Source organism: Osmerus mordax, chromosome 25 (assembly GCF_038355195.1).
Source record: "Osmerus mordax isolate fOsmMor3 chromosome 25, fOsmMor3.pri, whole genome shotgun sequence".
NCBI classification, from domain to species: Eukaryota; Metazoa; Chordata; class Actinopteri; order Osmeriformes; family Osmeridae; genus Osmerus; species Osmerus mordax.
In genome coordinates, this window is record NC_090074.1 from 5,216,714 (window position 1) to 5,286,056 (window position 69,343).

General features: G+C 44.8%; 7 protein-coding genes across 9 annotated transcripts; 4 read left to right on the forward strand and 3 right to left on the reverse strand.

The window, feature by feature from the left end:
- Positions 1 to 458: 458 nt before the first annotated feature.
- On the forward strand, positions 459 to 2,306 carry LOC136933322 (sperm-associated antigen 16 protein). Its single transcript, XM_067228639.1, has one exon. It carries the CDS (start codon positions 459 to 461, stop codon positions 2,304 to 2,306), a length of 1,848 nt encoding a protein of 615 aa, XP_067084740.1.
- Positions 2,307 to 2,626: 320 nt separating this feature from the next.
- On the forward strand, positions 2,627 to 7,581 carry ccdc82 (coiled-coil domain containing 82). The gene is made up of 7 exons (XM_067229042.1): positions 2,627 to 3,376; positions 3,539 to 3,815; positions 3,922 to 4,014; positions 5,813 to 5,937; positions 6,066 to 6,236; positions 6,417 to 6,608; positions 7,022 to 7,581. The coding sequence occupies exons 1-7, from the start codon at positions 2,837 to 2,839 to the stop codon at positions 7,085 to 7,087; spliced, it is 1,464 nt and encodes a 487-aa protein (XP_067085143.1). The 5' UTR covers positions 2,627 to 2,836; the 3' UTR covers positions 7,088 to 7,581.
- A 236-nt stretch (positions 7,582 to 7,817) lies between these two features.
- Positions 7,818 to 18,784, reverse strand: tmprss15 (transmembrane serine protease 15). The gene is given in 24 exon segments (XM_067228640.1): positions 7,818 to 8,259; positions 8,370 to 8,509; positions 8,887 to 8,982; positions 9,060 to 9,241; positions 9,567 to 9,744; positions 9,898 to 9,947; positions 10,153 to 10,248; positions 10,503 to 10,635; positions 10,882 to 10,992; positions 11,238 to 11,381; positions 11,771 to 11,896; positions 12,264 to 12,353; positions 12,611 to 12,752; positions 12,958 to 13,129; positions 14,268 to 14,373; positions 14,777 to 14,926; positions 15,131 to 15,268; positions 15,474 to 15,583; positions 15,851 to 15,959; positions 16,083 to 16,199; positions 17,784 to 17,935; positions 18,097 to 18,212; positions 18,365 to 18,504; positions 18,661 to 18,784. Coding segments are annotated over 24 exon segments (3,084 nt in total). The 3' UTR covers positions 7,818 to 8,097.
- A 2,881-nt stretch (positions 18,785 to 21,665) lies between these two features.
- lipia (lipase, member Ia) lies at positions 21,666 to 28,431 on the forward strand. The gene is made up of 11 exons (XM_067229280.1): positions 21,666 to 21,757; positions 23,600 to 23,666; positions 24,339 to 24,709; positions 25,081 to 25,189; positions 25,276 to 25,377; positions 25,717 to 25,806; positions 26,050 to 26,217; positions 26,450 to 26,539; positions 26,730 to 26,838; positions 26,943 to 27,116; positions 27,515 to 28,431. Exons 2-11 carry the CDS (start codon positions 23,600 to 23,602, stop codon positions 27,597 to 27,599), a joined length of 1,365 nt encoding a protein of 454 aa, XP_067085381.1. The 5' UTR covers positions 21,666 to 21,757; the 3' UTR covers positions 27,600 to 28,431.
- A 3,718-nt stretch (positions 28,432 to 32,149) lies between these two features.
- On the reverse strand, positions 32,150 to 42,062 carry si:ch211-114c12.2 (uncharacterized protein LOC336578 homolog). 2 transcript variants are annotated; one of them, XM_067229120.1, is made up of 10 exons: positions 41,963 to 42,062; positions 40,817 to 40,885; positions 38,467 to 39,144; positions 37,473 to 38,126; positions 34,745 to 34,866; positions 34,335 to 34,446; positions 34,150 to 34,216; positions 33,888 to 33,959; positions 33,629 to 33,777; positions 32,150 to 33,158 (listed from the first exon to the last, which is right to left on the reverse strand). In XM_067229120.1, the coding sequence occupies exons 2-9, from the start codon at positions 40,855 to 40,857 to the stop codon at positions 33,637 to 33,639; spliced, it is 1,887 nt and encodes a 628-aa protein (XP_067085221.1). In that variant the 5' UTR covers positions 40,858 to 40,885; positions 41,963 to 42,062; the 3' UTR covers positions 32,150 to 33,158; positions 33,629 to 33,636. The 2 variants fall into 2 exon arrangements, with proteins under 2 accessions (XP_067085221.1, XP_067085220.1); XM_067229119.1 differs by lacking the exons at positions 40,817 to 40,885; positions 41,963 to 42,062 and having other exon boundaries at positions 38,467 to 39,919.
- Positions 42,063 to 43,878: 1,816 nt separating this feature from the next.
- map7d2a (MAP7 domain containing 2a) lies at positions 43,879 to 56,656 on the reverse strand. 2 transcript variants are annotated; one of them, XM_067229117.1, is made up of 16 exons: positions 56,529 to 56,656; positions 55,282 to 55,410; positions 54,502 to 54,618; positions 53,987 to 54,064; positions 53,585 to 53,748; positions 52,387 to 52,486; positions 49,851 to 49,978; positions 49,236 to 49,342; positions 48,377 to 48,840; positions 48,109 to 48,259; positions 47,689 to 47,839; positions 47,376 to 47,480; positions 47,087 to 47,137; positions 46,777 to 46,807; positions 45,236 to 46,073; positions 43,879 to 44,792 (listed from the first exon to the last, which is right to left on the reverse strand). In XM_067229117.1, the coding sequence occupies exons 1-16, from the start codon at positions 56,551 to 56,553 to the stop codon at positions 44,525 to 44,527; spliced, it is 2,907 nt and encodes a 968-aa protein (XP_067085218.1). In that variant the 5' UTR covers positions 56,554 to 56,656; the 3' UTR covers positions 43,879 to 44,524. The 2 variants fall into 2 exon arrangements, with proteins under 2 accessions (XP_067085218.1, XP_067085217.1); XM_067229116.1 differs by having other exon boundaries at positions 46,777 to 46,810.
- Positions 56,657 to 65,541: 8,885 nt separating this feature from the next.
- zgc:165604 (uncharacterized protein LOC792578 homolog) lies at positions 65,542 to 68,720 on the forward strand. Its single transcript, XM_067229366.1, has 6 exons — positions 65,542 to 65,605; positions 66,732 to 66,886; positions 66,981 to 67,179; positions 67,365 to 67,520; positions 67,984 to 68,106; positions 68,415 to 68,720. The coding sequence occupies exons 1-6, from the start codon at positions 65,542 to 65,544 to the stop codon at positions 68,609 to 68,611; spliced, it is 894 nt and encodes a 297-aa protein (XP_067085467.1). The 3' UTR covers positions 68,612 to 68,720.
- The last annotated feature ends 623 nt before the right edge of the window (positions 68,721 to 69,343 follow it).

The window sequence follows — 69,343 nt, forward strand, 5'->3', positions numbered from 1 at the left end:
GCCCATCCTACCTCTGTCAGAAAGGCGTCGCAACAAAAGGGAGCAGGTGCAAATCTCTATCTTTCTGAACGACTGCAGAGACAACCTCTCAGACAACACAGACAAACAATATGGAATGTTACGCTATTAACTAAGACTAAGTATACTTAGGCACCTATAGGCAATTAACTTCCCCCTTACTCTAAAGTCACAAGGTTTTGTGTCAAAAGCCCAAAGCACGATCAGAGGTTGATACAGTCTAAGTTAAAACACTGTAGGCCTAATTAAAACACTTTTGTGTTTGTTATGAACATAGGCTGCACTTAATAGGCTATTAATAATCAACAGTGTTAACACATTGTACACAGGCCTGGCTTAATTGACAGACCGTCGTGCACGAGCAAATTAAGAAACACGAGCACATTCGGGCGCCTGCTTGTAACCATAGCAACAGATAAACAAGAGAAAGCGTGAGAAAAATGTCTGAGACAAGTGAAACAGAACACGAATGTGTAGATGGCCCATATTATCTCGAGAATGTGTCGTTACAGGAGGATTCAGAAGACGATTATCAATATGAAGAAATTATACCTGATGCAGAAAAGAGCTTGGTGGAGGGGGAGGAGGACTTCGATGCAATCGTGAGAGCGATGCAAGACGCTAGCTCTACTACTGACGATACGGAATCAAGGGTGGGCAGTACTGCGAAGCAAACCTTCTCCCATCTCCCAGAGGTGGTAAATAACTTTCTCTGCAACTTTCTTGTCAGAAGGGGGCTGAGCAAAACAATGGATTGTTTCCAAGTTGAATGGCATGAGATCGGTCAGAAAGACTTGTTGAAAACCCAATTGGTGGAGCTTGTCCCTGACGCATACACACACAACCAATTACTGGAGAAAGAGCTGAAAGATGTGCTCAGCGAGCGGAACAACTACATACAGGCAGCGTTCAAAGCTAGTGAAACGCTGGTCAAGCTTAAAAAAGAAAGGGATTTCCATCGCCTACAATATCAACGTGTTGCCGAAGAGAAGAACAGACTAGTGGATTGCATGAAACGATTGAAGCAACACTATGCCTCATACAAGCCTGCATTAAAACAGTTGAATGATAGGTACCAAGAGGCACTGAAACAGAGAATGATGATAGGCTTAGAGAGGGACAAAGCTTTTCGCCAAACACACAGTTTGGCAGCCACCTTGTGCAATGCACACTCTTCCTCTACTAGCAGGGCAGCTAACAGAGACACAGGTCTACCACATGCATCACAGATTCAGAGTAAGCCTGAGAAGTTGAAGAATCGAAGAATTGCTCTCAATGATGATCACGATAAAGACCCGACTAAAAGCACAGCTCAGAATCACCCAGATGACTCTGAGTTTCTCGTAAGCAGTCGTGTGAACCCCTACCTGCCACGCATAAAGGCTCTGACTGCCCTGGAAACCAAAACGTCAGATTTCCACCTCACCAACTCCATCAAAGCCCACACCCTACCAATAAGCTTCCTGGCTCTCCACCCTCACAAGTTTATTTTGGCCTCGTCCAGTGATGACCAGCTGTGGAAGTTGTGGGGTATGCCTGTGGGGGAGATGGTCATGACCGGGGAGGGTCACACTGACTGGCTCTCTGGATGCAGTTTTCACCCAAACGGAGGAAGCTTGGCCACCACAAGCGGTGACACGACGGTCAGAATCTGGGACTTCTCCCAAGGCCGCTGCACTCTGACTCTGGAGGGTCACAGCCATGTCACCTGGGGCTGCTCCTTCCATTCCTGTGGAGACTTTGTGGTATCCTGCTCTATGGACAACACAGCCAAGATATGGGACCTGCAGAGTGAGCGATGCCGGGACACTCTGCGAGGCCACGTTGACTCGGTGAACAGTGTGTCCTTCCTGCCCTACTCAAACACTCTCCTAACCTGCTCTGCCGACAAAACGCTGTCTTTGTGGGACACCAGGGTCAGCCTGTGTGCTCAGACTTTATACGGACACCGACATTCCTGCAACCATGCCACTTTCAACGCCCTAGGGGACACCGTGGCCTCCTGTGATTCATTTGGAGTGGTCAAGCTGTGGGATGTTAGGAAAGTGGCAACTTTGGTAACCGTGGATACTGGGCCGCACTCCAGCAATCAAGTGGCCTTCAGCCCATCAGGAAGGATGCTAGCTATCGCCAGTAACGATTGTTCTGTCAAGATGGTGGAGCTTGCTTCTTCTCTAGTGTCTAGTCTACAAGGGCATGATGACACTGTCCAGAGTGTAACTTTTGATCACAGGGGAGAGTATTTGTTATCAGCAGCGTCGGACGGTACCATTTTCGTCTGGTCATGACAGTAAATATGGCTTTAAATGCTTATAAGGAATTAGTTTGATGCCTAAGCACTTCTCTTGGGAAAGGTTTACTTTTCTTTCAATTATTTATCTCACAAAAAGTATACATGGCTATGTATGCAAATGTTTAATAAAAGAAATTACAAAACAAATTTCACATAATTATTACAGAGCGTCATTTCAGAAATAAAACCATTTCAATTTAGGGATTTATCACATCCCACGGTGCAATTTCTGGAGATAACACTAGACGGCGCTATGTTTCTAGAAGGGTCCTACTTTTGCTGTTGAAGAGGAAATGGGCGTGAGTGGAGCTTCCTTATGACAACAATAACAAAACAAACGTGTAACGATTTCATGTCTTCTAAAAGGGTCCAAAAGAGCTAAATTTTAAACATTTTAACATTGAAATCAACGCGCAATCAAATCCACACGGATTATTGTAGCTAGTGAACAACACGCTGAATGCATTTTGGATAGCTACGAGCTCTCGTTAGCATAGTAACAAGCTAGCTGGCTTAGATCTAAACATGGAGAGCTTATATAAGCGTAGAGTTTACGAGTCGATGAGAAAAAAGAAAGCTGCTGCTTCAAAAAGGAAACCACAGATCGGCTTGTCAGCTCGACTGCTGGATGATAGTGACGAAGAGTCTTGCGCGAGCACGACCAGCATCAGCTCAGAGAGCGAATATCAGAACGAGGACAGTAGCGGAACCGAGAGAACACCAGACAGCGACGAAGACCAAAGTTCTTCTGGTGGCGATGCTAGCAAGTCCACGGGAAAGCGCACCGTATCCCAGTCTAGTCGCAAGCGTTCTACTCTTCCTGAGAGTTCCTCTGATTCAGACAGCGACGTTGGATCGAAGCCCGCGAGAAAAGTAATTCCCAGAAAACGCATCAAAATACAAAGCCCCGCGTCCGACTCTGATGTTGATGATACTGCGCAAAAGGAGAAGTTAGCTGCTGAGGCTAAGGAAACCGCTGCAAAACGAAAGAAACGGCAGAATAAACTTCTTGCATTATCCAAGAAGATGAAGTCCCGCATCATAAATCGCAGACGCAGACGGAAGGTAGTTTGCATCATTTGTTGATGTGCATGCAACACATGCTCACAGTCACGTGTAGAATAAGCATTTGTGCACATTTATTTACGGGCATAGGTCTATAACCACTGAAACGATTGGGGTTGGGTTGTTTAATGCTGACTGATATTCTACTCTGCTTTCTGTCAGGATTCCGGTGATGAAGATGACTCCAGTAAGGATGCAGAAGATGGTAGTGAGAAAGAAGACGACGATAAGGATGAAAAGGATGATGATAATGATGATGATAATGACGGTAACGATAATGATCACACTGCCGATCGCTTGAGAGGCAGCAGCGAGGACGACGAGGTGAAGGACAGTGACAGTCTGAAGGACTTCATCGTTGAAGATGAAGTGAAGAAGGGAGACAAGGACGAAGAAAACCCGGAGCCAGACAAGCAGACGGTCTCTCTCCCACGCCAGTGTGAGTCTAAGCTGACGCACTGACCTCTGGGGCCATTCCTTTAATGTCTGAATGTCAAGGCAATGCATAACATAAAGGTGTCCATTTGTCTGTTTTCTTTTCCTAGTCGTCACTGGATCACAGCTCACACACTTCCAAGTGGTAGTCAAAGCTCTTCTTATCAATGTCTTGGATGAGACCTTTCTCAAGTCTCTGTACAGTAAGCAATTCTTTCATACACGCACATCTAAACCATTTCTATTTAGATGAGTGTGTGCTATGTAGCCTCCGTACTTAGTGTAATATGCTGTTGGCTGCATGTATCATCATTTTAGGCCTTTGTGCTCTCTGATTATAATTACAGTGGTTTCAAAAAGTATTCAGATCCCTTGTAGCACATTTTATTGTGTAGATTAAATTGTAATTGGTTAAACATTGCAATTTTGCTGATCGATCTATACTCAGTTCCCCATGATTGAAAGAAAACAAATTTTTCATGAATTCTCAGACGAATCACTTAAATCATGAACTTTTCACCAAAGAATCAAGTCTATTTTAGAAGTTTTCTGATACTTTGCTGAGGTACTCCAAAGTGTGGTCAGGTGCATCCTGTTTGCTTGAGTTTTCCTTGAGATGTTTACTAGAACTTGATTGGATTCCACCTGGGGTAAAGTGATTTGATTGGGCATAGTTAACAAAGGTCCCACAAGTCTCAGGAAAAGAACCAAGCCATGAAGTCCAAAGAACTCCCTGTAGACCTCCACAATAAAATGTGGCAAAGCATTGATCAATGCAAGGTTATATAAGAGTATAGCTTTAAGTATTCCCAGGGGCATAAGCAGCATCAATAATTGTGAAATGGAAGAATATTGGAACCACCAGGACTCTTAGTAGATGTAGCTGGCCAGTCAAACTGACTCACTGGGCAAGAATCAACGGTCACTCAGCTTCAGAAAGTCCTCTGCAGAGATTAGGAAACTTGCCGGAAAGACGACCGTCTAAGCGGCAGGCACAGGGAGACTGGTCAGAATTGGGTTGAAGGGTGAATGCATCAGAGGTCCTTAACCCTTGTGTTATCTTCGGGTCATTCTGACCCATCAGTCATTGTGACCCACCGTCGTATTGCGACAACTTTACCGCATACAAAAACAAAGTGAGTAATTTTCTTTTAACCGTTGGGCTGTCTCAGACCCTCCACATTGCGAAGGTTAAAAGAAAATGCTATTTATTTGTTTTTGTATTGGGTACAATTGGGTAAACACAACAATGGTTCGTTGTGAACCTTTGGGTCATGTGACCCGAAGGCAGCACAAGGGTTAAAGAAAACCTGCTCCAGTGTATGCAACCTCAGACTGGGGTGACGGTTCACCTTTCAGCACGATAATGATCCAAAGATACATATAAAGCCTATATAAATAAAGCCTTTATATATATCTATGGTTATGACAGTGCTGGAGTGGCTTCGGGACGCAGAAGTCTGTTGACTGTTCTGGAATGGGCCATTCCAGAAGTCTGTTGACTGTTCTGGAATGGCCCATTCAAAGCTCAGATTCAAACCCCACAGAACAGTGGAGATACCCAAAGATGGCAGTTCACAGACACTTCCCATCCAATCTGACAGGGCTGAGATGATCTGCCAGGAAGAATGGAATAAACTTTCAAACAAAAAGTTCCAGGTGTTCAAAGCTTGTAGAGACGTACCCAATTAGATTTGCTGCTGTAATTGCTACCAGAGGTGCATCCACACATTACTGAAGGGTGGGAATACTATTTAAAATAAATATTTCAGTTTGAGATTTGTAATTAATTTGCAAAAACATGTTTTCACTTTGTCAATATAGGTTACTGAGTTTAGATTAATGAGTAAAAATGGCAATTGTATTCCCCCCCCCCCCCCCCAAAAGAAACACAATAAAATGTGATAAAAGTGAACAGGACTGAATACTTTCTGAAGCCACTGTATATGACCAAGCTTTTGTTCAAGTGTGTTGTCATCTAAGTGCATCATCTCTGAGCAGGCGGTGAGAGGACGAAGCGCTACGCTCAGGAGATGAAGTCCTCACTCTTTCATTTTGACGAGCGAACGATACTCCCACGTCTGGAGAACCTGAAACAACGCAGTCGCTGGAGTGACCGCTACAAGGTTAGCCGCGATCCGGTGCTAACGGTAAACCCGTGAGCCCCGAATGTAAAAACCCCTTAGAAGAAAAAAATAAATAGGATTTGGACTGATACAATGAGATGTGTGTCTTTGGCTGGCTGTTCGTACAGGAGAGAGTGGAGTGTTATCCAAAGGTTCGGCTGGTGACCATCACAATTCTGGAGAACAAATGCGAGGCTTGTCAGCTCCAAAGACAGTGCAGCTTCAATGTCAAACTCTCCGGACAACTTTATGACAACAACACGCTCCAAGAGGACCACTTCATGCCTAATGACACTCAGGTACCCAGTACGAGACCCACCGTTTCATATTAGACTTTAAATACCAGATATACTCATAACATTAACAATGCCTAAACTCCATGGCGTAAACCGGGAAAAAAATGATTGGATGTGACTCATATCTGTCAATGCATCCAAGTATGCTTCTTCAAGACGGCACTTATTTTTTTTTTTTTACAGACGTACAGCGTGGGATCCGTTTGTGCCAGCCGAACAGAGGTGTATCACACCCTGAAGCATTTCAAGTACCACCTGTTCCAGCACTGCCGGACTGTTCTGGAAGAGGAGAAGAGCGGGGAGAAGGAGGAAGCGGTGAAGGACACCGTGAACAGGGTGTTCATCAAACTTCAGGATGGGGGCTGGATTTCAGAGGTATTCTGCTCGCCACTCACTAGCTATATTGTCATCCATGAAAAAATACTTTTCATTTAACTCCTTGGCAGGTTTTTTCCCTCCATTTTGGTGGATACAAATGCAGGAATTTCACCACTGCTATAGATGGTGTTAACTCCACCTTGGTAATCAACTAGCCTTGTGCAGCTGACTCCTTGTAAGACATGTGCCTGCCAAGGTAGCAATACATTTACACAGTTTGGTGCAACAGAACTGAAAATGAGACCATCAGAAATAAAAAGAACCACAACGCAGTAGGATATTAAACCATACTACAGTCTTCTGATATCTGCCCGCATACCAAGGATGACCCTCTGACATGCGGCCTGTGTTGTGCTTATGAATACTTCACTGCACCGATCTGATTTCTCCCGCTTTTTCCTTTCTTTCAGCAATTCGAGAAATTCCAGGATCACATCAACGATGCTGATTTATTCCAGGAAGAGAAGCTAGACTGAAGGAAGAGTTGAGGTCAATGGGGATTCAAGGATTCATCTGCAACATACAGTATACACTTATCTAACATCTGCTGTACATTTTGCACATTGCTTGGAAAACATACGTGTAGTATTAAAATATTTTAAAGGCTTTTGTTGCTAAGATACAAAGACATTTTTTTTTTCTTTCCTTTTCGTTTCCTTTATATGTACAATTGAATACCTTCTTGTCGAGTTGCTCTAGTAAGCAGGATCAAAGAAATAACCAGCTAGCTGTTTAGAATATGCTAATTGCTACCAGGCTCTCCTAACCATCAGTGCATCTCTACCAGACTTGGCTACCACATCAATCCTGCTTCATGAAGCACCAATGTAGTATATTCATTTTATATAGCAAGACATACTGTATTCACTTCCAAACTTTTGACTGCATAGTACTTGTTGTGACAAAGGTCCAGTACTACAATGGTGTGACAATATTGGGACTTTTTAGTCTAAATAAACAATAACTCACAGTCTGGTGTCGTTTTATCTTCTGTAATAGAAAAATGAGTTTGATTTGACGCAATTGACCACAAACAGTTGACCTCAAACAACCCTACGAGTGAATTTTTCACATATATGCTTCAACCGTATCCTAGCAGAAATATATCAAACTGTACAAGGTGCAAGTAAAGTAGAATTCTCCAAAGTCATTTAATCACAACATTTGCATCTTTTGTTAATGACACACAAATTGCTTTTCTTCCATGATAAATAGACTTTGTTTTGGTTGTATTTTCAATATAAAAAACATACATTCCCACACAAACTTTACAATAATTTCGGGCCACGGTAATCAAGGGAGGTTGCAAAGCACTGCTATCATGTGGAACCCAGCATTTACATTGAAGAAATTATTTCAACTCATCACACTGACACTCCTGATTAAGTTAATTGAATCCGATTAAGCTAATTGAAGGATTGAATGCTCAAGTCCGACGAGACAGCCCAGGATTCGGCTTTCTTCTCAAGTCCCAAAACTTCCGGCGTCACGAAAAACGCCTTATCTGGATGATCCAGTCAATGAACTGGGACACCAGGGCATAAACACCAGGCCGTTGGGGGCGGCCACACCCTACCCCAAAAGACACCACGCCTGCCAGCAACCAATAGTCATCCTCTTCACACATAAGCGGACCCCCAGAGTCCCCCTAGAAACACCAATCAGAGGATCCAGTCAGAGCACGGAAAAAAGGAAACATGTCGAATATCATGCTGTGTGTCTCCAGAACGGTATTAGCTGATGTCAAGTTCACAGCACCTGGCAGGTGTCCACTCCACCTTCAGGGTAGCCTGCACAAACCATCCTGGCTGTGATGTTGTACTCTGGCAGCAGCCTCTGGCACTCTGACCTGTCCACCAGGGGCAGCGCAGCCTGCTGTAACACGTTAGCGACTGAGCCTGAAAGGAAGTGACATTTCGCATGACAGTAAGAATCCTGTACTATAAAACGTTCTCATCCTCAAAACGTATTGTATATCGGAAAACACACATCCTCAAATAAAAGGGGTATCGTATCCCTTTGTCTGCATGCGAGGCCTGGGGTGAAATCCGTGTCATATGAAAAAGGGAGACTCATTCAGAAATTAATACAAGTAATAATATTTATAATATGTTGATGCCCAAATCAAATCAAATATGAAACCTATACAAAAGCTTTGTACAAATGTTAGGTTCAATTAGTTTCGTTTCAGTTTTATTTACCTACTTGTTTGGCCCTGTTGGCCTTGCTGCAAAATTGTATTCATGTGTTTACAATTTCTTATTCAAATACTGACCTCCTTCTGCCACCTTTCCCCATCCAGCAATCAAACAGTTCCTCCCAGCCTCAAATTGCTGGTTACTCCTTGGCAGGCATATAGGCTGAATGTAATCTGTGTGCAAAAAAAGACAAGTTATCAGGGTGTGTTACTCTGAGAGTTACTCTGTTACTGCAGTGCTGATAGTCCACCTGTGAAGTTAACAGGTGTGTCAAGGTGCATCATTGCAATGTCCGCCTCCTTGGTCCTCCTGTTGTATCGTTTGTTCATGATTATCTTGTCGATGCTGACGGTGTGTGTGTGGTTGGAGTTCAGTGCATCCTGGGAGTGTAGGCCCAGGACTGCTTTCCAGTAGGACAGGTGATTGTTCTTCCTGCAAGATCAGGGAGTCATAAGGTACAGCGACATATGCACAGACAACACATATATCCGACAATAACAGCAACATGAGATCACAAGCATACACTTAAGAATGTGTGTACACTGTGTTAAAACAGTAAACAGAGACAGAGAGAGAGATTGAGAGAGAGAGAATTTGAAAACAGAATTTTACCAGAATTAATTGACCAAAAGCACAAGAGTGCTGATCTACGATCATGTGCTCTTGAATTAGATCATGTGGACATCAGGGAAGCCTAATCCTAGGTCAGCACACCTGCTCAAATGCTTTACAAATACTCAGAAGTGACCCTCCTCACCCATAGACACAGTGCGCCGCAGTGACCAGCCACTCATTGTCAATTAGCGAAGCTCCACACACGTGACGGCCCCTCCAATGAAGAGACACGATCCATGGCCACGCCTTTTCCTGAGAGTCGACTCCTCCCACCACTCTCCCGGACACGGTCCCGTTGTCGACCAGGCGGGAACCACAAGCTAAAATCCACAAAGAAGTCCTTACAAAAAGTGCCCTCTCTGTTTTGTATAAAACCAGGTATCATAACAACGATTTTATAAACCGTAGGACAAAATATGACGTTATGCCAGTCTATTTGTTATGAGTGGATCCGAGTTGGTGTTGCTACTCACGCTGATTGTCACAGAGCAGAGATGCAATCTCTTCCCCAGCACATGTTTCACTTCGGAGAGAATAACCAGAAAAACAGACGTTGTTAGCTGCAGTCAAGTATTAGAAGCTGTTTGCATTCATTATTGTATCAGTGTTGTATTGTTGAGGAGTGATGTTTTAACCTTCAGTCGTGGACTCGAGGGAGTCGTACAACTACTGCACTAATGTGCTCCATGAATGTAGGCACGAAGCCTTGCGTCTCAGTTGTCGTGTACCTGAATGCCAATTTAAAGGATCCGTCATCCTTATTCTGCACTGTGGCGAAGGGGGAGTCCTCGGCTAAGGCAGGGACAGGTAGGACGTTTCCTGACCTGAAACACATCATTAACCCAAAGACCAAACGGATTCAGTATGATTTAATTGGGCACACACATGCAATGATCTCTCTTACGTTTCTAACTGTATTCTGTCATTCTTTGACTGCCCCACACACGGATCATTTGTCTCCTGTTTCACACTTTCTTCTCACTCTCCAAAACTCGCTCTCTAAAAAAATCCCATGCATGATGCACACACAACCAAACGCTACTGCCTCCAAACATTACAAATGCTACTTTGCTCCCACCTGTAGCCCAGCTGGTGGCACAGAAGGTTGGACAACTGGGTTGTCCAATTCTCTGCACAGGCGGTGTACCGGGAGGTGTGGACCTGGAACTGAACACGGCTGTCACCGGAACCATTCACAGCCACGAGATGCACTAAAACAGCCAAACCACAGTAATAGTAATATTAGTCTGACAGTAGTAACTGTCAGACTAATAGAGATGCTTTTAAACATGGCTATAGGTTGTCACACGTTGTATAGGACGTTAATGGGATGCCGTTCTGTTCAGAGTCTCTGTCTCAGAATACTTTTTCTTTTCGTCGAGTTTGTTATTGATCCCAGAAATGATCCTTGTTGTTGATTGGTCACATTGTAGTTGGGGTGTTGAGGGTTAACTGACCACAATGCGCTTCGTCTGAAGCGTCAGGGCAGTCTGGCTGCCCGTCACACACGCTGTTGTTGGAGAGGCACTCTCCCGAACTGCACTGAAACTGCCCTGCTGCACATGGCTCTGGGTAGACATGACAACATCGGGTCATTTGATTGGTTGAGGTGAGACTATACGAGGAGAATGTAAAAATAGTAATAATGTTGTAACCCAACGTTAACCTAATGAGGTTAGGACCCCTTGGAAAAGGAGATCATCTCAACGGGCTCATCTTTTCAATACATTCAAATGTCTCTCAAAGCAGTGTTTTGAGATGTCTTCATATCTTATTGAAACGTATTCATCTCTTCTCAGTATCCAAGTCTTACCGGGCATGCCCAGCCTCAGGCCAGTGGTGAAGTTGGCATTGAAGCCTCTTCCAGACCCTGAGCTGTCTGTGAAGAACATCACCGTCATCTGATTGGTTGTGGAGATCACATCTGGAGAGGGGCCTTTGGTGCCAGAGAAAACCCCTGAAAACCGAACCAACAAAATGGATGCGACCACAGTTAACTTCTAAGTGACAATGTCTACAGTTCAGTGTGGTGCAGGGCATGCACTCAAACCATATTTTTAACATGACAAACAAGAATAAGAATGTCATTTGATACAGAATATGAAGACAAGTGATTCCAAAAATCGAATTTAGATGTTTGTGTGTACTATAGAGATGTAGGGCGTTGCCTGAGTTGAATTCTAGCTCCTCTATATGGTCCATACATGACTGGCTATCATCTTCCTTTCCTTGGAACACTATTCAAATAAGAGTTCTGTAGTTGTTGTCAATGTGGTGGCAGTTCCAAGATTCCTTTGTGAATAACATTGATCCACAGAGATGATACAGTGCTACGATTAGACCCACCGAGCAATTCAGACTGCAGTCCAGCTCCATCCCTCACCTCCACCATGTCATAGGTTCCCTCCACATCGAAATCCAGGAAGTGAAGCTGGATGTTCCATCCCTCCCTGGCATGTAGAGTCCACATGCCTGGACCCAAGACACATAATAATAATATAATATATATCATATATAATATATTACATAATAATAGTACACATGATGTACAAAAACCAAACCTACGAAATCTACAGAAGAATGTACATCGTCTGCATCAGGGGTCTCCAACCCTGTTCCTGGAGAGCCACCTGCCTGTGGGTTTTCCTCCAACCCTAATCCAGCACACCTGATTCTAATAATTATCTGGTTGGTCAGATAACTCGTGTTAAATCGGGACAAGTAAGTGTGGTTGGAGCAAAAAACCAACAGGTAGCAGGTAGCTCCAGGAACAGGGCTGGAGAGCCCCGGTCTACACGAAACACGACATCACGATCAATGCAGCCTCACGTCTACATACAGTTGGCACCGTCTCCGTAGGAGTGAGGGTAGTTAGGGGAGCTGAAGGTTGAGTTGGGCTCCCAGAGGTCAAACGGACCTCCACAATCAGCTGTGGTAAAAAGAAATAAAGAACAAATCATTCTTTGATATCCTGTCCTGCTTTACACGGTAAAACAGGAACACACACAGGGAACCGACTCGTTAGCAGGTGGAGAGAGGGTGTCAGAGTACGGGAACCTTCGGGGAACATCATGCCGAGGGAACGATGCGTTACGGGTGAGTGATTTCGATGTTGTCGTTGAGAAGGTAATACTGTAGGGTGACGGGTGTGAGAGTGTGCGTTCGGGGGGGTTGGCAGTTTCATACAGGGAACAGGTGGAGGCGTCGTTGGGGTGGGAACCACCGTAGGTTCCACTGGGTCGCCGTCACAGGGACCCGTGGTCATGCTGATGTCATCAAGGGCAATATCATTCCTCATCCCTCCTCTCTTCTGGGCTTCGAACACCACCTGGATAAAACCACAGGAGAGGACGGCAAACAATATATTGGCACGTACATCATTTGAATCCCTTTTATCGATCACCTACACGTGCATCTACGGTATCCGAAATCGGAACTATCCTTTGATCAATATCAATGCACGTACAAACACATTGGGTTTCATCCTATTCATTCCTACCACAGCCTGTAAACGTGTGACGGAGTATACTGACTGTTGCGTTGGTTGTGTTTTGGAGGGTGGCCTGGCCGTAGTTCCAGTTGTTCCCATAATTGCCTTCCTTCTGGAACACCACTGTTACTGGAGCCTCATCCCCGCCCGCGGAATCCGGTCGCTTCCATAGCAGAATCCTGAGGCGACGAACGTCCTCCCCGTACATGTGGTACCTGCAGGAGGAAAACAGTCAAACTGTTCAGAGACACACGGTACAGTTCCTCCATCAGTGGTGGTGGATCAAGGGTGTACGGATAAACACAAGTAGGAGTCAGGTGGCGGTTAGGGAAGCGGGCTAGTCATCTGAAGGTTGCCGGTTTGATTCCTGGCCGTGCCAAATGACGTTGTGTCCTTGGGCAAGGAATTTCACCCTACTTGCCTCGGGGAGAATGTCCCTGTACTTACTGTAAGTCGCTCTGGATAAGAGCGTCTGCTAAATGACTAAATGTAAATGTAAGTTAAAACGTATGACCGTTTTACAGTTTTTTCTTGTCATCTACTTCAACTGACCCGCTCATTACAACCTACATGCCATCTACTCCATCTCCTGCTCTGGGTAGACAGCACAGCACTACCACCTTTCACATTAGTACATCATAGGACATTTAGTCCCTATAACAGTGTCATAGCTATGTTTATTGGCTTTATGTCAAAAAGGTTCCCTCTGAAGAGATCCAATACCTGAAAAACAGCTTTGGAATTGAGATTTAAGGTGGAATGGCTAGGAGAATAATAATTAATCCGTATTCTTATTTTTTACCAGATAGTATTTAATTTCTATTCTGGTTCCCTTCATTTTCTAGGTAATATGTATGAATTTACATCCTAAAATGTTGTAATGCAGCATGGATTAACATACAACCTCGATTACAAGACTGCAAACGCAATCTTGGTCAGGATGAATAAAACATATTTAATCAGCCCTTATAAAAGTAAAACAGTATGATTGTTTAACAAATGTGCTATCAGGGTGGGATAGATTAATTTATTTTCCATTGGCAATTTGTTAATCCTAATCAGTAGATCACGTTTTACTTCATCACAATCTAGGATAATGACACCGCTACAGATTACATTACATTACATTTACATTTAGTCATTTAGCAGACGCTCTTATCCAGAGCGACTTACAGTAAGTACAGGGACATTCACCAGAGGCAAGTAGGGTGAAGTGCCTTGCCCAAGGACACAACGTCAGTTTGCATGACCGGGAATCGAACTGGCAACCTTCGGATTACTAGCTCGATTCCCTCACCGCTCAGCCACCTGACTGAGATTACATTTATGAGTGGAAGAGGAGGAGATACTTACCAGAACCTGAGACATGAAGAGTCATTTTCATGAGTCAGAGGGATGCTGTGTATCTGGAAGGTCTTCTCCCATTGGCCAGGGCTTGTAGGAGTCACAATGTAGTAACCTGAGTGGAACAGTCATGCAGCTGGCAATTAGACGAGAGGGATTGAGTACATACAGTTCATCAATTTAGTTTTTTAAATTTAGACTAATCACAATTTTGTGGTTGTTGTATCAAGCAAATGAAAAATTTGAACAGTGCAGAGGAAAATATCAGATCTTTGGTCTGGACAGACTTCTCTCATTCCCTCTTTCCCTTTTCGTTCCAGACCTCAGGGAAAAGCTAATTAGGTTTAGGTCCAAGACGAACCAAATGACAACAAGTCTTTTGCTAAACTGTTATGTGCTGTCTTGCAATAACCATCTTGCAATACGAGTTTTCAAATACCTAAATATCAATCCGTCCAATAACAATCAAACAAGCCTATCACACTGGATAAATACTACATCGTCCCAGCCCAACACACCTGATAGATTCCCCATGGTGTGGTCAAAGTCTGGGCCAGTGAGTGGAGGAAAGGTAGGCGCATTGGTGCGTATCCAGTTCCCATCATCCTCTGGTTCTTGTCTCCAGAAACACATGCTATCCTCAAAGGAGCAGTTTATCTTCTCTTCGTCTTAGATAGGACAGAGGGACACTGTCTGTTAAAAAAACTCAAGAACAAGTCAGCCAGTTTAAATGGCTATTGTAATATAGCCATAATTAGGGATAATTAGGGATGATTACTGTGTTATATCATATTGTTTATCTTACACACTGTAAGTATACTGTATCTTATATATGTATCAAATTAAGTTAAGAAATGATTTGACTAATTTACTTGAGATGTCGCTTATGTTGTATGAGGAGTATGAGGCATTGAAGCCTGGTAGATGGTTGATGTCATCAGAGGAGAACTGTGCTGTGGCCGTATCAGAGAACAGCCACACTGCCTCTGGGGACAACCCTGACAGAGTATCTAAAACAATACATGCACCGTGCTTAGTTAAAGATTGTATTTCTAGAAAAGTCTAAGTTGTTTTAAAACTAGAAGTGACAGCAGGATCAAACAGGGTGGACGACATGAAATATACAAGTGTTTTTGTTTACTGTGCACTTCATGCTAGAACTAAGTACATGTTTTATTTTGCAGTAGCCCATATAGAATTATATACTGTACATACACATCAGTATTTTGTCTCGTCCAGCACCCTCATACAGTTGGAGGGTGTCTCTTTCCTCTTCTGTGTGAAACGATGAGAAATCAATCTTTATCGCCAGTCCTCTCGGTACTCTAAGCCAGGGAAGAAAGAATATGAGGACAATTTGCAAAGCATCTACACATATTAATCACTGGAGAAGAGAAGCAACTGAAATACGGTTACACGTCAGAGAGTCGCTGGTGAATGCAACAGGGGGAAGTACAGAAGGAATTGGACAGCGGGGTGTGCAGGGAAACTTTCATGAATGAACGTCAGATGGAGAAATACAAAATATAAAGTTTGAATGAATGGTTTTGAATACAAGTAGAAACTAACAGTTGGGCACAATGCGGGCCTACCGTATAATCCAGCGGCAGACCGAGTCATTGGTGTAAGGGAGCGGGAAGTTGTCAGAGTGGAAGGACCCCGAAGAGCCAATAAGAAGGAACTGCCCATCACATTTCGTGGCTATGGACACATGTAAGAGACAAAATGTACCAAAATGGAATACGTCATCTTTTCATGTTGAACGAGGGGGTTGAAGAATGGAAACAAAACTACAGCCATGGCTTCCTACACTCCAAGTCTTACCACAGAGGGAGTGATTTTCATCGGAGCCATCGGGACAGTTGGGAACTCCATCGCAGAACAGCGTCGTGGGCGCACACGTGACGCCGTCACCACAGGCCATCTGATATGGCCCACAGACTGGTTGACATACGAAAGGCAATGAACATAGCTATGACTGCGCTGCTATAGAGGCAAACACTTTGTACGATATTAATGTCCTATACTGTACTGCTGTGAGAGGTGGTAGTGGTAGTAGGGGGTGTGCATCATCTACAATACAGATTTCCGGTGAGCGATCTCACCCAGAGCGGTAGATGTTGTAGACGGAGTGTCGGTTGAAAACAGCGGCTCAGTCGTAGATGGCCGGGCTGTAGTTTGAATGTCAATAACAAAACAGAAACGTATGTAGAGCCTTGTATATTCCCTGCATGCTGTTACAGTGTGTCTCCATCTGAACTCAGGGAGTCAGGTGGCTGAGCGGTGAGGGAATCGGGCTAGTAATCTGAAGGTTGCCAGTTTGATTCCCGGCCGTGCCAAATGACGTTGTGTCCTTGGGTGAGGCACTTCACCCTACTTGCCTCGGGGGGAACTTCCCTGTATTTACTGCAAGTTGCTCTGGATAAGAGCGTCTGCTAAATGACTAAATGTAAATGTAATGAACTGTCTCTCAATGACTGTCAGATTGTGCTGCAATGTGTGCCGCAGGAATACTTTGATCAATCTTTTGAAACACCTTTGACAACTTCAACACTTTTTAGACACCTTAACGGTGTCTACCACTGATTTTGAGACACATACTATGTAACTGTAGTCTTGAGTGTGAGTGTGTTTCGATTAATATGATTATCAAAATAACATTTCCATGCATTCCTCTTTCCTTGTATACAACATGGTCAGCATAGGAGAAATAACATAATAACATTATATATAGACGGGTGACAAATTAAAGAAAAAACATGAGTAAGTGAGTGGAGAAACATAACAAATGCCGACGGATTCATACAGGTGTCATGTGTCATATGATTAAGCAATGAACATCCTATCATGCTTGGACATGGCATGTGTCAAAAGGCTGAGCAGGCCCAGTTGACCTCTATTTCTATAATAGCGAAGATAGGTTTCAGTAGAAACAATGATTCAAGTCTGCATTTAGGTCGGGGAATGAAACCAGTGCATAAGGGAGGATGATTCGTCATCTTTTATCATTTGATGAAAGAAACAGAAGCAACTCCTATTCCATGCAAATGTCCGACGAATGTTGCCACTGTGTCATAGAGCAACAAACAAGAGCTCTGAGTAAAATAGTATTAACTATATATTCTCAAATACAGTTTCTCACCTTGAGTAGTGGAAGGAATGGGAGGAAGGTGTGTTGTACCAGGAAGCAAAGTTGAAGAGAGAGGCTCAGCTGTAGTTTGGATATCTGTAAAAAAAAACAGAACCAGTTGTTGAAATTCCCAAATGTGCCTTAGGCTTCGGCATGTGTTGCCATCTGTCTTCATCGCTACATCCAAACGATTTAGAAGACTACAGGTTGCTTGGCGTTTTGTCTTGTCCTAAGAATTTCAGTGCCCAGTCTGACCCTGTGTTGTTCTGTGCATCTGACTATAAAAGACTTGAAACTTGAAGACGTCATTTGAGAAGACGTCCCGATTGTAATGATAATCATCGACAACCTCCGTGCGAACAACTGGAGGGGGGCGTCCGACACCAACGTTTTACCTGTGATTTGGAGACTCCGGATGTCAACGACAAGGCCTCCATCTGCCCCACCTCCGACACCCAGGAGACCAGCCACCAGCTCAAGCTCTGCCTTCTTTGCCTCCACGCTCTGATGGAAGTCTAGGCTGAAGGTCGCCACCACGCTGCCGTTGCTGTGACAGGATGTGAAGGTATTCATGGTCAAAATAGGAAGCTTGGAAATAAAGATTCAGGATGGTGCGAGTTGAGCGTTGCCTGTCATCTGCAGGTGTAGGGGGCAGGGGTGGGTGCATCGTTGGAACAAGATGTTAGGAAAAGGATGTGATCTTTTCACTGGTCAGAAATCCCACTGTCATGCTTTTTATACCGGTCCTTATCTTACCTGAAATCCAAAACTTGACAGGCCTTGAATTCATCACTGAGCTGGCTAATGCCATAAGCCTCAGATATCTGTAAGGAAGCGAACAGTATTTGACTGTTTGGCTAAGCATGACAAAAAGTGTATGTTTAACATGGTGCGTGCAGTATATTCAGAGAGTAGTGAAGCACCACATCTTTAGTACGTGAAACATGAAGAAAAACAGAGGATCGGCTTCTCTCACCAGCTGCTGTGTATCGAAAGCCAGGGCTTTGAACTGAAGGCTTTGTTTGTCTTTGAGGTCTTCAGCGAACACAGCTCCCTCTGTGATGACCATTCTCCCTCTGAGGCTGGTGTCAGTAGGCTGCGGTTTTCCCACGCCCGCTGAGCCCGACCAACACACACCACACACACACACACCACCACACACACACGTTACTTAAAGGCCCATGGACCTGTCGCAAAGTCAAATTTCCACTTTCTCCGGAATGTAATGAGGAGACAGAAGTACTGTGACAGGACTTTAAGAATGGGTCTTACAGTCAGGGTGCAGGGCAGCCCAGGCGACGATTTGCAAGGCCACACAGACCACCAGCAGGGCAGCGCACAGCACACTCAGGGACACCTCCATGGAGGACCAGCGACGTTTGCCACAACTAAACATAATTGCCGTCTCCGTTCTCTTTACTTATCGCGCCGCAAACTTTTATCGCTATTTCAATTCCTTACCAGGGTATCTCCTCCTGTTGCTATTAATGAACCCTTGTCCAGTGTAGTGAGTCTCAAATGTCAATATTGTCTTTTTGAAGTATCCCCAAGTTCATTACTGTCTTTAACGTGGACGCCAAGTGTCTTCCTTTAGGTCTATGACATATATATAGACTGCTCAAAGCTTCTGAGCTACTCATTTATAACTAATTGGCCTTTTTATCTCAAGAAGAGGCTGTAAAGGTCCATATTTTATCCTACAATAAATGGAACAACTAATCGTAAGTAATAATCCTAAGAGACTAATAGGCTCAAGCACACAGAGTGAAGATATAGAAATGGTACTAGGATAGGCTGGTCCGACCTATCGATTGATAGATATATCTGACCGTGTCAGTAAGCAATTTATTGAAAATGATGACCTTTTATGCCTTGCTTAATAGTTTTATGACAATGACACGTCATGGAATTGCAAGTTCCCGCTATGTATCCCAACTATTGTGACACAAACAATCGTATAAGTCAGAGGCGTTTGATGCCCGACTCTGTGACGTTACCTCACACACAGAATCTCTTCAAGGACATGCCATCCAGCAGGTATCAACACAGTCAAACATTAACCCAATCAAAGTTTTCTACAATCTATCTGTGTACCAGAGTTCAGCTTTTTAATAAAAGTGTCAATCACCGTTTATACAGCCTCTCTTTATACAGGCTGTTAAGTACAATGGCAGAAAACAACCCTTAAAAAGTTTAGTGTAATCTTTGCCTTTTAGCCCATGGCAATCAACAAATAAAAATGTAAATCAAAGACTTCCATTAAATGTGCAATTTATTCAGGTGTAAAGTTTGAGGACAAATATACTTCCATACATTAAAGTTTTAAATAAGTATGCAAATTCACAACTATTAGATACATGTAAAGAAAATATATTAAGCTCTCATCTGAAGCATTTATATTTGATTTTAGTATATATTTTTCTGCCTAAAACCAAATCAAGGCCTAAAATAAAACCTGGCAAGCAGCTAACTATTACTATAACAAAACAACAGCATCAAGGGTCCACTGAGAAAAAGAGCAAGGGTGGATAATACTATGAGTGAGTTAATCATATTCAATTACATAAAAAATCTTCTTGCACAAGTTTGACAGGATACAACAACAATGTGTTACTATAGAGTACACTGTTAATGAGAGCTTTCATTGAAGGTTATTTTTATAAATATTGGAGATATTTTCAAACAGAGAAATAATGAGTGACAGAGTCTATAGTTTTACACATATCAGATTAGAAGAATCTCCATATAGTTCAAAAGAAAAATAAGCTCTGAGGTGATCCATTATTACCCCAAGTCATGAGAGCAGAGGTATGATGGTTTGAAACTGGTTGTTACCCCTGAACGTTGATGCCACGCTGTCTAAGAGTTATCAAGAGCATTGTCGGAGTCCTTCAAGAACGAGTCATTAAATAATTTGACATTAATGCAAATGTCAAATACAGTATTTGACACTTGCATGCATATCATTTACATGTGACGTTTGGCAGAAGACTGATACACATTTGTTGTCATTAGTTGTTTCTAGTATTACCTTGACAGAATGACAGTTAATAAAATACCAGAATGTGGTTGATGCTGTTGAGTCCCAGACTTCTGACTGTCATCGCATTCTGGCTGTCATCACATGTAAATGATAAGCATGCAAGTATCGACTGAAACGTTTACAGTTTTAATGTCAAAAGATTAAAGGACTTGGTCTTATGTCAAGTCAACTTTATTTCCATAGCACTGTTAAAAACAGCCAGTGTTAGCCAAAGTGCTGTACAATCAGCTAAGGCAAAGTAAATAACACATACACAGACATTTAGGATAACATTTCAGTATTTACATTTTTTGTCCCAAAAATGGGGGAGTAACGTATGAAAGTTTTGTATTTCCAAAATGTTTCATTCAACATGTAGGTTTAAATACATGTAAATACAACTTCATAAGATGCAAGAGTACAGATGGAAAATAACAACTTTTAGTTTAAGTTTCTGGTTTTGCCTGGCCCAAGTGATTTCTGTCTGTCTCGCTGGGTGCGTTCCGGTCCTGGTTTTGTTTCTCTCTCCTGGCCTCCTGCTCTCCTGTTGCTCCCAATCAATCAGCTGTTGTCCATTGTGGAATCACCCTCCCTGTCTGTTTACTCCCTTTGTTGGTCCTGGCTGCGTTGTCAAAGTTAATGTGGGTGTTACTGCAGTGGTCCTGTTTTCAGGATTAAATGTTTAGTTCTTGTGATCCTGCCTTGGTCTCCTTGCGTTTGGGCCGACGCCCTGCACTCACTCATGACAATCTCTGGACTTTAAGAGCCAACTGTATGTAGGGGAGTCACTGGTCTACCAGAGCTGTACCAAAGCTTGTTCTGCCTGCGCAGAGAGATGTGCCGGTAGTACCTCAGTTGGGACAGTAGGTGTTGCTATACCTTCTATAAATCCTCATGGACTCATGGGGATGGGACTTTGATCTTCTGTGAAATGCTCTACCACTAAACAACACAAACTCTTCCTAATTCAACGTCAAACGTTGTGACAATCTCGTTTCCACGTTGTTAAGTACGTGCTGTGAGAAGCGAGTGTTTGGTTAAAGTGCTCTAAAACATTCGATATCAGACATGAGAGACGTTAAACATCGGCCAACGAGTGCAACAGGAATTTGTCACCTGTCTGGCCTGCAGCAGGTGGGTGCGGTCTGGCCTGTGAGAGGAGGTGGAGAGGAGGAGTACTTATTACATACTTCCTGGTATGTACCAAGTAGGCTGCATACCAAGGTATGCAGCCACTGTTTTTACAGTGAAACACAGAGGCGTGTTGGTGTTTAGTTTCCCAAACTATGACTACAACTCGAGACCTCTGACACACTGGGACAGGGAACTAGTGCTCCCACAACTGGGGTAAGACTCGCCTTTTAACTTCCTTTCACATACTAAAGTTAATTGTGTCAGTGTATGAATTGTAGTGATACAATCAGTGCTGATTTGGGCTGGAGGTTTGTATATTATGGTTAATTGACGTAGTAGATACCAGTCTGTAGATACAAGTAATTTGTTATGTTGTATTCTTAGATTGTTTAGTTCTTAGAAATAGTTAAACTTTTGTCCTTTTACTTAATTTAAGATCTGTATATGTTTAGTGTTTTGCACCTCCCTGCCACAGTAAATTCCGTGTTTGTATAACATACATGGCGAATAAACCTGATTCTGATTCTGATTCTATGTAAATGACATGACCTCAACCTCACATTCACTGAGGTGATGGTCTCAAACCTGTTCTTCCTTTCATAAACTCTCTCTGTCTTTTGCTGCCTCCCTTTTCTTCTCTTTTTCTTTCACCTTCCACCTACCTTCTTTCTCCTCTCCTGTTATCTCTTAAAGATGCACTAAACACAATGGAATTCAGTTTCAGTATCATTGTTACTAACTAAATATCGAAAGTGCTGGAAGCCTCTCTGAGAAAGTTGTGTATGTCTTTCAGTCGGGGATTACTCACATAAAATGACATTATAAAGTGTGCATTTGAATGTATTTCCGAAGAGATGGGTTTGTTAGTGATATTTACATCCTTAATAAATGAGTCTAAGGATTTATTCCTTGAAAGACTATATGAAACAGCTCTCCTGGTGACTTCACAAACTGGTAATACTGGAAGTGTCAGTACAGCAGTCCTACTCTATAAGTAGGGCAAGTTGACACAAGGCCCAATAAAAATAAATAAATATATTTTTGGCCTTTTTATGACTTCATTTAACAGAGCCAGTTAGGGATGGACAGGAAATGTGTGGGAGAGAGAGAGAGGAAGACATGCAGAAATGGCCCAAACTAGAATCAAACGCAGGCATGTGGGCCTCGTCTGGAGTGTGCCCTTCCCAGTGACCTACAAGGGGTCACTAATGCCCCAGTTTGAACATGTATCTGTTATTTGTACAGTATTTCTAAGTTAGTTCCTTATTTTAAGATGACCCAGTGAACACTACATGAAATAATACAACCGTAGAGGCATGAAGCGAAGGCAACATTCCCAGAAACAATATCAAAGAACTACAACAAAAACTTTGTAATGTGAAAAGAAAACAAGAAAACTACAAAATGTGCCACCATCCTTCTTCAATAGCACACAGGACTCCAGTTTCAGCTTGTCCTCAAGGCCCTTTCAGAAGGTCAACACCTTAACACGAAGCAACTCCTGTGTTTCAATGGTAGCGTTCAGGCAAAAAGTGCAAATGAACTTGTTTAGTGTCGATTGTGCAAGTTTTCAATTCACAGAAACTTGCTGAAAGTTGATTTTGTTGTTATTGACTCTGCATTCAACACAACACATGTAAATTATCTCTAGTTGTGCATGGACTCAATATCCAGAACTACACAGAAAATACATCAGACTTCAAATTGTAGTTTAAGTGGTTTCAGTATCAAGTGAGAGCAATGTGCTGAGGTCATATTGTAGGAGCAGCACCACAAGGGTAAATAAACAAATTACATATTCAACTCTTGGCAGTGTTAATTGTAATATCCCCTCATGGCTATGGTCAGAAAATGTACCGCACAAATTACAGCTGTTATGTCACAGCATGTTCATACAGCATTCCCGTTGGAGACAAGGGTCCGGTTTGCTCTTGGTGGAGTCTTACAGCATTTGCTATCAGTGGGACAGACACAGATCGGTTACCTACAGAGGACAAAAGAAAAGTGTTCAAAACACACAATCACACGTTGTCCTTCTCTTTCCTTATTGTGCAGATGGAAAAGATGCTCCTTTGGTGGTTTCTGCTGCTGCCGTTGCTTGGAACTATTCAAATATGCAAAGGTATTGTGTTTACCTTCCGTGCTCTCACGCACATTTATCTTGTCTAGTGATACTGTGGTTTCACTAAAAGTTGCCTACATAAAGTGAGCTGTGTATAATATTCCCACAGCCATATATATAGCATATATATATGGCTGATATGATATATATATATATATCCTTTGTATTGAGAATTGAAAATGGGATGATTAGTCAGTGCGGCAGGGTGAACACAGAGGAATGGTGAGTCCGGAGCTATGCCAGCATTTCTACATATTCAAATGAACAAGGGGGACAGTTCTTCGAAAGCGTTTCTTTATAGATGAACCCAAAGCAATAGCAGAAGCCCAAAACCTCAACACAAGCCACACAAAATATGCATATGGCCAGTATGTTAACTGTGTAAGTGGACACTAAAATTCCTGTCTTGAAAGTCAATGGAATGGAGTGGAATTATTGAGTTCAAGAGGAGTTCGGTTGTTAAAGTATAATCAATTGGATCATTTTGCCTCGGAATGGCACAACTTGATGAAATTCATCGTAGATTTAAGAGTACAAAGAGGAATGTGTTAAAGGATACATCTACTGTATTCTGATCATCCTTTACATTATCTTCCTTTTCCTGTGACTGTCTCACACCCACTCATTACTTATGCTCGCTCACTTTTTCTCATTTTGTCCCTCGATCCGAAGCCAGAGGATGCGACGAGTTCACAGACCTGGACCTCCATCACGCGTTCATCGGAACAAGCCTGGAAGTTCGACTGCTGCTGTACACCCGGGACAATTCAACCTGTGGGCAGCAGCTGTCCCACCACAACCTGTCTGCCCAGCCTCAGTTCAACCTCAGCAGACCCACCACCCTGGTCATCCACGGCTACCGGCCGTCCGGCTCCCCACCCGTCTGGCTGTTGGACATCACACATCAGCTTCTATCCACAGCAGACATGAACGTTCTGGTGGTGGATTGGAACTCTGGAGCGGCGAACTTGAACTACTTCAAGGCTGTGGAGAATACCCGAGTTGCCGCGGACAACATCACCGGATTCATCCGTGACATGCAGGTAATGTCGCGATGGAGAGGGAGTTCTTCTTGTGGCTTTGATGAGAATAAGATGTCACTTGGTCCGAATGCCTTTCTTCCTATGGAGTTTTGTACCATGCATCTCTGTCTATGGTACAGACGTGTCAAATTTACATTTACATTTAGTCATTTAGCAGACGCTCTTATCCAGAGCGACTTACAGTAAGTACAGGGACATTCCCCCCCGAGGCAAGTAGGGTGAAGTGCCTTGCCCAAGGACACAACGTCATTTGGCACGGCCGGGAATCGAACTGGCAACCTTCTGATTACTAGCCCAACTCCCTCACCGCTCAGCCACCTGACTCTCAAATGTTTTGGCATAAGAAAGTAATTTCACGTGTGTCATCGCAGAACCACGGGGCCTCTTTAAGCACCATCCACATGGTTGGCGTCAGCCTCGGAGCTCACATGTCGGGCTTTGTGGGAGCTAACTTCAATGGCAAGATCGGGAGAATCACAGGTGACGTTTGTCATCTCTCTTTGTTTCTTCCCTCCAACTTGACAAACCGAACACAGTCACGTTGACATGATGTTTTACCCTAACAGCACTGGACCCAGCTGGGCCTCAGTTTACTGGCACTGACCCCGAAGACCGCTTGGACCCGACCGATGCCCAGTTTGTAGACGTCCTGCACACGGACATGGACGGTCCGTTTAGACTGTCACTGACATAATCCCATCGTTGTTGTCGTGGCCGAAAACTGTATACGATTACCACCACTGAACTGGTTGATTGTCCTGACGTGAACTAGCACTGAACTGTCCAAATCATCCTGAGATGACCTCACTGACTAAGAATTGAAGGGTTACCTCAGGTGAACTAGCACTGATATAAGGAACCTGAGGCTTCAGTTCTTAGTCAGTGAGGTCATTTCAACCAGTTCGGTGGTGGTAGTCTCATACAGTTTTCGGCCACAATATAATCATGTTGTGTTTCATGTTCTGTTTTGAGTCTGTGTTTACCTGTATGTGTTTCTGCATCCACAGCCTTGGGTTTTAGGAAACCTTTGGGTCATATTGACTTTTATGCTAATGGAGGAGCAGACCAGCCTGGCTGCCCAAAGACCATCTTTTCAGGTGAGTCACATGAGAGCATCCCATAATAATATAGTTGTATTTGTACCCGTTACTGTGGTTACTTCATAGCTAAGATACATTTGGACTGACAATGAGAAGGAGACCAACCTTACTAAGACAAACATGACTGTTGACACTGAGCAGCAAAGGGCTTTGTCTAAGCTTTAGCCACTATAGCTATCATAACAACGATGTGTTCTTAAAGACGACACACTGTCAACGGTCATCTCTGCTGTGCCCAAGGGGGATCCTATTTCAAGTGCGACCACCAGAGATCCGTGTTTCTTTATCTGGAATCCTTGAAACGGACCTGCCCCATCAGAGCCTTCCCCTGCCCCTCCTACACAGACTTCCAGGATGGGCACTGTATGGATTGTCAACAGTTCAATACATCTGGATGCCCAATCTTTGGTAGGAGCCTCCTCCTATTAGACTGATCGTTTTTTCTTGTACTCCCATATGAAGTGATTGTTTCTCAGTTACAGGGGACCGTAATCCCGATTTAGAATTTGTGTTGAGATATTGGAGCAGGCTTGTCATACGGTCTCGGGCCTCCTCGTGTCTTAATGTGAACACGGAAACACAGAACATTTCCGAATGAAGCACGTGTGTGTGTTATTGAAAGAGGACATGGTTGTTTCAGGTTATGACGTCATTAAATGGAAAGATGCTCTGGTGAATCTACCCCAATCCAAGGTTTTCTTTACCACCAATGAAGTTTCCCCATTTTGCCGTAAGAAAAAAACTCACTCATTAATTTATTGCTACTATCACACTTTTTGATAGTTGTATTTCCTTGTTTAAATATGCTCTGAATATCTCTCTCTCTCTTTCTCTTTCTCTTCTCTCTCTCTCTCTCTCTCTCTCTCTCTCTCTCTCTCTCTCTCTCTCTCTCTCCTTCATCATCATCCTCCTCCTTTCAGAGATGAGCTACAAGGTAGAAATTGTGACATGGAACCAGGAAACGCGTTGGTGTTTCTTGACCATCAAACTACACAGTGGCAGCAAAGAAGCAAAGGCAACAATCAACCAGTGAGTTTGAGGGATCTAGATTTTGAGATGAATTCCCAGAGCAAAAACGTGATATCAAAACAAGATAAATTCCTTGTTCTCTCCTTTTTCTCATGTCTTGTTAGTAAAGCTTCAAAGTTTGAGAAATACACCACCACTCAACTATTGGCCCAGTTTGACGAGAACCTGGAGAATATCCAGAAGATCACTGTCAAGATGTCCACCCGGAACGTGTTCAAGCCCAAGCGGAAACTACGCGTGCTTCGCATCCGCCTAACAGACCTGGAGCGTAAAGACAGGTCAGAACATCACATCCTGCTTATCAATCAAGTCTTTCCTTCATATTTATACTGATATATACTATAATTTATCTTGGCTGGATGCATTAATAATTGATCAATGTTTGCGAAAGTGGATGTATTTGGGGTATTTGATATTAAATGTTGAACCCCCCCCCCCCCCCCCCAAACACCCTCCCCAACTAAAAAAGAACGAAATGGCTTGAAAAAAGATTCTTCCATTTCACTAAATGAGAGTCAAAGATCATAGTCAGTAAAATAACCCGAAATTCGCACCACTAGTATGGTTGACATAGGTTGGCTTGAAATGTGGGGGGGGACATAAATTGCTTGACTCGTTCCCACCCTCACTTCTGTAGTGTTGGTTCTGACTGTCTGATTGATTCTTTCCCACACAGGCCCCTTTGTCGTTATGACCTCGTCCTGAAGGAGAACATAGAGGTGACCTTCAGACCCATCCCCTGTGAGGACTCCAACTTCTAAGTAACTGGTCTAGTGTAGGCATCTTTCAAAAGAAATCCACGACACGCAGGTCACTTATATTTGCAACTGATTCGTTCAGAAAAGCAAAGCATCCCAAAGCAAAGAGGCATTTTCTCTGTCATCATGGAGTATTACGTGTACATAGACAAGAAAAAAGGGATTTAATCCGTATTTAAGTAAGGTTACAACGTGACCTAAAAGCTTGTAAAATGCACTAAGTTCATTTTCAGCTATTGTAAAATACTTTTTTTTATGTATTTGTGTTATTTCATCATATTCTTGTTCTTGAATTGGATAGATTAAATAATTGGAATATACATTATTGGAAATGTTGTCACGTGCAAAATTATAGTTATTACAGTAAAAGATGTGTGCATCTAGAAGTAACTAACACAGCTATTGCTTTGTAGTGTACAGATATAGGGTTGTGGTAGTCATTAGAATTTTTGAGCTCACAACAAAAAACTTTTGTTTTTGTTTGAAATACCGTAAATGCCACTAGAGCTCTCTCTGTCAGGATAACTCTGCTTAAACTCAGCCTCCAACTTTCTGAGTATATTTAGTTCTTTATTGCCCATATACGCTCCAATAAGTAACCATAACAATGCAATAAGAAATTCTGATCATTTATTGAGATCTTTGGAAGTACACAAAAGAGTGTACATGCATGAATTAGTCAATATAGGCTTTGGATGTTGGATTGATCAGTAAACACAACATACCAATGGAACTCTTGAATAAAACCACAACGCTTTACAGTCTTTCATTAAAAAAAGTAAGTAATATCTGCAATAAAATATAAACATTATGTACAATTGGCTGATAATGTTAATCTCAAATATTATATGTACTCAAAATAGACCATAATACTTGTTAATGACTGAGTTTCATATAGGGGCTTTCCTGAGAAAGAAAAGCAAGTTGTTGTTTTGTGACTGTACTCATGAACTCATTGTGCATATTTCATTTGGACATTTTCTTCTTCATCCGTTGCACCTCGACCTGAGGGAAAAAAACACACAAATATTGTACAATCCATTCACCACGTTCGTGCACTACAGATGATGTACCTCTACAAATGAGGTCATATACTTATCTGTAATAGGACTTGCACTCCATACATGTTTCTTTTAAAGTTCATCTATTAATATGCACTGTACCTGTAATGACAAGCGGATTTTCTTCTCTTCATCCAGCTCATTCATCATCAGTTTAATTTCTTTGCTAAAACACAAGATGCATTCGTGTTACAGCACATAATCACAGTGTGTCGTCACATGTAGAACATAACTGAAATGTAGAGTGTAGCCATCTGCTTAACCGGTCAAACTAGTCACAGTGACAGATGGTCATACTTATGTTGGCTCTTCATGAGTTCCATCTCCTCCCTCAAGTCACATAGCTCTGTACTCAGGTCTTCTAGAGTGGCTGGAACCTGCCCAGCAGGACGGCTTCTCAGCCCAGGGTCAGAGGTCAGGGGAGATGGAACAGCGGTACGCAGGACAGCTGCCAGAGCCCCTGGTAGTAGAGAGGAAAAGGGTTGGGGAGTTCTGGCACTGGACCCAATGTGTGATGTGGTGGAAGTGGAGGATAATTGGAGCTTCGAAGTGGAGGTTTCCAGATTGTCAGTGGCCTTCGGAAAACATTCCAAAAGAACAAACTTGTGAAGAAAACGTCCTGCCCTCTGAAGCAACTGTACAAACAACGACACGCCAATAAAGTACTGTAAATGGACCCTGCCTCGGAAGACAAGTCCCCATAAAAGTTCCAGAGAGTGTAGACTCACTAGACTAGATTTATCTGGTTTAGGATAAATGGACAACCACATACTGTGTCCAAGGACATTGGGTTGCAAGAGGTGTTTTTCGCTGATACTGAACGGTTGTTAAGTGGTTTCATAGTGACAAGCACCTCCTTTCTCCTGCCACTGCCTTGATCCTCATGCTCCCGTGTTTGGGTCACTTGTAGGTCAGAGAGAGAAGCCTGATGAGGGACAGACACAAACAAAAGATACAAATATAAATCTAAATGGTATAGCATTAGATTTAGTTTGAACAGGGTGTCGTTTTGTTCTGTTTTGATACAGGAAATCGTGCTTTTTTCATGTCTAATCATGAAGAAGGTAAACAAACAAAATATTCTCTACTGTTCCTCAATGTCCTGTTTCTTTCTTCCGTTCTGTATTGTATTTATTCATAATATTGTGAAATGATCTCGATTCCAACCCAGGGAAGTTTTTCATTTCAGTTGTAAAATACTAAGAATCATTTCACACAGCTGTGTAATGCTTGTTTACACCAGGATCCACAAAAATTTACTTTGGTTGCATCTCAGAAGTGTTGGACAAATGGGACTTGACTAGTGAGTGCTTGTACTGTTCAAGCACTAATAAAAACTGTGAACAGCTACCAACATTCTGCATTGTACTTACAAGCTAATAATCTACAACATGAAATGGCTCGACCACCACAGTGTTTGTATTAAGTTCTGTGATAGATCAATTTGAATGTGGCATACAGTGTTTTATGTATACAATAGTGTTAACATGTCTAAAACATGAACATATGTAGAAGACCACCATAGAAGAATACTTTCCAGAGACAAAAGCTGTGCCTGTAGTCTCTCATCTTCCACATGGGTGGCCAGCTCATTCAGTCTCTCCGACACAGACACAATTGAATCAAAATCTTCAATGTCTGTGAAACAGAAGACAAGCAACGCAATGACAACGTGTAATGCACCTGGAAACGTTTCTAAAGGATCTATAAAGCGTTCGAATGGTTTCATGTGTTTACGGAACATGTTGGAGGAATGCACGGAATGGCAGTGTGTCTTACCAGCAGTGAGGGCGGAGTTAACGTTGCCCATGGCGACAGAGTAATGCCAAGGTGATGATGAGCAAAGTGACTGTTTAAAGTTCTCCAAATTCTATCAAATCTATGACAGATGAAGTAGAGTATAAGTGTTAGTAGAGGGCGGACAGTAAGCAAATGTTGAGTTGCTACAATCAAAACGGTTTCAGCCAGAGTAAATTTAGGAAGGAAGTTCGCCGGTCATTGGTCCTTAAGACCTTCCAGTTTTCAGTAGTCCACTAGCAGTGCTGTGGCTCAGGAAAGCCTCTTTTTCCTGTTTAGCCATCTTAGCTATGGCCTTGTTACAGACCCTCAAACCTGCAGCTCCAAGTCTTCTCGTCACAACTAAAACTGAGTTTACTTCACCCATGTTGAACTGTGCTTAAAGCTGTCGTCATACGAGCTGACTCATATATAAGCTGTTGACTCTCAAGACACTTGTTTTCTGATTCTGATTCGGGTCTGCCAGAACTACTCCTATCAAGAGTTTTCTCTATTTGCCATCTGTCTTTTGGTGGTGGAGATAACAGCACTTATGGATGTCTTGGCTTTCTTTGCCATTTCTAAGAAGAAAAGAACTACACTTTTAAGAGTGATAATGGTCTGCCTTTCTTTGTTATTTGCCTTACATTTATTACTGCTTCAATGTCGACGAAAACTGGAAATATCTGGGTGTTTTTAAACTTTTGACCGGTAGTGTAGTTGTTGAAAGAATAGATTTAGTATTCTCAGTCTTAGTATTCTCCTTTTTAGTTCTCTAATTTGATTTTAAACATGGGTATTCAGACTACCGCAAGGGAAAAACATAAGTAACAATAATAGCAGTTTGTTATAGACATTCAAAAGTCCAGTTTACCAACCCGACTACATGTTTGTCATGAACACTTACCTTGTGTGGACGGTGCAACTCACGCAGTACAGCCATCTGCAGTAACTCTACACCATTTACCCTGTGCTTCATTGTAACATGGGGAGCATGCGAGTGTGCTGGTGACTGGTATTGTCAAAGCTAAGTTTAGCTCAGGACAGTGAAGCACTTAGTCAGCTGTTCAATATCACTACGGCTACGTACGACCCCTGGCCTGGCAGACTGCAGAGGAACAGACCAACGGCAGCGGGTCAAAACACGGATCGTTTCAGATGATTTTAGAATGCCCAGGTCCCGTCTAAAGTCCAGTGTTTTATCTTTGCCTATGGGCTCTTTTAAGCTGTCAATCATTGGTGACACCGACGGATTCCTCCTCTTGTCTAGTTTTGCAGTTTATAGCAGCACACTGTGCAACCAATCACCAGAAAGGTCAAGGTCAGACACTGGATTTCACAGCTCGTCTGTAGGGATGAATTAGAGTACTGACTACTTTTTCATGATGACATATAAGATTTGCATGCCATCTTGTATTTTTTACATATGCCGAACAGCTGAATAATGAACATGCTACCTTGGCGATTGGTGCTCTGATCAAGTTCTCAATCACCTACGTATTTCATTGTCCGTTAAGTGCTCAAGGAATATACAGGTAGTAGGGCAAGCGCATTCAAAGTTGGAGCAGGACATTAACAACTTTATTCCATTAGGAACATAGTGACCACCGGACTATCAAACAGACAGCTGTACTAAAAAGTGATTGCAGCCCCTAAGGGAAAAATCTTTCTGTTCAAAAGCAATATACTTCATTACACAAGATGAGTCAAATAGAAATCATTTCAAGTTTAGACATTTATTTAAAGTCTCTCAAACAAAAGAATATAGTCATAGGCACGACAAGCAAGAAAACACCCAGTAGAGTTTGGGATTCACACTAAACTCACAAATAAACCTTTTTGAACATGTGATTATTCTGACCAACCCTCAATAGCCCTGTCCTTTTAAACACCAAAAAGAAAGTCACTTAAATGTCGGGAGCATTCGCGAAACAATGTCCATTGCTCTTCTAAAAACGGACAACCTGCAAAATAGCCAATCGAAGAGCGTCATCTTATAACAGTTTCAATCATTACATCGACATGTTTTCAATCAAATGGTGCAGAATTGTGAGCAGGCGATCATGAACTCTTATCAAGAAGGTTGTCGAGTTACTTTCTTGATCCGTACAAAATAGAATATTTACCCAGATAACCAACATTAGCAGACAGAGTTTCATCTCAACCATAAGGACTTCTGAGATGCGCCCATCCAAATATCCCAATTCTCAATAACCCTGTTCTCTCGGAACTACAATGATATACAGTACTGATGTATCACTGTATTGTCTGGTTAATGAAAAATGAAACCATAATTCTCCCCAAACTGGATCAACAGCGAGAGTAAGTGACAGTGAATGTAAAAAGAAAATGCTTTGAAGGTGACCCTTACAAATGTTTATTTTTTTCCTTTTTTTTTTTATCAGTTGAGCTTGAGTCACTTTTCAACCCTTGTCTTTAAACGGTGTTCCAAAGTAGTTGAAGTAAAACTGGCTGACAGAAAATACAGAAGGCTATTACTCAATACCAAAAATCTGGACTGACATAAGCCATTTGAACACAAAACAGTACCAAAAATCTATGCTGTCAACAGCATAACATGGCAGGACTCTGGATGTGTGTATTAGTACATGAGTCATGGCAGAGGTCAACAGGGAGATCATTTCTAGGGCTGAGGGACGGATGCAATCATCAGTCCTTCTCTTGTTCAGGTCTGGTCATAGTGGTTCTAACCCTCCCAATTGATCTGTGAAAAGACAAATATAGTAATGAACACCAACATTCTAACCTTACATTTTGTTGTGAGTGCACAAAATACTCCTTTCCATTAACCGGAAGCGGAAACATGTCTACTGGACAACGACAGTACATTAGACCAGTGGTTCTCAATCTTGGTCCTCAGGGCACCCCTGTCCTGCATGTTTTAGATGTTTCCCTGCTCCAACACACCTGATTCAAATGAATGGGTCGTTATCTAGTTATGCAGAAGCCTGCTAACGACCGTTCATTTGAATCAGGTGTGTTGGAGCAGGGAAACATCTAAAACATGCAGGACAAGGGTGCCCTGAGGACCAGGGTTGAGAACCACTGCATTAGACAACGGCTTCGAATTTCTTTTTTATTAGTAAAACTAGTGTTAACTTGTGGGGATTTGGAAGATAACGTTCCCTTCCCATGACTGAATATTAAACCCATAAAGAATGAAACAACACCGACCAGGAGTGTCACCAGCGTCGGTTGTTCCCTTCTCGTTGGTCGGGAACTCTCTGACGAAGCGTCTGCATGTTGCGGTACTTGGACATGATGCTTTGGCTCTTCCTGAACACCGGTTTCTGATTGGGGAACTGCCTTGGCACGAACGTCCCCTGAAGGAAGAGAAGGAAGAATGCTTTATTCCGTCTCACACCGATGCGTGCCGGGAGCGGCAACGTCAGGACACCCCGGGGGAAAGAGGGAGGCTGTTGAGAGATGTTACCATGAGAGGCTTCCGGAACTGTCCTGCTGGGTCAGAGAACGTCCTCCTTGGACCAGGGTAGAAGCCAGGTCTCTGTGGTCCAAAGGGAAACAGGTTGTAAATACTTCATCACAAATGTCTCGAGTGATTTTATGGTCGGCAAACAAGGATAGGTTTTGTTGGTAAATGGTTAAAAGGCTTTTAAAATGGTGAGAGACCAGAACGGTGCATCAGTTCTGGAGCTAGAATGACAACGTCTCAGCCAAACGCATTTGCTTCTCACCTGTGGCGGTCCAGGTTCCCTGAAGGATCTCCCAAACCTGTGGTGTTCTTCTTGCATGTTTTCCTGTCTAAAAAATATAAGTCATTCTAATCTGTCAATTTCCTACCAGACTAGAAAAGGTAGTACAGCAATGGCTTGAAACGAGTACACTCAATCTGAGAACCTTTTTTCCTTTGTAATTATACCTTTGATTGTCAAAATATCTGCCTCTGAGGTTTTTTGGTGAAGTATGGACGACATGAATTGTGGAACAGTGTTCTCTCGGCTTCGGGTGGCCATCTGAGGTGAAATGGCGCTCTAGACAATGAGGGAAAAAAGGACATGAACAATGACCTTACTCTTCCATTTCTGCGAGCACAACTCGACAAGTAGCATTACTGCCTCTTGAAACAACGTAAAAAAGCATAATAACATGAAACAAAACACTTAACGCCATGTAAAAACAATACAGTAAACGGCGCTTAAACTTTTGATGGAAGTTCAGCTCCTTAAAATCCTTTTTTTTTTTTTTTTTTTTTTTGTCTATTTCTGAGTGTCCTATTTCGTTTAACTCTCCAGACGCTGGAAGTGCACTTAGGGAAGCAGAGAGGTTTACCGGTTTTGGTTTTGGAAGTTCTCTCCCTGGAGGAGGAGCGCTCGTCCGAGCTGGAGTTTGGTGCAGCATGCCATTGGGACACGACGACTAGGTCCTTGGACAACCTGTCTATGGGGGAGGAGCTACGGATACCAGCCGAAGCAAAGAAAGACACACAGGTAAGGATCTCAGTCAAAGCATCCCAGGAGGTCAGAGTTGGTGATGAGCAATAAAGACAAAGTTGGGGGGGGGGGGGGGAACATATCCTGAAAAGAGCAAATTACCAGCATGAAATATACCCTGAAAAAACATGAAATGTCAACAAGCTGCAGGACAGAAGAAAATGGTAATTAAGTTATCCAAATACTACAGATCCATACGTATACATGCACAATACAGATCCATTTGGTTAAAGCTGATCACTTTAAGCATGAGGTACTTACAAAAGAGCATGTCATCTTCATGCTTCCTTAATCTTGCTTTTCAAGGAAACCTTAATCCACACGAGCCATTTGGGGCTCTCCTCATAAACCAAGTGATAAGACAAGCAAGAACGCCGAGGCCATTGGGTAACCCTTTATCCAGAATATCCATAAACACCATAGTGCGTCTGTTTCCCGACTGTCCTTCTGATAGCGATAAATGGTGCCGACGCGTGTTCCATCTGATAGGCCAATCCTTTCTCTAGTTTCGGTCAGAATGCAGTGAAATCCCCGCTAGTTATTCGAAGGCAGCGCTTGGCCTGCGTCTGGTGTTTCAGAGGCTCTGTGAGCTGCACAAATGGAATTCTTTGTAGGAGACCTTCCTGCAGAAATTCATCTGGAATGTCGCGTCGTCAGTTGGCTTTCACAGCTTGTGCTACGTGTAGATGATTCTTCATGTTGTGGTTGATCCTGGTGGTCCAGCAAATGCTTCTCTACGTTGCTTCCAAGGTCATGCCATTTTTTCCTTTTTACCGTGGTGCTAATTTCCGCTTGGGGTAATTCAAACCTACTGGCAGGGTGCTTTGTACTGCCGCTTCATATCAAGAAGGGGGAATTGGTCCGAGGGCGCCGCCGATAGGGATGCCCACTGCTTCTGGTTATCCTTGGAGGCAGGGCGATTCACTGCTTCTGGATATCCTTGGAGGCAGGGCGATTCACTGCTTCTGGCTATTCTTGGAGGCAGGGCGGCTCACTGCTTCTGGCTATCCTTGGAGGCAGGGTGATTCACTGCTGCTTCTGGATATCCTTGGAGGCAGGGCGGATCACTGCTTCTGGCTATCCTTGGAGGCAGGGAGGCTCACTGCTTCTGGAAATCCTTGGAGGCAGGGAGATTCACTACTTCTGGATATCCTTGGAGGCAGGGATGCTCACTGCTGCTTCTGGATATCCTTGGAGGCAGGGCGATTCACTACTTCTGGATATCCTTGGAGGCAGAGATGCTCACTGCTGCTTCTGGATATCCTTGGAGGCAGGGCGATTCACTGCTTCTGGCCATCCTTGGAGGCAGGGAGGCTCACTGCTTCTGGCCATCCTTGGAGGCAGGGAGACTCACTGCTTCTGGCTATCCATTGAGGCAGGGCAATTCACTGCTTCTGGCTATCCATGGAGGCAGGGCAATTCACTGCTTCTGGCTATCCTTGGAGGCAGGGCAATTCACTGCTTCTGGCTATCCTTGGAGGCAGGGCAATTCACTGCTTCTGGCTATCCTTGGAGGCAGGACAGGAAAAAAGTATTTGGTGGACTCTGGCGTGTGTTGCTCAATGCTTCCTGACGAGTGTCATCACGGATAAAAAACTTCTTCCCACAGGGGGGGGAGGTGGTTTTAATGAATATATAGTTTGACGAGCCTCATTTTGATCAGAGCAAGGAGGTTAACCCTACACCAATGATAAGCAGCCCAGAACTAGAGTTAAAACACTTGTGAAAGCTTAGGTTTAGGAAATAAGGCCCCCATTACACCTTCCTCTGATTACTCTAATCTCTTGTATTCTTGAAGCAAAAAAGTAATCAGCCTCGAGTGGCATAGTTTTACAACGATCATCTGACGATCATCTTGTCGACAGCTTGACAACGGAATTCCCATCTGCATCTCACATTCAGACAACGGAATTCCCATCTGCATCTTCAGTGCTGTTCCTTCTACCTCCTTGTAGAATTACATTCGTATGCTGGCGGGAAAACTATCTCCAAAAACAACTGTGCAAATGTACAGCTGTGCAATCCTTTTCTCGTTGTGATGCAGGATTAGAATGGGTTGCTCTGTCCGGTTTCTGGTGGTGGAGATGTTGACTTCAGGCAAATTTCTTCAATGTAAAATTCTGTAAAGGTCGTCGTCCTTTCTACGTTCATGAATCATCAGGTTTGTATGCATCTTTGAGTTTTGTTTCGGCATGCACTTCTCAGCATAGTCTTCCAGCTCCCGGGTGCCAGTAATTTCGCAATTCAGTAAGACGATTGAACTGGGAATCTTCAATCACAAAGCGACACGATCGGATTTTTGGTTGTTGAAAGGTTTACCTTAAGAGATGAGCCGTTAACGACCCTTTGGATGAACTGAGCAAAGGACAAAGACACACTCGCGCGAACACGCTGTTCTCTGACGGGACACTTTGCCAGCGAAAACCCCCGAGAACGTACCTCCTTTTTCTCCACTTTGGACAGCATGTCAGCACCCCCTTCACGTTGGAGGCAAAAATCTGGGAAGCTCGACCTTCTAACACACTTATCACGCCCCTGCTCCCACAGTGAGAAGGAAGATACCGTACCTGTGTTCTCTCAAGGCCTGACGAGACGCCGCCTGCTCCTTGGCTGACTCCGAGTCCCTTGAGGACCTGCTCGAATTGCCGTCGGAATTAGGGGGTGACTGACGCGTCTTGTTCGACGCCCTCGTCCTCAGGGGCTCGGCGTTCTCCTGGAAGCGCTCCTTTCGCATGGCCAACGCGGACCGATGGGGGCCTTCCTCTTGAGGGCGCGCCTTCGGGGCGGTCTTGGGCTCTTCGTCTCGGGTCCGCGGCGGGGCTTTGAGCCTCATCACCGACTCGGCTCTCATCTTGCGGCCCTTTATGATGCGGCTCTTGTCCCTGAGGGACAGGGGTTTGCCGCCGAAAGCCCGGGGGCCGTTGTTGACGAAGTGCGGGACGTCTCTCCGGGGGTGCTTCGGTTGGTTGTGTTCACTGCCGCTCTCGTGCTCCGGGAAGCACCTCTTGCGTTGGGGCAGCGAGCCTTCCGGCCTCTCCTGAGGGCTGTTGTGATAGAAAGGGGCGTGGGGCGGGCCTCCTTTCCAAGGGGTGGGTCGATACGGAGGGTGGTGAAAGGGGCTCCTGTCCTGCTGCCATGCTCCACTGTAGTGGGCATTGCCCTCCATCTCCCTTCCCATCCCACCATGCTGCTTCCTGGGATCTCGCTCGGCAGAAGAAGACCTGCATATCCATCACAAACAATACAAAAAAGGATTACATTGGCAGATCCACTAGTCTTGAGAAAAGTGGGAATCGGAGGGTTAGCTTTTTTGGGGGGGTTTCGGTTTCTATGTTTCCCCTTCACCATAATGCCATGATCAGTGAGTAACATATTCCTCCCAGGGGCAGGTGACTAGAGAATATCAACTTCAGTTTACTGTACATCTTCCCTCTATCTGCACTGCATCAGTTGGATGGACACAGATATATAAGCTAGACCCCCAGGGATTACGAGGCTTGTTTACACCTTCACCCCCTGTGCGTATTTTACCCAGCCCCAGCCGCAGCTTCGTTCTTGTACCTCTCAGGATATGGGCCTCTCGCATACAACTCCCGGGGTTTCCTTTGGGCGGGACCGGCGGGCCCACGTTCCCCGTTGTACGAGTGAGCAAAACCACCACGCCTATTCCAGCGTTTACCCCCACGGGCTGCGGGTGTGTCCTCCATGGGGCCGGGGTGCCTCCAGGGACCCCAGCCCCTCGCGTCTTCGCGGGACGGATTTGGACCCCTGTGGAGGCCCCTGAAAGACCTGTGGAGCGGAGGCGCGGGCGCCGGCCTCCTGTCAGGGGGCTGGCCGTGGTGGTGACGTGGCGAGGCGGAACGACGGGTGGAATGGTGAGCGTGAAAGGACGCCCCTCTCTCGCCTGGGGAGGTTCGGGCGGGGCTCATTGGGGAAGACCGGGGCTGGGTTGGAGGGAGGACGTTAGGCCTGGCCGGGGAGGGCTTCCTGTTGCCATGGTACGGCTCTTTAGCAGAGGGGTACGTGTGAAACGCATTCTGGTTTGGTGAACTCCATTGACTGAAAAGTTGCTCTCTTCGTTCTCCCATCAGTGGGGACCTTTTGATGAACTGGGGACGTCCTCTGCCTCTGGTGTCTCTCCAGTTGGAAGGGCCTTTTCCAGGTTGGCCCCTGAAGCCTCGCTGACTTCGGGAATAATGCTCGTCATGTGGCATATTGCTGTAGCCATCTGAGTGGGGCCTGTTGGAAAGCAGACACAATCCAACGTGAAGGAAACCAACAACCCTGCAACCTAGGTAACAGTTTACAACAATCCTGAATTTCTTTCTGAAAATAAAATGGCATGAGTGGGACATTTTGTGTGCCATCATGAGCACAGTTGTTCTACATAAATGGTGTAGAACCAGGACAAGCCTGGTCCTCAGGGGCCACTGCTCTGATATGGGGGTCAGAGGGCTGAGTGTCAGAAAAGTTAAATATGCAAGTTATCCTGTATACAAATCATACTGTGTTTAGCTTTGTGTGCAAGGACAAGCTACCCCTGAATTAACTCTGGGCTTATGTAAACATACTGGGCCCTTATCTTGACCTGGGGGAAGGGAGAGCATGTGTTACAGACTAAGGCGAGAACCAGAGATTCAACTAGGGTTGATGACGCAAACGCGCACACGCGCGCCAGGTCTGTGCAAGGGAGCCAATGAAAGAAGAGCCATAGAACATTTGCTTGCCTTTGCTTTAGCCAATAACTGTCAAGAGTGGTTCTGTTTAAATAGGTTGCTAGCACAACATGCTAGCGGACAAACTTTGTAGCACAATGGCGTGTGATGTTTTGTTTCCTTGCGGCCGCAAGCAATAAAGCCTTCTTAAACTTGTTCACAGACTGACTGTGCAATGCTTGATAGGTTAATATTTCTGACACTGAGCGGTTAGGGAATCGGACTATTAATCAGAAGGTTGCTGGTTCGATTCCCGGCTGTGCAAAATGACGTTGTGTCCTTGGGAAAGGCACTTCACCCTACTTGCCGCGTCCCTGTACTTACTGCAAGTAAAATCGAACTGGCAACCTTCTGATTACTAGCCCGATTCCCTCACCGCTCAGCCACCTGACTCCCATATGTACTTTATAAATAAATCTTTTTGGTCAGCCAGTCAATTTTAAGTTAAGAACTTCTGACTTTTCCCCCACACATCTGAATTGAAAACCTATAAAACCTGAAAGCTGGAATGATCAACTATCAATTATCTATCAATTTCTTTGAAGAGTGATAGAATACATCTTTAGTCCGAAACACACCAACAGCTGGCATTTACAGCACCACTCAAACATTTGGGCACCACTCATTCATGTGGTTCTCTGAAATGTAACCATTTTCTACATACAGCAAAATGGTGAAAACATCAAAACAATAACGGGGGTCAGATGGCTGAGCGGTTAGGGAGTCGGGCTATTAATCAGAAGGTTGTTCTGAACACAAAAAAGCATCAAACTAATCAAATAAGGATTCTTTTAGGGGACAGTTGGTACTGTTTGCTTATTTAAGTCACTCATGGCAGAGTATGGACTTTGTTATTTACCAACCAGGGCTTCTATTTGCCATTCATACCTTATTAAAACACAACAAAAAGGCTCAAATGCATTTGGACATGCAAGGACAGAGATTCCACTTTTTGACTTAAAATGCATTCCAACCTCTTGAAGCTAGTTGAGAGCATTCAGTGAGTGTGCAAAGACATCAAGGTAGTGGGGGATTACTTTGGAGAATGTCACAAATAAAATATATTTTGCACAGTTTGATACTTTTTTGGTTCCTAATGTGTCATTTCTTAGTTTTGATGTCTTCACTCATATTCTCAAAAGCCCTGGAATTAGTGAGTCCAAAGTTTTGACTTTGTTCGTGTTCTGCTGGCAAACCTGGTCTTGAAGCAAGAAGGTCCAAACTGAGGCCGGACCATCTTTGGTGAAGAATTGGCAGTAAATTTCCTGTGGACACAAATGTTGTAAACAAAAGGCACAGTGAGTTCACAGTTGCCTCAGAACAGTAATGTAAACCAACCACTTGTAACAAGACGTCTTGCTATGGTTCTACTGTAAGTGCAATTTTTCTTTTTTGTTAGTGCGTGTTACTTTTTTTCAAGGTAATGCGTGACTATCACTATGGATACCAGCAAAATGTTATGCCATTATTGCATTGTGATAATTATTTATACATTCATTGATTGTTTATTAAAAAAAACTATTCAGCATGTGTCCTGTAAACATCGCAACAAAACGTTGGAAAAGTGAGAGAGAACACGGCTGTAAATTAAACTGGCCATTGTTTCTAACAAAACAATAGACTAGATCCTAGTCTAGCAAGATAGATTATCACAATTGTAAACTACATGTGTATCGACGTTTTTGAAATAAAATGAGAAAACGATAGCCTACAATAGCCTCTATTTATTTGAGCAATGTTTTACTTATGTAACATTTCATGATTGCGTCAAGAGCTAACCGGTCAGACTGGGTTACCCTACAATGCAGTGCAGCAGACTATGTCAAGCTGTTTGGCAACTAACTATCTAGTACTGCTAGCTTTTCGTTTCGTTTCGGTTAGATTTCGTTTGCCAGTTTGCAAAACTCGCTTCGCTTGTACGATCGGTCGTACGCTACTTGGCTAGCTGGCCAGCACAAGAAAAAAAAACTCCAGCTACGTTGCAAAAATTCTGTAGCCTAGATTACAGTAACCTTTAGTCTGGGCTAAATGTTAAACCTTAATGAAGTTTGACATTTAGTCAGCATTCTACAGCTAAATAGTACAATATGCCATTTACTGACAAACTTTCAAACGCCCAAATTCCAATACAACAGCCTACATACAACATAATTATAGCTCACTAGCTACCACATTTTGGAAGGACATTTGCAAGCTAGGCAGTAGGCCTGTCATCAGAGAAGACAGCTAGTCTACATATTTTAGAGAATGAGTAGCCAACTAGTCTAACTACAAAATGGTCACATCTAACTTACATAAAGTTATTTTTGTATAAATAAATTGGCAAGTAAATCTTTACTTACCTCAAACTTGAGACATACGAGCTAGGTACGATAGATCGACTTGAAGTAAAGGGTTAGAGAAAAGCAAACACACCCTGCCTCCGTAAGGAATTTCATTTCCGGTCAAATTGTTATCCTCTTATTTGAGTTTCCGGTCGTATCTAGGCTGGGGTAGCGCAGTGCTGCCACCGACTGGTAATTTAGAGCCAAGCTCCCACAATATCACAAACTGTCAGGTCGGTCTCCGACAGAAGGGCCACAGCAGAATCTGTGAAAAGGACTACCCAAAAAAGACACCAAAATCACCACCCACCTCAAGGTCCAGATCGGTGCTGACAATCCAAATGAGAACACTAAGTCTGACTCAATATTTTCAGTTGCGCAATTTGACATTTAAATGTGGCACACATACCAGACCCATCTCTTTCCACTTTCAGGAGCTTTCAACCCATCAGTATAAATCCGGGGACGAGAACCCCACACCTCCAGAATGTAATTCCCTGCAACTTTTCCGGGTTATTCAGCATTACTTTTGAGCACATTTCTCCAGTGGTGAGAACAATGCAAGGTTTAGGCATCAACCGGGGAAATGGTTGACAGAACTGGGCTAGACAGCTCCCCTGAGATTGGTCTTACTAGAATTTACTCCAATTATCTGATAATTAGCATTAATAAGTCAACATATTTATAGGAAGATTATCCTGCTACAGTAGATACATATGTCCCCTGACTGTATTATTAGACAAAACCTTACTACTTTAACCATTATAAATATAATTACTTGAATAAGTTTCAAGGTGTGACTGACATCAAAAAGTACATTATGCTGAGGACAACTATATTCCACACAGACAAAATGCAGTACAATAGTTTCAAGGTTTATTATTCCTGTACATACACTGTACATCTTCTTCTCATGCTAGTTGTCCATGCTAGGTCTGCAGTTCACATAACTGACATTGTTGTATTCTTTGCAATATTTTACATAAATGAAATGATAGGGATCTAACAATTACATTTAGTCATTTAGCAGACGCTCTTATCCAGAGCGATTAACCTGATTGCTTGTGTACCTGGTTGCTTTATTTTCAAGTAAAATTGTTTAATCTGACGAGGCATTAGTTCAAGTGAAACTTGCAACTATGGACATTCACTCCATTTCAGACAACTCACAAATAAAACTTCATCTGATTTGTTCAGAATAAGTACACAATGTGTAGCTAATCAGTTAGCTTCATATGGCTGGATGGCTGCCTTATCAGCCACTCATAATAAATAATTATATAGTTTATTCATGTTAAGCTTCAGAACATTGTAACCTGGGTTCAAGTAGTATAGCATTTTTGGGTGTCTTTTATAATGACTTCTAATTGATTTGAGGCATCTAAGAGTTACAGCTGAGGCAGAGCAACACTGTACTGTAAAATACTAAAGTGTATATGTTACTACATATTGTAACAACTTGGTAGTATAATTGATCTAAACTCGAAACTACATGTTTCAACATAGATGATTTTTGTGACCATTTTCGAGATAGACAACCCACTGATAGACTACTCCTGTGTGTTGCGTCTTATGGCATTTCAGATTTAGATAAACTAACATCATTTGATGTAGTCGTTTGGATGTAGTGAACTACCAATGTTTAATAAATCTAGAGTAACTTAACACTATTTGTCTAACAGTAGCGTTAATGTAGCTCCTCTTGCAATGTCAAGAAATAAATAGCTACGGTGGTTACCTATTTACATTTAGTCATTTAGCAGACGCTCTTATCCAGAGCGACTTACAGTAAGTACAGGGACATTCCCCCGAGGCAAGTAGGGTGAAGTGCCTTGCCCAAGGACACAGCGTCAGTTGGCTTGACCGGGAATCAAACTGGCAACCTTCGGATTACTAGCCCGATTCCCTCACCGCTCAGCCACCTGACTCCCTAAACCACCTATACTTCACTAAATTGACTACAGTGAGAATATGTGCAGTATCTACATTAATTAACAGGGGAATGCATTTTTTTATACATCAAATGCCACATACTAACTAGCTACTCTACAGAACACAGGTATTTGTGGTCTGTGTGAAGTCAATAACTATAATATGGAGTCAAATGGTAGACCAGTCGGGGGTTTCTATCAAGCAATGGAATTTTCATTTGTTTTGATATCAGCTTCTCACAGTATCTTAAGGTAGTCATGGGAGAAATGCTTATGATGGTTCGGTACATGAATACATATAGAGAAAGTCACACAGAGCATGCAAACTAACGGAAGCTGTCTGTCCTCCAATCATCCAATTTCCTCCACTCTCCTATTGAGGCGTGTCAGCCGAAGCCTGTGTCAATAGAAAGAACAATGTAATCTTGAGAGGGTTTGACGTCGAGACTTGATGCTGTGCCTTTCTGTACGTAACCAATGTGCGTGAGTGCAAATGAGAAAGAAAGAGAAACCAATATGTTCATCTGTTCAACTGAAGACTTTTCAGGAAAAACACATTATACAGCAACTAGCCAGCTCCCTCTTAATTAACCCACTCCAATACTTCTCCCGTGAATAATAACTGAGTTGTTCTTTCCTCGGTGTCTGACTACTGTTTATTGAGCTTGTTAGAGGACTTATCAGGATGAGGGGCTGTCTGGGTCAGCTGGGATTCAGAACAGGGGCTACAGACACCACCAATCAAGTTCTTGTTGCAGTCGCCTTGGTTTCCAAGAGGGGACAGTTTGGGGAAGGCCACATGTCCGGTCAGGTCCAGTAGGTCCTCCAGAGCACGGTCATTGGTCATGACGTTTGGCTGAACCTCATTGACCGGGGAGAATTCTGGGATGGAGATGAGCTCCTCTTTAGAGACTGGGCTGGAACAGTAAGTGAGAAAGGACCAACAGTGATGGTTAGGGACGAAAGCTCATTCAGACTACAAAGGTCAGGACTTTATATGAATTCTCCACACACATATATCTGGTCCCCTTCATAATGTTTGGAACGTATACAGTTTGTTTCTCGATTTCACTTGAGTTATCTCAAACACCTACAAATCATTTTGTCCCAAACATTAGGGTGCCCTGAAATGGGGTCACTAAAAGGTGTTGCAATTCCTAAATGCCGAAACCAAAATCCATCAAAAGATCCTTTAGAATAACCAGAGACTGTGCATTTGTAAAAAAAATCCCAAACTGTGCAGTTCACATTAAAGTCAAGACCAAGGTATTGGTCCCAAACATAATGACGGCCACTGTATATGTTTTTATTCATTATTATCTGTGAGTGTGTAAACAACACCCCCTGTCCTCCAGCTTACCTGACCTCCATGGACTGCACCTCGTCACTCGCCCCTCCCCCGCTTTTCACGTCCAGACGCGGGGGAGGGCGGAGTAGGCCTCCTGTCTGGGTCACCACCAGTGACGGCACGCTCGCCTCAACCCCTCCTTTGCCACCTCCGTTAGTTGCCTGAGTGGTTACCTTCCGTGTTACCTGGGGGCTATCCACCTTCTCTAGCTGAGCACTGATTGGTTGGCTGGGGCTATCCACGTTCTCTATCTGAGCACTGATTGGTTGGCTGGGGCTATCCACGTTCTCTAGCTGAGCACTGGTTGGTTGGCTGCTTGATTTTGGACTTTCATCCTTCTTCATCTGGCCCTGCATAGACAATGCATGCTCCTGTTTGGTCACTTTGGCTTTAAGACTCTTTGTGTTCTCCTGCTGATCGATTTGGTCAGCGGCTTTGACATTCAATGGCACTCGACCCTGCGTTTTCACCTGGAGAGACACCTGTCCCTTCACAAAGGCACTCTCCTGCTTCGTAACCTGGGTGGAGTCCTCCACCGTCACCGCCGGGGCGGGTTTCTGTTCAGTCATGTGGTCAGTCACGTGGTCAGTCACGTGTTCAGTCATATCTTTAGTTTCTGTGCCCTTTGTCAGGTCTCTCTTCACAGGAGTCCCTTCATTACAAACTTTCCCATTCGCCTTTGCCTTCCCCTGATTGTCGCCATGTGCTTGTTCCTGGGCCGCGACCTTGACTGGTACACTCCCTTGTTTGCTGCCTTGGGTAATGAACTCTCCCTTCACTTGAGACTCTACTTTTAAAGTTGCTTCCACATTGAAACCAGTAATTGTCTGAGTGTTCATCCACCCTTCCCCTGTAAAGAACAAATATATCAGATAGCACAGAGCAATTCCTCCCCCAAAAAAGAGCATGCCAAATATTTGGTCAAGGACGAAATTATGCGATGTTAATTATACCCGACTCCCAGGTCTCCACTGAAATCGTGCGTCCTTGACTGCCCCAGAAACACAGGCAGCTTACTAGGAAGGTCATTCACTATTGTCGTAGCTCCATCCTCCATCCCAAATAAATATGAGTTCTAATGAAGAACTATGAACTATTACCTTTCATAACTGTCTACATTTCTGAAGCCTCTGAGGTTCACAAACAACGACAATGTACAAATATTGGTAAGCTCGGTACTTTGGCTCCAATGAACACAATAAAAATAGAAAAAGAAGTGGGATGAGGTTACATGCTAATGGCTGCTTTGTGCGGGAAAACAGTAAAAGACAAACATCCTACTGAACACAATCTATTATGCAGAGTAAATATGGAACCGGCTTTCGGAACGACCTGGAGTTACCCGCATTGCTACGGAACTATCGCCTCTATCTGTCAGTGCTAACGTTAGCCGCCGGGTTGAATCGTCGAACGCAATTATCCATATCTTCTCCATTTCCACAAGTAGGTCTGAGGCCTTTTATTACAATGATGGGCCACTTTGTGTGGCCTTGTGACAGGCCTGGGGCAAGCGGGGGGAGAGATCAAATGCCTTCTCAGGGTGAATCACCTACCTGGTGGGGAGACAGCCTGGGCCTCTTCAGTCTGCTTCCATATGGGATAGAGAGATGGAGGAAGGCAACAACGGTGGCAATCAGGACACAAAACCAAAGAATCGTCAATCGTACGATTTAATTAAATTCGATTGTTGGAATATTTACAACACAAAACGTTTGAGCGGAAGTCGGAAATCGACGTGGCAAAAGATGTATGCAGCTGCACGCGGCTGGCAATATCGCGAAAGCACATCCAGTGTAGCGCACAGCAGGTCACTTGATTGAAGCAGTGCAGAGCAATGAGTATGGCAGGCATCTCTTACACTACCTTCAGCTCAGCTTCGGTCTTGCGCGTTCTCTTCATAATCTCCTCAATTCTCTGCGGAGACATGAACTCTGGATTAGTTATTGATGTGGGTTTAGGGTGGTGTAGGTGCAGTTCCATGGGCATAACGTGAAGACCGCTGTGAAAATTCAATACGAAAAATTAAAATGTTATGATTTCATTTGACAAAATACCTTCTATATACCCAAGGCGGTTCAATTAGTTTGGCGGATGTGAAGATACAAAATAGCTATTGAGTCAGAGTGAGTGTGATAAACAGCCGTTGTATAACCTTCTTCCTTTGGTGCCGCTCCTCCTCTTCTTGGACTTTCTGTATCTCTCTCTCCTGACGATGACGGTCCGCATCTTGCTGGGCGTGAATCTCGGCGTCTTCCTTCTGTAATAAACAGGGAAGCCTACATTTACCTCGGTTGACGTTCGCGAAACATAATCGCCATCCGTAATGCACAGCCTGACAGAATTCCGACTCCAAAAAACGTATCTCGTAAACGTCATGACGAGATAAAAAAAACATGACACACGGTCGTCCAACATGTGAAAGGCATGAGTGACCTGGAAAGCGTTTTCTAAAAGTGAACCCTGACCTCTTTGTCCAGCTGGACCTGTTGTATCTCCTCGTGCTCGTTCTTCCTGTGGAGCACTTCCTGTTTGTTTCGCTCGTTCACGCGTTGAGTCTCTTCCTCCTGACGGGCTCTCTCCTCCACAAGTCTCTTCTTCAGCTGCTCCGCCTGCCGACTGATTGGCGCGGGCGTACACGCGCGCAAAGAGGAACATACACGCGCACACACACACACACACACACAAAAACAGCTTTAATGTATCATGCTTTGTCTGTCTATCTATCTATATCTCTCTTTGTCTGTCTGTTTGCCTGTCGTCTGTCTGTCCGTCTGCTCATCTGTCCATCTACTTGCCTGCCTGTCTACCTGTCTATCTCTATGCCTGTCTGTCTGTCTATCTCTATGCCTGTCTGTCTGTCTATCACAGATGGCCAGCTTGCTCACCGCTCCTCTTCCTCCTTCTCATGCCGTTGTTTCTCCTCCAGCTCCTTCTGGACCCTTGCCTGTCGCCTCCGCTCAGCCAGCAGCCTGGATGCCTCCTCCGCGTTTGTCGTCCCGGCAACCGCCTTTCCCGTTGGCGTCACCGGCGATGTCACTGTCACAGGAGGAAGGCTGTTATGAGAGCGCACAGAAGAATCGGTACCGATTATTGGCTGGTAGCAGTGACTAAATGCTGCGAATAGAACCGTTTCGTGGTGGTGTATCAATTTACATTCGTCTGTGCTCTTCTCTGCATCTGTGCTTTTGTCTTTTTCATTGCTAGTAGGCTTTGGTGTCTTCTTCACTGGGGTCCCCATCTTGTTGCTTTCTCTCTCAGGGGAATCCTTTATCTCAAGGGTCTCTTCCTTGGTCTGAATAGTGCTGACGTTCTCCACCTTGGAAGACCTCTTTTCAGGGGTGGCCGCGTTCAGAATCCTTCTCTCCGGGGTCTCTGCCGGAGAGGACTTCTCAAGGCTGTGGGCGTCAGCCTTCCTTTTCACGGGGCTCTCACACCTGCCAAGGGGTTTGTCTGTGTGGTGGTGGCCCTTGTTCTCTACTCTCGGTGCGTCCAGGTTCTTTTTGTCCTCCCCTTTCTTGTCCTGGTCGACGTCTGCTGGGTTGGGTCTGTGTCTGACTGGGGAAAAGTTGTATTGGCGCACGGCATTAGGTGACCGGCCACGGCTTTTTGATATCAACCTGCAAAGGAGGAGATTCATATTCTTAGTCGACAGTTTAATACAATTAAAGACTTTTAAAGAGTGTCTGCACAGTGGTTTTGAGCAGCCTTTCCTAATCCTGGCCCTCGGGCTCCCCCCTCTCCCCTGCATGTTTGAGATGTTTCCCTCTTCCAACACACCTAATTCAAATGAATAGGTAATGCTGAAAAATTCTCATTTCAAGCAGCAACTTTAAAGGCCCTTTAAAGTCCTCCGTTTTGCCAATTAGACCATTCTAGAGCGTACATCCCATACCGTAAGGCGCTGAAAGGAACCAAGCCATTCCTTCTGCCACAACTTTACGTCTCCCTGTTATTTGTTTCATAATGTAACGGCGTCCGCAGCAGCGCGGGGGGGGGGGGGGCGGGTTCTCACTTTGGGGAGGCAGGGTGTCTCGAAAGCATGGCTGGAGATTCTGCTCTCCTGACGGTCGACACCATGGCTGGGGAGGCCGTCCTCCTCTCTCGGCGCAGCCTCTCCTTCTGAAAGGGCATGAGGAGAAATCCACCGTGACGCTAACATTCCCACGGTAACGCTCGGAAAGATGCGCGCCTGTCTCTCTCGGCAGTCTGCTCAACATGACGCCTCTACCCGTTGTGTGTGAGGCAAATATCCAGACAGAGTGAGGGGCTTGCTAGATTGCATTCGAGTTCAGTGACAGAAAGTACATCAAATAGGTCAGCATTTTGATGGTGCCATTAACATACACCAAAAAATAATCATGAACATGCTCCAGCCCAGACGTTCATACGGCAGGCGTGCGTCGCCATTTTTCGACCTCTGTGAAATTCGCCGATCTTAATCTCTCCATAGTAGCTTCTTTTCACAAAAACAATCCTGTTTGTACCTCCCACCTCCACGAACGACGATCCTTCCACTTGGCCCATATCGTTAGTCACCTGACTGCAGCGGTAAATCTGCATCCAGACGCCTTTGTGCTTCCAAAATAGCAGCCCCGTGTGTACTGAGTAGGTGGGCCAGATGGTTTACCTTGGGGGTGTTGGGAGTGGACTGAGAGCCTCTGACCGACTCCTCTGGACACCCCTGGAGGCCGACCCTGTGGCGGTCAGCACGGCCTGGGGACCCTCGATACGGCGACCTGTGCGGGCTGCAGGGAGCTGCACAGACAGGTACAGGTGAGGTCAAAACACATCCAAGCCACAGGTGCCCAGGCCAAGAACAAGTTGCTACAAAAGGGTGAGGGGGTTAACAGAAAGAGAAACGTATCTAATTATAGATTGGTATACAAGTATCCAAAGTGTGTCAAAAGGACAATGGGGAAGGCTTCTGGAGATTTTACAAATGGTTTGCCGTACATTGCATTCCAGTTACGTGCTCTTCACAGTGACAAAGGAACCACACGGAGTTTGTAATATGCAGCAGGTTCTATACATTTTATGATGGATTGAATGTGTTTTAATACCTGTCCACAAACACATTTCCCCTAGCGGGATCAATAAAATGGACTTGACTTGAAAACAACTGTGCTGCTACAGATAAGCTTGAACCCTTCTGTGGGCTCTCCCATGACAATAAACAGCAATGAAACAGCTTAGAAAAAAATACTATAGAAAAATACAGCACATCCACACGTCACACACAGAATGCCAAGCAATTAGAACCACACGTATGATGGAATCCCTTGGCCCGACAAAAACAAAAAACTTTCTTTATCTGAAAAACTGGCATGCAGCTCCAGACCACTAACCTGGACAGGGTGATGGGAGTTTGAAGAAGGGGGACGTGAGAGTTGAGATGAGGATGACAAACAAAACACGAGTAGGGGGGAAATTCAATGTAAGGGTTCAGATGCTTGTGAGGAGGAAAGGGAGGTTGGATGGTTTGTGCCGGCAGACCCAAGCGGAAAAATATTATGCTTAAAGAATAGTTGCAAAGTACAAAAGTACTTGCATATTTCAGTTGCGAATGCGAATCGACAAAATCACGACATTTTAAGTGGACTTCCAATCATGTCGAGAAAAAAACCCAAATGAAAATCTCTCAAGCTCAAGTATACTTTTTTCCCGCTTGGCTACCACTGCCATAGCAGTGACATGATGGCACCGATGGAAATAGATAGACTTGTGTACGAGTGGTGTCGGGAGTTTACAGAAAGCGACAGTGGAAACCAGCACTAGTGCTGACGAGAGGCCTGTCGTGACATGCTGGGCCTCGATACATACTGTTGACATAAGAGGGCCTTCAGCATGTTAAACTGGAGAATGTGTCTCCCCTCTTCCTTTTCTTTTGTATTTCTCCCCAGAATCTGTCCTGTCTACTGTCCACCCTTGTCATTGCCACCACCTGGAAGGACTTGGTCGTCGCCAAGGCAACGAAACCCCAAAGACGAGGCACATGAACGACACAAAAACGAGAGAACGAGCCATTATTCAAACATCAATCATCTATGCACACAAGCACGTTACACACGGATGGGAACAAACACAGTTCACACACACACACACACACACGCACACACGTACCACTCACCGTCACGCGTGTTCTTGGAAAAGCTTTGGCACATGCACCCCCGGGTTACATAGTCATCCTTCAGTCAGCATTACATTTCCCCTCAGGGCCAAGGCGTACTAACATGAGACCAGCGTTCGACCGTGGGATAGAGAACAGAGGGAGGGGGGGGGGGGGGGAGCGGGGCGAAGGGGTTGACAGACAGAGCAGGAAGGGGGGGGGGGGGGGTGGGTTGGGGGTTCATAACATTACCGGATTCGCTGACGGCAGGAAGGGGGGCTGCGAGGTCATGGGGAAAGGCGGAGGCGGCAGCGAGAGGGAGGAGGGCATTCTCACTGTCACCTGGGGAGGCGGGGCGGAGCAAAAGCAGAGCAGAGCAGAGAGAGCGTTACGAACAGAGGTGCCAATCCTGGCGTTAGCAAAGAGGCCCCCCTTCCCTTGACACACTCGTCCACTGACACCCGGGGTGGGGGGTGGGGGGGGTCCTCATGCACACCCGGTTTGGTCGAGAACCAGGGGCTCAAGAGGTGCACCTGAGCAGCAAAGCCTGGAGCCGATGAGCAAGCCAAGCGACGCGCTCACCTCTTTTTCCCACGACGCACACACGCCAAAACTAATGCACGCACGCTTATTCGGACACAGACACCTTTGTCCGTGTCGACCCGAATTGCATTCGATTATAACAATGTGACGCTTCGGATTATTCAATTGGATGTTGGATGGCAGACGCATGCAGTGTCTGACCTGCAAATCACCTGCTTCCAGAATAACAGCTGTAGGATGTGTATGGAATGGTACCTGACAGGTTACGCATGTAATTGTATCTGACAGATACCTTCATACGTACACAATCACACCAGAGGGCTCCAAAACACAGTGCAGACTGTATCAAAACATATCCTGATTGAACATTCCTTTTGTAGGCAGGAATAGACCCTACAACCCTTTCTCATGCTAAAAAGTTGACAATGCACCTGGAACTGAGTCGGTCCAGTAGCCCTGTACTAGCAGCGCTCTACTAGCAACCCTCTACTTCCTGTCTCCATTCCGGACTCACCGTGAGAGGCCACGGCAGTGCCCCACATCCAGCGCCTGGGCCTCTGTTCCAGCTGCAGGCTGCGCTCCAAGGAGCGCTTCATCAGAGCCTCCAGCCGCTCCTAGCAGACAAGAGACTCGGTCAGTCGGACGCTGGAGGGCAGATCTTACTTCTCTGGCACGTGTAGGGAGACACAGAGCCGACACGGCTAAAAGACACTTGTGAGTTTCGGTAGACATTCACACACAATTCACTTTGCTTCATATTTTTCGTTTTTTCCTTGTGTTACCTGACTGCAATCGTCTTTTTTTTTAACCAGAAATGACTCAATGCTGCTCATTAAAGATGCAGAGTTGAAGTTATCCAATGGATAAACACAACCGCATTACCAAATCATATTTTGTGCTTTTTTTCTTTTCATCTCCTAACAGTACCAATCGAAAATATACTGTAAATCCTGCGGAATTTACATGCGGAATCAAGAAGATCCCAGTGAAAGTGGCAGTGTGGTTTAAAAATACACTTTAGTCATGCAAAGATTTCTCTGGAAAAAAAAAGGAAACAGCCGAAATGTTAACAGACTGGTCTGATGATGAGGTTTCTTGACATGTATATACTGTAGATCAATGGATGTGACTTTAGGAGTCCTGGCAGTCAGCTTTAGCCGGAGGGCAGGATGGGTGAGACCATCCCATCAGGGGAAGGGGTGAGGGATAAGCTTAAAAGCCTGTTATACAACAGTGCAGAGGTCTCGACTATATCCGAATGTGCGAGTGTAAGCAGGAGTGATTAATGAAGTAACCGTGATTAACGGCGCACGGGATTACGAGATCATTAAACAGCGTACGTCTCCGCTTATCTTTTCGTGAGGGTTGACCGGGAGATGATTGTTTGGGAGCGGCTGGTGCGTTTGGGCGAGGGCACCAATGTGTGTGTGTATATTCAATGTCACATTGCCGTTTCCCTCCGAAAATGCCAGTGTGCTTGGTGCTTGGAAAGACTTCCTCGTGATTTGAGGGTTATTTTATGTGCTTATTGAAGCAAAAGAGTCAGTGCGTGTTGAATCCAGATAGGATATTTAACTGCAACGCAATGCTCACGCTCAAGGGCCTTTCCTAGAAACGAGCAGCGTGGTCTGTAAAAAAAAAAAAAAACACACACACACACACAGTCGTGAGGAACAACGTTCGAGCGGGAGGACGGCGGGAGAGGAACTGACCTTCTCCTCCTCGAGCCGCAGCCTCCTCTTCTCCTCGACGGCGGCCCTGCGTAGCTCCTCCTTGTGCCTCTGCTCCTCCAGGCGCCTCCAACGCTCCTCCACCGTGCGCTCGTACTGCAGGCGGGCCCGCCGGTCCTTCTCCTTGATGGCCTGCTCCCGCACCACTGTCACCGGGGGCACAAGCGTCGTTTTTTTGGTCAGCGCAAAAAAGTTCGGACAATTCCAAGGGCCCCTGACTGACAGGGGCCCCAAAAAATTGAAAAACTAATAGAAACGATCAAATTCTTATAAAAAAAAATTTATGGGGCCCAAAATTCCTGCCGGCACCCCTGTCCACGATGTCACCGCGGCACGCACACACAACGAAAACATCGAAAGGTCTCTCTTTACGGCAGAACTCACCGAGGCCCTTGTCTCTCTCCTCCCGTCTCTCTTTGGCTAAACGCATCCTGTCGTCCGTCTTCAGATAGCCTTCCGCATCTGTCGGCGCGCGCCGCCGTCCGGACAGACGTAAAGAGGGAGATAGGACAAAGGGAGAAAAAGAAGAAGACCGTGGAAATCAAACAGAGCCAGTGTGACCGAGAGAGATAGCAGAGGGAGGAAGGTGAAGATGACGAAGGAGAAGGCGGTTTCCAGTCGCCTTAAACGGCTCGGGCGGAGTTTTCGAAGCGAGTGTGTGGGTGCAACAGACGTGGTTTTGCGAGCTCCGTCAGAGGCATACGGGCCACTGTTCGCTCCCACCGGAAGTCGAACCCGCCACCTCCTACTTCCCAAGCGCCACCACTACCAACTATGCCGACGAAAAGCTAGCAATTCGTCGACGCGGGTGGCCGGTTACATACTTGAGGAGTGAGTTTCACCACACACCGGCTACACTGGCCTGGGGAGGACACACCGACAACAGGAGCGGGACTTACATTGCTTATCCGAGTGATTGTTGTTGTTGTGGTTGTTGGCAGGGAGACGTGAAGGCGAGGGATGGCCGTTGGTCTGGGCCCTCTTCTCTGCAAGTGATGGCGGAGACAAAATCTCATCTGAAAGCATTTCCAGAGCAAGACAGACTCCTTTAGTAGGAGCGCGGCGGAGTGTGTTTTTCCTAGCGCCTCGTCTCACAACGATGGCAGTGCCGCTCTGAGCCTGTAGGGGGAGACGGCCTTGGGAATCTCGAGTCTCGAAAGTAAAAGTCCATCCTGCCATGCTGTGTACATTGCGTTGTGGGTCTCACACACCCATACCGATTTTAAGCGCTGTTGTTTGTGAACCGCTTTGGATAAAAGCGTCAGCGGACTGACTAGATGTACATGTTAATGTTCTCAGCGAATTGCTGACAAATGGCGGAATACACAGCTGTAACAAACTATTTGAGTAAAAGGTACGCTGCAAGGCCAATTAGGGCCCCACGGACAGACTGAAGTAATGTTATGGAGCTCTATGCAATGTTTCACAACGTGCAATATTCCAGACTAACATTGTCTTGGAAACTTACTTAAACATACTGTATATTTAGGCTCCCCATCATGAATTTCGTGAAATACTCTGAGCCTTGAAATCCTAAAACAAGTTAATGATTCTCACCACTTAACCCAATTGCTACATTTCTGCCACTGAAAAAAAATCTTTAAAGCTGATCAAGTAAAGTGCTTTCCCAATTCAGGTTAGGATCCGATCATTAACTTGAGAGAATTCTAGAAGCTCACTATGTTTTCCTGCTGGTCCAGGGCTCCCGGGATGAGTGACCATTCTGATTGGGGAACCGAGGCTGGCGCTGGGGCATTTCCTGTCAGCTATTACAGCAACGGATGGTGGCAACATACATGTAACTTGGGCTATGGAAACAAAAAAGAGGTAAATAAAAGCAGGTGGTACAGTAAGGGTAGATTGAATTATACATACCTACAGTCATGCTATTGGCCAACACTATACAAACCAAGGTAGACATATTGAAAAGGACCGTTTTGATTTGACGGGCAATCGCTTGATTATGTTTGTAGACTACTAGGCCTACTACTGCTACGCAGTGACTGTAGTTGGAGATGGTATCGTTGCATTGCAGTTGAGATGTTATTATTGTATCACTGTGCCTTGTTAATAAAGACATTCCATGACACTAACCACCAAAATACTACTAGAACTATGCACTCCTGAGCCTTTTATGCTGTCTTTTCTCAATTGACTATTTGTAGGTCGGTTTGTGTAAAGGCATCTGCTAAAGGGAAAGGAATTGAATGGAAATGAAATAATAAAGGACAAATGAAATGCCAACTACAAAGCTGAAAAACATACTTACCACATTATTTACCGATGAAACCCTTTCTTTAACAGTTCAATTGTATAGGATATGATAAATATACTATGCAGTCTAGGATAATAGGATGAAAGTGTTTGCTGAATGAATACATAAAATCACGACGTCATGTGTATCAGTGTAAAGACTTGATTTAGTGAGCTCCATAATGCTGACATCCTGACACCAGCAAGGTGACATGCTTTTCACTATGGATGTAGACTAGCTGTTGAGAAATGTGTTTATACTGCAGTGGTGACCAAGTTCACCTTTCCAGACGCACACAGGCATTACAGCCATTTGTGTGCGTGTGAGTATAAGGTTTCATCTACCTGAACGCATTTTTAAAAATTGACAAATGACGTCACCATACAGACAGAGGTTAAAGCACAGAGAGCCTCTTGATTCGAACTCGTCAGCATAACGAATCCTTTATCACCAGGAACATACAACAGCCATAATAATAATAATAATAATGCCATAATAATAGCCATTTGGAAAACCTAATTGCTTTTCTTATGACAAAATTAAACAGCCTACTGCAGATTCGCTAGCCGCATATATAGCTGCAATGGTGACTATGATGGCGCAATTGAATTGCACGTAGAAGTCAGCCCCAGTTAAAATGATCGAACAACATACATAATTTACCTATCTTACCTGATTGTGCGTTGGGTGCCGCCATCTTCACTTGCGGGTTGTATGGTACCCAAATGTAGACCGGGTTATGGGTGCAATGTCACAATATTCTGCAGTTAATAGCCTACTCTCGCTATCACTGAGTTAGACGGTTTTGCTAGCAAGCCTTCCTCAGCAGCAGAGCAACATTGCGCTGCTAAAGGATGGCTATTGGTTTCCCTGTCTCAGCAAAATTACCCCAGGATTGCAGACGACGCACAAGCAATGGCAACTCGGATAAATAGGAACCGAACAAGACAACAATTGTTCCACATAAGTTATCTTGAAGGTCGAGGATGTTCGTCCACTTTCATCCTGGGATGCTGGGTGGGACTGGATGGAAGGATGACGCCCTACCCTCGGCATCAGTTGGATGATGTGGACACTGCGAAACGGCGTGTAGTTTTTTTCCGGCTCAGCATTACATCATTGAATACTATCGTATCAAAACAGTGGATGACCGCGTAATTTTAACAGCATTTTGTCATATATTTTATGTGTTTTAATTAAGTCTTATCTAGTTTTATATTTGGTCCCCAATAAACAGTATTACAATTTGCATTAGAAGACCTGTGTCGATGGCTTTTAGCCCTGTCTTGAAACATTTTGTTTTTGTTTTTTGTTAAACCCTATGGTTAATACTACAATGAACCTAGCCAAGGTCGGAGTTTTTAAGGTTTTTAAGCTGGTTTAGGTGCAGTTCAATGGGCAAATGAGAAGTCCTCTGTGACATTGCTTGTAAAAAGGGCTAAACAAATAAAATTGTATTTCTAATTAATTATAAATTCAAGGGAGAAATTCATAATCATGAAGCCATCAATTCATTTTTAAACAAATAATTATAACTTCTTATCTGTAAGTCGCTGTGGATAAGAGCGTCTGCTAAATGACTAAATGTTAACTGGCCTGTCCAACTAACAAAACGGGTTACACATTCAAAATGGTCATCTGTTTACAAGTTGAGATATTCTTGTGGCCGGGCGGGGCCAGCCAGTCACTCAGCAGCAAGTCTGCATCAGGCCACACACGCTGGTCCCTGTCCCAGCTCACCCTCAACCCCTCCAGGTCAGCACCAGGGATGGTGCCCCTGGGCTCTGCAGCAGGAAGAGAGCTGCCCTCCAGGTCAGCACCATGGATAGCGACCCTGGCCACAGCCGCCAGCAAGCTTTCCGACTGTGGCCACTTAGTGATCAGGGCTTCCATAAAAGAGCCCAGAGCGCCATGAATAGAGGCAGTCAAAACGGGGTGGTGAGTATGTTCCCTTTGCCACACCAAACAGACTGCGCTCAATCTCGCTCCCTCCCACTTTCCCACGTGCAGGATAAGACAGGACCATCACAGGGGCCTGAACCTGACAACCTGCCACCCTGACCGTGATGGCCTACCCTGGGATCGTGACCTAACCAGACCAACAGCACCTAGCTCCACCCTATGGGGAATCCATGGCACTGCTTCACAATTTGCTGCACTTGAAATGAAGTCCTCCTCACACGGCACTAACCACAGCCCTCCTGCTGGTCCTGTGTGTACTGCCTGGGTGGTAGCAGGCACTAACCACACCCTCCTGCTGGTCCTGTGTGTACTGCCTGGGTGGTAGCAGGCACTAACCACAGCCCTCCTGCTGGTCCTGTGTGTACTGCCTGGGTGGTAGCAGGCACTAACCACACCCTCCTGCTGGTCCTGTGTGTACTGCCTGGGTGGTAGCAGGCACTAACCACAGCCCTCCTGCTGGTCCTGTGTGCTGTGGAGGAAATGTTGGGCTTATGTATGTAAATGAATGTGTCTTAACTAAGGTTTGTATTCTTCAAGGGAGTGAGACAATCACAGAAGAGACATGGGACAGCTACATCGATTGATTGACCATATAGGATGACCATATGTTATACGTTTATATAAGGCAGTGTGGATGTGAGGTTCTTCACCACTCTGGCGGACGACTATCTGACAGGGTCCTCTGGTATTTGACTGGTCGCAGAGTACTCTGTTTCCTGCTGTAATATTCGAATAAATAATAAATTTATCAATCCGGCAAATCGTATCAATCTAGAAATACAGTGTCGTCGGAAAACTTTCTTTACAGTGCACTGCCTGGGTGGTAGTGTCCTCGATTGATTAGACCTTGATTAGTCAGTCTTCGACTATGGTTGTTTGGTTTAAAGCTGTGTTGTTCTGTCAATACTACAAATAATTGGTAGGGAATAGTCTCTGTGTTTATATATATTATACAAATGATATACATATTTATACTGTGGTCTGGGTGAATACTCGATTCTGATTGGCTGCAGGGGTGTCCGTTAACAGGTGATAATATACACCTACTAAGTAGTTCCAGAAGAATTCAATTATATAATATATGCTTATAAGTCATTTTATTAATTTTTTTGTCTTTAATTTTAATTTAATTTTGTGTGCTAGGTTAGTAAGACAGGCCTGAAGTGCAATAATGTAGCATGATCAAAGTTTTTGTATTTTATAATATTACTTTATTGGAATCACAGAAATACAAGGCATGTAATTGCAAAATAACAGTCCTGATGTCGTGATGTTGAATCCGGATTGAGTGTCGCAGTGCTACAGGCAGTGGCTCTTCTTGCAGGGTGACAGAAGACCTTTGACAGTGCTGCGATGATGCAGTGAAGGAGAGGTCTTTTCTTGGTCTTTTCCTGTTTGACTTCACTGGTCGAGGCCTCTGCTGCAATTGAACAGACAACTAGTTGACAATCTTAATGATATGAAACATGTCGTTGAATACTGTTGAATAATGCTGCTCAATTTGAAATAAGCACTTACCATCAGCAAGAAGGGAAGTTTGTTGTTTGTTACCAAAACGCATTCTTTCCATTTTGTTTGGAGAAAGATTACATTAAACTTTAATGTAATTAAAGTTTAAAGAAATATGTGTCATAGTTCCAACCTTCTTTCCATTGGAGCCTGACTTCTTGCTCTTCTTGCACTGACTTCTTGCTCTTCTTGCACTGACTTCTTGCTCTTCTTGCACTGAGTTCTTGCTCTTCTTGCACTGACTTCTTGCACTGACTTCTTGCTCTTCTTGCACTGACTTCTTGCACTGACTTCTTGCACTGACTTCTTGCACTGACTTCTTGCACTGACTTCTTGCACTGACTTCTTGCACTGACTTCTTGCACTTCTTGTCAGATTCCACTGTATTGCACTTTGTTGTCACATGAGAATGAAAGGTAAAATATGTAATTTATTTAGAGACGTATCATAATTAAATGACATTCATGACTTACATGCAGCCTTGTTATTCGTAATGTTACCTTCAGAGAAGAGCAGGTGTCAGTGCTGCAGACAGGTAAATCCACGATCGACTGTCCCAAGGTCATGGGTGGTATCCCAAACGAGGGTGTGGGCTCAGACAGAGAACCAGCACAGGCCGAAGACTCTGTATTTGGTGCATTCAGACCCTTGCTACTGATAAAATGGCATGAGCCGATCTTGGTGGCGCTAGGTGAGGGAGGGGGGAAGAGATACAGAGAGAGAGGAAGGAGGGGTAGTATAGACGAGCAAACAGAACTGTCTGTTTCGATATTTCATCCAGATCCTCCATCACCAGACAGGGCGAGGGGAGGGGGGCGAGGCAAGAGGCAGGAACCCACAATGGCGCTGCCCAGCGCCATGCAGTGGGAGAGGCGGGGCGGGAGTGGGAGCGGGGAGGCACGTCGGCCCCCAGAGTCCCCGAAGCAGAGGCGGAAGAGCCGAGCCTTCAGATCCGACCGGGAAAACCGGATCCCCCAAGCCCGGAGGAGGCGCTGCAGGCCGGCAACGGTCTAGTCGGACGGCTACGCGCGGTAGGTCCGAGGCGGCGGAGAGGAGAGGCCAGAGTTGAAGCAGAGAGAAACCTGATGAAGGTGGTCCTACCTGAGCTACAGAGGAGCATCATGATCTCACACACTAAGATTCAGAGAGACTTCAGCAGACAGATGCAGGAGATGAATAGAGAGATGCAGGAGAAGAATAGAGAGATAAATAGACTTCAGCATAAAATAATAGATCTCAGTACTAAGTTTTTAGATGAAGTCCATGAAGTCAGTGCATAGAACAAGTCTTACCTAGGACCAGAGGAGGGGGTGGAGGAAGTGGAAGAGGAGGAAGAAGCTACTGATACAACTCCTTTCTATAGAGGGGGGATTGAACAACTGACATAGCCAGAGAGCTGAACTTGATTCATACTGTGTTGATGTCTGTAAATATCCTTTTACTCTGTGTATCTGCTGTTAAACTTGTTAACCCTCGTGCTGCCTTCGGGTCACATGACCCAAAGGTTCATAACGAACCATCGTTGTGTTTACCCAATTTTACCCAATACAAAAACAAATATATATTTTTTTCTTTTAACCATTCCAATGTGGGGGGTCTGAGACAGCCCGACAGTTAAAAGAAAATGCTTCACTTTGTTTTTGTATGAGGTAAATTTGTCGCAATACGACGGTGGGTCACAATGACTGATGGGTCAGAATGACCCGAAGATAACACAAGGGTTAAGATCCTGGAGAAATGGTCCTTTGGGAATTCTGAAAAAACATTTTTTTTTTTACATTTAGTCATTTAGCAGACGCTCTTATCCATAAATTTAAGCATTTATATTTTATACTAATCTATTAAATAAATACAAAAGATCCACAGAATATTTCTTGTCCTTTTTGTTGAACAGTGTTTTCGGAGGAGAATAAGGTGGTTAATGTTCTGGGGGAGAACAAGTCATAAAGAGCATTAGTCCTGTAGTTTCCTCTTCTGAACACTAGAGGGGACTAGAGCATAATTAAACAAGAGTTGTCTATATTGTTAACATATTATGTACATTCATGTATTAAACCCTTATTTAATGAGACGTACAGGAAGTACATCAGACAGGATCCAGACACACAGATGATTCCTCCACTGTAGATGGGTGGTGACAGTGAAGCTTGGCTCTGTGCAGACAGATGTACAGGGGGCTTCAGGGTCTCTGACCTGACAGGAGACCAGGCCCCACGGAGCACCAAGGACCCTGAACCTCACACTGCTGCTAACACCTGCCCCAGTACTGCTAACACCTGCCCCAGTACTGCTATCACCTGCCCCAGTGCTGCTAACACCTGCCCCAGTACTGCTAACACCTGCCTCAGTACTGCTAACACCTGCCCCAGTGCTTCTAACACCTGCCCCAGTACTGCTATCACCTGCCCCACTGCTGCTATCACCTGCCCCAGTGCTGCTAACACCTGCCCCAGTACTGCTATCACCTGCCCCACTGCTGCTATCACCTGCCTCAGTACTGCTAACACCTGCCCCAGTACTGCTAACACCTGCCCCAGTACTGCTATCACCTGCCTCAGTACTGCTAACACCTGCCCCAGTACTGCTATCACCTGCCCCAGTACTGCTATCACCTGCCTCAGTACTGCTAACACCTGCCCCAGTACTGCTATCACCTGCCTCAGTACTGCTAACACCTGCCCCAGTACTGCTATCACCTGCCTCAGTACTGCTAACACCTGCCCCAGTACTGCTATCACCTGCCTCAGTACTGCTAACACCTGCCCCAGTACTGCTATCACCTGCCTCAGTACTGCTAACACCTGCCCCAGTACCGCTATCACCTGCCTCAGTACTGCTAACACCTGCCCCAGTACTGCTATCACCTGCCTCAGTACTGCTAACACCTGCCTCAATACTGCTAACACCTGCCCCAGTACTGCTATCACCTGCCCCAGTACTACTAACACCTGCCCCAGTACTGCTATCACCTGCCCCAGTACTACTAACACCTGCCCCAGTACTGCCATCACCTGCCTCAGTACTGCTAACACCTGCCTCAGTACTGCTAACACCTGCCCCAGTACTACTAACACCTGCCCCAGTACTGCTAACACCTGCCCCAGTACTGCTAACACCTGCCCCACTGCTGCTAACACCTGCCCCAGTACTGCTAACACCTGCCTCAGTACTGCTAACACCTGCCCCAGTACTACTAACACCTGCCCCACTGCTACTAACACCTGCCCCAGTACTGCTATCACCTGCCTCAGTACTGCTAACACCTGCCCCAGTACTGCTAACACCTGCCTCAGTACTACTAACACCTGCCCCACTGCTGCTAACACCTGCCCCAGTACTGCTATCACCTGCCTCAGTACTGCTAACACCTGCCTCAGTACTACTAACACCTGCCCCACTGCTGCTAACACCTGCCCCAGTACTGCTAACACCTGCCCCAGTACTGCTATCACCTGCCTCAGTACTGCTAACACCTGCCCCAGTACTGCTATCACCTGCCTCAGTACTGCTAACACCTGCCCCAGTACTGCTATCACCTGCCTCAGTACTGCTAACACCTGCCCCAGTACTGCTATCACCTCCCTCAGTACTGCTAACACCTGCCCCAGTACTGCTATCACCTGCCTCAGTACTGCTAACACCTGCCTCAGTACTGCTAACACCTGCCCCAGTAATGCTATCACCTGCCCCAGTACTACTAACACCTGCCCCAGTACTGCTATCACCTGCCCCAGTACTACTAACACCTGCCCCAGTACTGCCATCACCTGCCTCAGTACTGCCAACACCTGCCTCAGTACTGCTAACACCTGCCCCAGTACTACTAACACCTGCCCCAGTACTGCTAACACCTGCCCCAGTACTGCTAACACCTGCCCCAGTACTGCTAACACCTGCCCCACTGCTGCTAACACCTGCCCCAGTACTGCTAACACCTGCCCCAGTACTGCTAACACCTGCCCCAGTACTACTAACACCTGCCCCACTGCTACTAACACCTGCCCCAGTACTGCTATCACCTGCCTCAGTACTGCTAACACCTGCCCCAGTACTGCTAACACCTGCCTCAGTACTACTAACACCTGCCCCACTGCTGCTAACACCTGCCCCAGTACTGCTATCACCTGCCTCAGTACTGCTAACACCTGCCTCAGTACTACTAACACCTGCCCCACTGCTGCTAACACCTGCCCCAGTACTACTAACACCTGCCCCAGTACTGCTAACACCTGCCCCAGTACTGCTATCACCTGCCTCAGTACTGCTATCACCTGCCTCAGTACTGCTATAACCTGCCCCAGTACTACTAACACCTGCCCCAGTACTACTAACACCTGCCCCAGTACTGCTAACACCTGCCTCAGTACTGCTAACACCTGCCCCAGTGCTTCTAACAATTGACCCAGTACTTCTAACTCCTGTCCCGGTACTTTTAACAAGTGACCACACATTAAGATGCAGAGAGAGTTCAGCAGACAGATGCAGGAGAAGGATAAAAAGATAGAGAATTTGACGCAAAGAAGGATGGATCTTAGTGGTCAGTTTTTTAATGGAGGTCAATAAAATCAGCGAAAGGAGAAGCCCACATACATAAAGGATGAGAGGGTGATAGAGGAGAGGAGGACAAGAGTGTAGATGAGAGGAGAGGGGAGATAGAGAGACTTAAGACCAGACTGAGAGATCGCAGTGAAGACTTCTTGACAGAGGTCCACGCTGTAAGGTAGTAGAAGGAGCTCTCCTCACATGTAGAGAAACAGAGGGAGGAAGTCAGAGACTTCATTCATACAAACATTGTCAGCTATAATTGCTGAATTTTACTGTGAGCTTCATGACATATGTACTGTATTGTGTATGTATTGTGGTAACATTATCGGCAAAATAGTCATGTTGTTGGATCATATCTGATGAAAGCACATTTGGAATTTATCATCAAAGGACAAACTACACACCGTTCTGGCTATATGAACCAGCAGTTTTCTGTTTAATTAAACTTGCATGTTAACGTTTTTTCTACAATTGATGTCATGCAGCAGACCTCCGTGAATTAATTTGCCTCCTGTGGCGGTTAATGGTTTTAAAAGGTTGTGCTTTTTGTTTCCTTATCAAACCACCTCTAATACTGATCCATATCCACATTTAGCATTACATGTCTTGGTCTTGTCCAGATTTCAGTCTGGACAAGACCAAGACTTTTTGGTCACAAAAAGTAAATGTAAAAAATATTTGTACAGCTGAAATAAAGTAAATCAGGTTACATTGTATTTTATGAATACAATTTAAAGTGTCATTAAAACATGTTTGAAGCACTGAATATTATGCTCAAGAAAGATAAGAATGTATCTGTATTAATTTCATTATTTAAGAAATTCAACAGTTCTTACAGTATTTCAGTGGCTCAAATGCTAATAACATCAATTCAAATACCAACATTTTGGAATCCGTTCTGAGAACGTTTAAGAAGTAGGATAAGTCTCACTGGACCAGGATTACTGCATTAGATCAAAAAGATCTACATGGGTGACGAGTCACTTGATCTTACTGCCAATCAACACTAACGACTGACAGGTGTGCTTCACAAATGAGCAGGTGAGCCGTAATGGCCTACTTTCTTTCCTGTCTCCTGGGAGACGGAGTGAGAGAGTCATGAAGGTCGTCACAGGGGCCCTGGTAGCTCTCTGGAAAAGTGTGTACCTTGTAAGTGAAGGTCCCTCTGCAGGGACCTGGGTTTGAATCCTACTTGTGCCTCACTTTCCCTGTCCCTCACTGATCTGTCCCAAACAAAGCAGAAACTGCTATAGTGAAAATATATTTTTTTAAAGCACAATTTAAAGATGTTCATTTTCTTGTCGGCATGTTTTATTTGACAGTATGACAAGAGGGAGGTGACACACAGGGGTCCCCCAGCCAGAATCCAACTCAGCTGAACCAGGATCTGAGCCCACGCTGTCGTGTTGAAACCTCAGCCTCAAGGGCCCTTTCCTTCATTCAGAATTCAAACGTATCTTCCAAAAAGCTGTTTTTGTGTCAACCCTGAATGCAATACCGAGAGGGAGAGAGAGACAGAAAGGGGGTGAGTAGGAGGGGGGAGCCTCGGGAGGGAGCAGGACTGGTGGGGTCGCTCAATAGATGAATCATGCATGCCTGGTCATTGCTTCCTAATCTTCCTGCCGGGCCACAGGCATTAGTTTACATGGCGGATAGTGTTCATGTTGTGATGGGCTACTCTGGAAGGTGGCTGCTCTGGACTGCTTATTTGCTAACTTCTGTTCGTCAGCATGGTGAGTCACTTGCAATTAGCAATAACAAGGCCGTTATTTAGAAAGCAGTGAAACGTTGCGTAAAATCCACCAGGTGGATGCGTTTGTGTTACTTGAGCATATTTTCTACATTTGTCATGATATATTTTACACATTGACGTGTGCAATGGCCCATGCTACACTTAGAAAGTTTGTACTTTAATAAAGTATATTAGATATGAATACATCTAATCGTATTAGGCCTCTTGACAAGCAATGTGACAGAGTGCTTCACATCCGTTTTTATCAACTAACGTGACTACATGGTAATACCTTCAGTGACAACATTGTAGTTAGCTTCATCGTGTTTCAGTGGTACTAGATAGTACAGTAAAACTTAGTTTGGGGGAGGTTGAGCTTTCCAGGGGTACAATGATGTTAACATTGATCTTGTTTTGGTGACACAGCCTTCTACTGACCCTTTACAACATTCACTTACCCCTTTAACCCTTCCCATACTGTCCCTTTTTACACTAGTAATAACATTCAGCTCACACAAAACCCTTTACTTTCATAGCAAGTTCCACAAAGCTACGTTTGACCATAGGTATGGCTACGTAGTGACATGGTAGTTAATGTAACCTCAATGTAAAGTGCTGCCTGGCTTTCTATGGAGAAAGACATGACAGCCTGGCCTAAAGGCCTAATGAAGTGACTATTGTTCTGCCTCTGCCACTTTGTGATGAGATGTGTTTTGGTTTTCTCTCAGAACTGTCAAGTGTAATTAACAGCCAATATCCCCGGTCGGTTCCCACACACACAAAGGACCCGGGGCTGCTTGCATCAGAGGAGGGGGAGGGAAGGATTCATTATTACAGTAATGAGCACAGGGGAGGGAGGACAGCAACAGAATGAGTCCAAGAAAAGAAAAAAAACTTGGAGGGACCTCATATTGGACAAGATTTAGATTAATATAATAGTAATAGACTCAATTCAAAACCTTTTATTCGGATAATATAATCATGTACACAACTATTCTCAAGGGGTGATTTGTTGTCAAGGAAACAAATCAATGCATCATTTCGTCGGTTTCTCTTTCAGACTGTCTCGCACTCTTTGCTCCACTGACCTGGCCCTGGCCCACTCTGTCTTGTCCACCTCTGTGCAGACGCAGTGAGGGTGACCATGAGGGAGGAGAGTGTGGAGGTGGTCCAGGGGGACTCTGTGACCCTACCCTGCTCCTTCTTCACCATGAGCCCCCTGTCCAGACTCAACATCATCTGGACACTGGCTCCTTTCTCCCACCCAGACTCTCCCTCCCAGGTCAGGCTCTCCCAGACACTCCCCTTGAATCCCAACACCGCACACTCGCCCATTGAAACCTTTGACATCAGTGACCTAACAACCTCCTCCTCAGGTGATTGTTTATGACCACGGTCAGGTGATCGAGGACCCCTCCCTCACTGGCAGGGTGGGCTTTGCGGGCATCCCTTGGAGCGCCGATATCGTGCTGAACGACACGCGCGTGTCAGATGCCGGAGCCTACCGTTGCGTGGTGAGCAACCCGCCCGAGACTGGCGACCCTGGCATCGGAGAGCTCGCCCTCAGCGTCCTGGGTAGGGGCTGGAGGGGGAAACCCTCTACTCTGTTGCGGAAGTTGTAGCGCGTTGCATTAGCCTCTTGTGCGATACGATCCACTGTAGTAACAGACCAAAATGACTGTGGAAACGTGAAAGAAAAGAAAATGGTGGAACTTAGATGGTGTCTAGTTTACTAAACATGACTGTCTTTGGACTGGCAGCACCTCCATCTCTGCCTCTGTGCCTCTGGGACGGATACACGGGTGTGGGGGGCACGGTCACTCTGTCCTGCATGGTGGCCGAGGGGGTCCCCACCCCAGAAATGAGGTGGCACAAGCTCCAACCAGAAGAGATCTCTCTACCCATGAACATGGACGGTAAGAGTTGCTTCATGTACGCCTTGAATCGAAGCAGGAAAAAAAAGGAATCTCGTGGCGCAGAGCAGGTGTGCTTTTAACATATTTGCGTTGTGTTGTTACGCAATTTTCTTTTACATGTATACCTTTGAGATAAGACACGTCATCTGGAAAACATTTTGATAAATTCAAAAGGGGAGTCATTGTGTTGTCGTGTATGGTGGGCTTTCTTTCCAGTGTAAGCACAGGACAGGGTGAACAGACACTGGGTAAAAAGCAACATTCCTGCAACACTGTAATACAAGAACCCATATAGCAACATTAAAATAACAACGGGAATTATAAGGCATTAATAAGATAATATAAGGCAAGCCTTGGTCTACAAATGAGGATTACCGTAGGTCAGTGGTAAGGTCTTCCATTTCTCCCACACTTCCCTGTAATGAGAGGGGAACGACGTGCTTCCTTCTCTCTCCTGGAACAGGGGATCTCTCAGGGTCCGTCCGGATCGTCAACGTGTCGTCTCAGAACTCGGGGCTGTATCGCTGCTCCGTCACCAACCTGCTGGGGACCCAGAACTGCTACATCCACCTGTCGGTGTACGGCCGTGAGTATTCTCTTCGTCCGAACCTTAACGTTTGTTTTCCAATGGTGCGAAAATGCGGTCCAAGCGATGCCCCTTCTCACTTTTGGGATCCTTGGATTGAGTGCGAGAGGACCTGCTCACGTCTGTGTGGTTGCATCCGCGCTTTGTCGAGCCCTGCCACCGACGGGTGACCACTGACCAACCTAGTCGCATCACGATCCGCATTGATTACTTTTCAAGATGTGAAGGAACCAAAAAAGAAAGTAGGATTTAGAAAGCCATTCAACGATGCTGGATATTTCCTCATGTCCCCCCTGGTTTGCCTGCAGCTCCGGAACGTTCCCCAGGGATACTGCAGGGGGTGCTGCTGACCCTGTCCATGGCCTTGGTCCTCGTGGCCCTGACGGTGCTGGTGCTGTGGCTCCACCGCTCGAGCCGCGAGAGGAAGTGGAGGGACGGGGAGGAAGAGGAGTGTTACAACGAGATAAGGTACACGCCCTCTTTGATGAAGCGCTCGTTTGTCTGAGCTCGCCATCCACGGACGGAGGACAAACTCAGACGGGCCGCGTTTGCGAGCCACCCCACCGGCTGTGGAGACTCGGCGAATTGGTGGAACATTCTACCGTGTTCTGAAAGGAGAGGTCAAGAATATGCCGCGTGCGTGTGAACCGTGCCTTTACTCCCGGCTGTGCCCCCATTTTGAATCACACCTGTTAAATAAAAGTGGCATTGTCTGACATAACCGTTTGTGCTTCTTTAAAGAATAGTAATTACAGGTTTGTCTTGTTGCTACTATTCGAAAGGTCCATGAAACAGAAATGAAGACGAGAGAAGGTTTAATAAAAATCAATAACACATCACGTACTTCGCAAACAATGACACAAAAAGCATTTATTTAAATAGGGGAAAAATGACATTAAAAAAACTGTACAGAACTTTGAATATCAACTTACAGTTCTTAAATAACCCCCCCCCCCCATCCACTCAAATGATGACAATAAAAAATACATGGGATGGTGTACTATAATACATTTGTGCAAAAATAATTATTACTGGATTCTTCCCAAACTGCATGACTGACTGAAGAGTGCCTTTACACTCGGGTGAGCGATCTCTTCTGACTGGAGGGTAAACAAGAGAAAACCTTTACCAAGCCACAGCATAGTGTCTTCCATTAAAAACCAGAAATCCAATGATAATAAAATAGATTTATATATATAATTTGATATATATATATTTATATACAAAACATGCTGTA

What these genes read in the sequence shown, in the direction of transcription:
- LOC136933322 (XM_067228639.1), top strand. Translation starts at nt 459, where the DNA reads ATGTCTGAGACAAGTGAAACAGAACACGAATGTGTAGATGGCCCATAT.
- ccdc82 (XM_067229042.1), top strand. Translation starts at nt 2,837, where the DNA reads ATGGAGAGCTTATATAAGCGTAGAGTTTACGAGTCGATGAGAAAAAAG. An exon ending in TCATGCCTAATGACACTCAG is followed by an intron (nt 6,237 to 6,416) that starts GTACCCAGTACG and finishes TTTTTTTTACAG; the next exon opens with ACGTACAGCGTGGGATCCGT. An exon ending in ATGGGGGCTGGATTTCAGAG is followed by an intron (nt 6,609 to 7,021) that starts GTATTCTGCTCG and finishes CCTTTCTTTCAG; the next exon opens with CAATTCGAGAAATTCCAGGA.
- lipia (XM_067229280.1), top strand. Translation starts at nt 23,600, where the DNA reads ATGGAAAAGATGCTCCTTTGGTGGTTTCTGCTGCTGCCGTTGCTTGGA. An exon ending in CAAGATCGGGAGAATCACAG is followed by an intron (nt 25,190 to 25,275) that starts GTGACGTTTGTC and finishes TTACCCTAACAG; the next exon opens with CACTGGACCCAGCTGGGCCT. An exon ending in CCTGCACACGGACATGGACG is followed by an intron (nt 25,378 to 25,716) that starts GTCCGTTTAGAC and finishes CTGCATCCACAG; the next exon opens with CCTTGGGTTTTAGGAAACCT.
- si:ch211-114c12.2 (XM_067229119.1), bottom strand. Translation starts at nt 39,275, where the DNA reads ATGATGGCACACAAAATGTCCCACTCATGCCATTTTATTTTCAGAAAG. An exon ending in AGAGGCCCATATCCTGAGAG is followed by an intron (nt 38,127 to 38,466) that starts GTACAAGAACGA and finishes ATGGATATGCAG; the next exon opens with GTCTTCTTCTGCCGAGCGAG. An exon ending in AGATATTTTGACAATCAAAG is followed by an intron (nt 34,217 to 34,334) that starts GTATAATTACAA and finishes TATATTTTTTAG; the next exon opens with ACAGGAAAACATGCAAGAAG.
- map7d2a (XM_067229116.1), bottom strand. Translation starts at nt 56,553, where the DNA reads ATGGCGGCACCCAACGCACAATCAG. An exon ending in AGACACCCTGCCTCCCCAAA is followed by an intron (nt 48,841 to 49,235) that starts GTGAGAACCCGC and finishes CCTCCTTTGCAG; the next exon opens with GTTGATATCAAAAAGCCGTG. An exon ending in AGACCGAAGCTGAGCTGAAG is followed by an intron (nt 46,811 to 47,086) that starts GTAGTGTAAGAG and finishes CCCATATGGAAG; the next exon opens with CAGACTGAAGAGGCCCAGGC.
- zgc:165604 (XM_067229366.1), top strand. Translation starts at nt 65,542, where the DNA reads ATGGGCTACTCTGGAAGGTGGCTGCTCTGGACTGCTTATTTGCTAACT. An exon ending in ACCCAGACTCTCCCTCCCAG is followed by an intron (nt 66,887 to 66,980) that starts GTCAGGCTCTCC and finishes CCTCCTCCTCAG; the next exon opens with GTGATTGTTTATGACCACGG. An exon ending in CCACCTGTCGGTGTACGGCC is followed by an intron (nt 68,107 to 68,414) that starts GTGAGTATTCTC and finishes GTTTGCCTGCAG; the next exon opens with CTCCGGAACGTTCCCCAGGG.